The sequence below is a fragment of the Toxorhynchites rutilus genome, chromosome 2 (assembly GCF_029784135.1).
Source record: "Toxorhynchites rutilus septentrionalis strain SRP chromosome 2, ASM2978413v1, whole genome shotgun sequence".
In the NCBI taxonomy this organism is placed as follows: Eukaryota; Metazoa; Arthropoda; class Insecta; order Diptera; family Culicidae; genus Toxorhynchites; species Toxorhynchites rutilus.
In genome coordinates, this window is record NC_073745.1 from 267,088,578 (window position 1) to 267,160,666 (window position 72,089).

The following is a 72,089-nucleotide window of genomic DNA, read 5'->3' on the forward strand; positions in this document are numbered from 1 at the left end:
CGTCAGGTAAGTGCATTCTTGCAGGTTGCGTCCTTTTGACTGACACCGGGCCGGGCGTTTTTATATCCTCAATTCGCGAGAGAATGCACACGCGCGATCTCACGTTTTGCATTTCGGTCGTCGGATCGAACGCCGCTGCTTCCCGTGGCAATCAATCTGAAAATGGTTCGCCCTTTTGTGTGAGAGGAGCCTTTTTTTTCTTATTTAACTTTAATTTTGTTCCCTTTCCGAATCCCAACCCAGTCAATGCGCGAACCATTCCACGTATCCGAAGATGGAGGTGGAATGTTGCGCCCAATAAAGGAGGCAATCAATATTATTCAATCTTTGCCTTCGCTTCGTCCTCCCCCGGATTGACTTTCGAAGCAGTAATCGATTCGTCTGGGGACATCTCCTGGCATTACGCGTCGGACAGTTGAGTGGGAGCACAACTCGCAGTGCCTATTTGCAATGCAATAGGTCATGCGAATCCGTGGAGTCGTGGTCGGCGGATGCTGTCTGCTTGAAGGTGGCGATTGAAGCTGAGATCATTGTTGCTGGGAGGAAAGGTTGTTTTGTTAGGGAGTGCACTCAGAGAAATTATGTATCGGAATTACTTGTTTTTGTAAGCATTTGTAAGAGGAATATATTGAAGCAAGAGTAATGAAAAAAAATGGTCAGCGAATCACAAAAAGACGGGTGGGTAATGTCGGGGACATAACCGGAGTGACGTAGGACTATACAAAGGGGACAGCTTTTGTTAAATATATATTTCAAATATATTGTTTTATTTTCTTCTCCTACGCGAATACCTACTTATCTACCTGAAAAATGGATTAGTTTACTGTTTACTCTTTATGAACATGTGGGGGGTTCTGAAAAGAACCTTTGGTGTTGTGTTTTTGCGTTTTTTTATGTATCTTAAACTGTGGTTTCGGAGACGAATGAATTGTAAGATTTGTAGTCTCCGCAAACAAATTAAATAAAATTGAAAAAGAACTGAGGTTTTTAAGACGAACTCTACGATCTGTCGAGAAATAAACGAGCTATAAGCGTTCTGAAAAACCAACAGTAAATACAGGGACGGATGACCTTCGAACTAAAGTCTTTTAAAATAAGAACAGAGCAACAGGAAATACATAGCTCATCATGTTGCTCCTTAGTTATTTTTCTATACAATGCAGATGTAACGTCAGTCAATTTTCAACATCAGTTATAAACTAAAGAAAGAAGTTCTTGCTACCGAGAAAATTCGTTAATGCCATCCTGCATACAATGTGTTGTAATTTGAAGCCACTTTTAATTCGGAAACCATGTATGGGTTTGTGAAAACTGAATGATCAATTTAAAAGACCCCAACCACCAATAAGTTCAAAAACAAGCATAAACAAAATAAATCAGTTCATATTATATGTCATATTATGTCACTTTAGAATGCATTGTTATTGTGAAAAACTTTTAATAACTCTTCTTTGGAAGGTTTAATGGCCCTGAAAAGCGCCGTGTTTTACGGTGGCTGATTTTGCCACCAAAGCAGTCTGTATAAACAAACTTTTTTCTTCTTCTACCTGCTGCCGTTTTGCGATTGCGTTTGCACTCGCTGAAACTAGTTTGTTAATACGCCCGTCGATTTGGCGATCCCCTCGTACAGTACACAGTAGCAATGTAACTGCTTACCTATCGATCGTCGTTCGTCGATCGTCCAGTCTGCTTGACCATCACGTAACAATCATGATCTGTCAGTGGACGATGATCAGCATTTCTTTATCTGCGACGAGCACAAAAGAAAAGATTACTTGCAAAAATCCTTAAGTTATACGATCCTGTGCCTGATAATAATTTCTAAAAACTAGTGCTAGTGCTTATATACCTAAATTACCTAAAATTATTTTTTATAAATACTAGGATAAAAAAGGTTACAAATACGTTGAGTTTGCAATCAATTTATCTTAAAACCTAGTGTCCTTAAAAATAGGTTATAGCTACAACAAGAAACTAAGAAGAAATTATCTACATCTATCGCTTATTATACTACGCTAAACCTACAATTTACCACATCGGTGAGAATCGAACATTAAACCTATTATACCATTCCTTATATATACAATTTACAAATTTACAATATAGGGCAAATTAGGAATATTGACATAACCTTGAATTATTATGTGGAAGAGAAGTTGAATTACTAAAAGTAAGTGAATTAGATTCGAAAGTATGTATTTAAAATATTTATTGTATCTATCATTCCTGTAGGAAGTTATAACTCGATATACTCTCAGTAATAAAGTTCATGAATTCGGTTAATTCTGGCGACGCCCGCGACTATTCTTTCAACATAGTTGTTGCCACCGAACCGAATGTGCTCTGTTCTGTAGGCGGGTGCTTATTGTCGTGAGCAGCTTTGCAAGCCAACTCGAGCACTCCGGCGGCCGAAATTCTATAACCGCTATTAGGTATACTGGTGCTCCGGCACCAATCCGTTGATGCGATGTGATGTGAAACGATGCCATACAACCACACTGATTTACGGTTTGATAGAGAATGATATATTTTTCAGCGGATCCGCGCATTTTGTACTTTAGCGGTACACGCTCACAGGATAGGGATAAATCGGCAGACTCAGCCAAAGGGGCGAGTCCAACGAGCCGAACGAATGAGCGTTAAAAGGCAGCGATGGCAAAAAAAAAAACATAAGCTCCCCCTCAATCATGGACACAACCATGACAGAATCGTCTACCGAAAGTTCAACAACCGAATCCGATAGTGAACCGGTAATTTCTATGGATACCTCTGAAGGCCCGAAAAAAAACAAAAGAAAAATTTCGAAAGGTTCATCCTCAGATTCAGATCTAAAATCTAAATCGAAACATTAAATACTTTTGAAATTGTTTATTTATTACAGTTCGCCACTTCACGGTCACGTATGCGTGTACATGTGTGTATAATGTTGGAAAATGTCTTCCCATCCAGCTTGTGACATGTTGTACAGTAAATTACATTTATTACCACCATTCAGTGTCGGATTGGAGGCGATTTTAACCTGTAATTGAACATTTGCGATGACAGTGGTACAGTGTCGACTTTCAATGTGGGGTCATAATTTGGACCCTGCACTCTATGTTTACAAAAATGTCCAACTAAATATGTAGCATTACAGGTCCGTCCATTTAGCTAAATGTCGAACTAAATGTAAATTACAGTACTTTCAATCTGGAAGCAATTTAAGAATTGGTGAAAATTGAATAATCAGGAAAGTTCTCAACCATCAATAGGCTCAGAACAACTGCCAAAATCTCATACTCATGATATCCTGTCAAACAAATTATGAAAAAATCTATTTGTGTTTTATTATTATTTTGGATATTATTTTAGAATGCATTGAACTGTATTTCGTAAATTCTTTATTGAAAGGTTTAATGGCCCTGATAAGCGCCGTGTTTTATGGAATGGTTCCAATTTAGAAAACTTAGTACTCGTGGTTTTGAAAAAAAACCATTTCGAACGCCCTCGATGCCGCCTTGTTCTGGATTTGCCACCAAAGCAGTTTGTATAAAGAACAAACTTTTTTCTTCTGCTACCTGATGCTGTTTTGCGATTGCGTTTGCCACTCGCCCCTCGCTGCAACTGCCTGTTGTCTTGATGTCCACCGAACCGAATGTGTTCTGTTCCGAATGCGGGTTTTCTTATCGTCGCGAGCAGCTTTGCCAGCCAACTCGATCACTTCGGCGGCCGAAACTATATAACGCCGGCTAGGTGGACTACTGCACTGGTACTAACGCGCTTTGGCCCAGCTACCCTTGCGGAGCAATTGTCGAATACACCTACGGGGACCTGTAGTAGACCAACACGGTTCGAGCGGGATTTTGCCTTTCCCTTCACTTTTCCTCCTTTGCCATGTCCAGACATGGCTGCTTGTGTAGGTTTGTTGATGTGATGTGATGCGAAACGATGTGGTGTACGGTTTCGATGAGAATGATCGTTACGGTAGCGGAGCGGGGATTTTTAAGCTGACTGGCAGGCTCGAGAATTACGCATGTGTGAGACTGCGACCAATGTTTCGTTCATTTTTTTCTTTTTCCTTTCCAATCGTGCTTCATTGTATTTCGCTGCTGCTCTGGTTGCCCGTTTTGGTCGGTACGATTTGAGGAGCATAAAATGGACCAATCAAAAATTGGCACATAGTGCATTTGGACAATGCTTGATATTTCACAATTCTTCAATTGTTTATCTCAAGAAAAATGAAATGTTATTCTTTATGATAGATGCGTAGATATATTTCCTATCAATTGATGCAAACACCTTTGCGATCTATTGAGAAATGCTCGAGTTATAAGCGTTCAAAATCTTGCATTTTTTCCTACTTGTTCAGTGCCTAGATTTTCATTTCACCCCCTATATCTTCCGGTTAGACGTATTCCTACGTCAAAAAAAAAAAAGCACAGATAGCAGAGCGTAGTTTCGATCTATGGACCTCTGGGTTATGGGCCCAGCACGCTTCCACTGCGCCACTCTGCTTGCTCTATGAGTCTAATATTAACTCATCTTGGTTTCTCAATCTTGTTCAAACAGCCACAGTTACGATTCAAACAACACATTTGTTTGGTATTTTAATTCTCAACATCCGACTGGGAGCTTGGCATCTCCTGTAACGTGGCTACTCATGAGTCGGATTACGGATTGATTTGAGGTTGGGATCTACTGTGTGCCGGATGAGTCCATGTTGACGGGATGTCCACACTAAGCTTAGCCGTCAATATGGGTGCAATGGGGGAGCCCGATGCATTCAGGTTGGCTAAGGAGAGATGAACCGAGCGAGGGGTGAAAACCAGCAGCTAAAAGTCTCCGCGGTAAGCAGTAGTGGGATCGCATCCCGGAGTGGACTTCCGGTGTCAGCCTGACCAACAGAGTTATACTGTAATCTTTTTACACCTTTTCTCCCAAACAGGTTAAGCTTCACAATCGTAGATCAAAACCATCTTTCTCATAGCCTGTCAACTGGCTGTTTGAAGATTCTAAAAATATAAAGGCGAATGAATTCCTTCAAATTTAATGCTTTTATGAATCAACGCATCGTCACCATCTTTTAACACGTTAAATCTCGACCGATCTGTGGACAGATAATGAGCTTTCCACTTGGACAGCTTCACTGTATCCTGGCCGATAGTGGACATTTCCGAATATCATTTCCTGACTTTGTTACTGTCTTTCACAGCGCCGATACTCTCTGAACAGAAAGTTTATACGGAAAATTCAGTGACAGTCCCCAGAGACCGTCACGAGGCTCAACGTCTTAAAACTAGCGCACAATCTTAGGAAAAACTAACGACCACTTGCTGGCTGTAACGATACTAGAATGAAAATTCGTTCCGTTTTCATTTATGAAGAATTTTTAACAAATGAAACCTCTTTTACACGGTGCAAGGGCGAAGCTTAAATTCCCATTTACGCAGTTGACAGTAAAACCGATACCGAACCGAGGAGAACGAATAACGCACACATTTCACATAATTAACGTCCGCTTTGTATGTATGCGGCGTGCAAGTCCAAATAAAAGCAAAAAAAAACTGCCATGCCGCTACGCAAGGTGCTCTCGTTTGACAGCTCTTGGAAGAACAAAATAATGTATGGAAATATGTTAATGTTCTAATCTACCGCGATTTTAACCATTCTTTAATAAAAGTTTTGTAAGCACATTCATTTAGAAGTCCATGTTAGGGAAACACAACTCAGTGGCAAAAAAATACCCCCGACTTGCATGTTTTGATAAAGCGGATTTTCGCAATGCACATTGGTTTTGTTGTCCGTGTTAGGGAAACACAGCTCGGTGGGAACAAAAACACCCCCGACTTGCATGTATATTTGCAAAGCGGATTTCCACAGGTACATCGATTTTGAAGTCTGTGTTGGGGAAACCGTAAATCGGGCCAATCAAAACTTGGCAATTAGGGCGTTTAGCTAACGCTTGACATTTTACAATTATTCAATTGTTCATCTAATGAAAAATAAAATTTTATTAATTGTGATAGACACGTAGAAATATCTCCTATCAATTGATGTAAACATCTTTCTGATCTGTTAAGAAATGTTTGAGTTGTAAGCATTCGAAATACGGGTAGGGTTACCACACAAATCGGCAGAACAAATGTATGGGAAAAAAGGAAGTTCTTCCAGTTTTCATGAATTTAAACCTTTTAGAGATTAGAGAATTGTAATGTATAGCATATCAAACAAATCATAGAGAATTTCCTATTCGATTAGTTTGTAAATCATGAGAATTCGTTCACAGTGGAAAGAGTTATTAGCGTTAACTTTATTTCATGAAAAACGTGACCTGTTTTCTGATTTGGCACCCTTCCTGAAAAACGTAGTTCTACGTTAAAAAATCGCACGGGTCATATCAGGTGAATACGGTTCTGACTCGAGGGTATTTACTTGATGTATGGTCAAATAATTTAGGACTAAGGTCGTACCAATATAAGAAAAGAAAAATAAACCGGTTTCCGCATGCACGGTACGCTCAAATAAAAAAAAATCCGGTACTTTCTGATCATGGTGTACAAATATTAAGTTTCGCTTTGTATATAAATATTGCATAATGAATATATGGCAGGAGTGCGTCTATTTTTCATATGGAATTGTAAATGACGTACAAATCAAACTCAACGAATTTCAGAGAATTTCCGAAACGATTGGTATGCAAATCTTCAAAATTTGTTTGCAGCAAAAAAGAAGAAACAAAATACAAAGATAGCAGAGCGTAGTTTCGATCTACGGACCTCTGGGTTATGGGCCCAGCACGCTTCCACTGCGCCACTCTGCTCGCTATAAGAGTTATTGAATTATGTGATTTCATCAGTCTTATTGAATCAGTCACAGTTAAATCACTGACGAAACTTTAATTTGTTTTTTTTTTGTAAAAAAATAATCGCACAGCAAGAGATAGGAAGTTTTGGGAACATTGATATATTCCGTTCAAGATTTTAATTCTGTGTTTGGTGAAAAAATGTTCTAAAAAGTAGTATTTCAGAGAATCTATGTAGTGATGGATCGAATAGAAATGATCCACAACAGTTGAAAAGGAAATACTTTATTTCAAATTTCAAACATCGTATCCAAAGAAACCGGGAGACATGCATTGGTAGAACAGCTACTATCTCGTGCTTCACATTTTTCCGGTAATATTTTCAATTATTATTTGAATATATTTGGAAATAATTTTGATCGATAACTTTTATATACGGCTTTATATGAATATCTACACATAAACTAACGTTGGCAGGAAAAATGCTTCTTCGTGTGTTAAAGGGTGAAATGAACAAATAAAAGCACCTTGTTCAAATGATTCCAAATGTTTGTATGTATAGGAGCAGACCTTTCTTTCTCTCAGACTGTACGTCAGTTTGGAATTGTATCCAAAAAAAAGTCTGTTTAAGGCTGTTTCACACGAGTATGATATCCACGTAGCCACTGGTGATGTTGCATAAATGCGTGATAATATTACACCACATTATAAAATGAAGTTGGATCTTAACAGTATACATGAAAAGTGTTTTCTAAGAGTGAAAAGGATAGCATAAACGCGAACCTGTACCTTCTTCGATCGGAGCCGTGTATGTGGCATAGTATGCGAAAAGATTTAATGCATGCTTATTTGCAAAATGTCTATTGTTTCGCTCTCTCATATTGATCTTACATTGCTATACCATATATTTTATACAAATGCTGTACCAGTATGGGAGGGTAGCACATTTTTTATTATTTATAAGCTCATTTAATGTTACAAAATAGGATGTCAAAACATCTTCTAAAATTATTTTTGGGTGTATTTGTACAACAGCACTATTGGCTATGTGCATGGTCATGTGAAATAGCCTTGCATTCCATCCGACTTTGGTTCTACCTGTGATTGGTATCGTTTGGACATTTTTTCCAAGCGTTCGGTCTGAGAGAAAAGGAGGTCTGTTCCCATACATACAAACGTTTTCAAACTCTTGAGAAAGATGCTTTTATTTTAAAGCACAAGAAAAAAAAAATTTTCTGCCGAAGATGATTTTGTTAGTTAGTTTGGGTACTGGCTTCATTTTGTTTGTTTCGTGTAAGTAAGATCATATTGAAGGGAAAGAAAGTGTTGATTTCACGATCTGTGCTAGTGAGTTAAGTAAAAAAAATAAAAATTAAAAAAATTTAATATAATTTGTGTTTTGATATGAAATCTATAATAATTGACGCTCCCGTTCCACGCTTTCCCGATACTTAAAATAATGAAAATTTTAGTTTCATGCTGATCGGTTAGAATTAATAAATATACATGATTGTGTGGCCAGTTTCGAAGATTTCACGCATGCAATTGTCAAAATTAATAATCACCGATCCGCTTTACCTGTATTTCTCCGAGAACATTTTATTCAAAATGAAATCTGAACTTTCAAGAAAAAATGTAAGAATATAAGTATAACTGTGTTGATCAGGCTGACACCGGGAGTCCACTCCGGGATGCGATCCCACTACTGCTTACCGCGAAGACTTTTAGCTGCTGGTTTTCACTTCTCGCTCGGTTCATCTCTCCTTAGCCAACCTGAATGCATCGAGCTCCCCCATTGCACTCATATTGACGGTCAGCTTAGTGCAACGTGGTTTGACATATACTACAGGTGTACCAGATTTTTTGTATCGTACACGAAAATCACTCACACAGATAAAATAGCTTGCAGAATCACGGCGTTTTGTTCATAAAATTTAACAAATTCACGTTTTTCCGGTAATTTTTACTCACAGGATTGAACTCGAGGAAAAAGTTAACTATAAAGTCATAACTTTTAACGTGTTTTAATTCAGAAAGCACGTGCATTTTGCTATTCAAAAATGTCGAACAAATAGATAATCCTCCTGAAAATTGAATATCATCAAGTTACATGGACGATTCAAGTTTTTCATTCGCTGCTGATTATTTATAGTATGATATAGTAGTTCGCATAAAAGAATATGTACGGCATACGATGCTGAGTTTTAAGTCGGCCGTATCATACTGCAGTAGAGAAACGTTGGTTAATCATATTTTCCGTTGTGAATTCATTGGAAAAATGTATGAAATCATGTAGAACATATATTTCTACATTAAATATGAAGCTTCTTGGGAAGAAATATACATTCAGTTTTCATTAAATTATAAAAAATGAAAAAAAAATCCATGCAAATTCAGGTAATTTTGCATGCTATACTAAAACAAACGCGAGGGCCCTTATAGTATATCTGCTCACTGTCTAAATACGTTGAGCTTAGTGTGGACATCCCGACAACATGAAAACAGAAAATGCCAAGCGAATCACGTGTCATGTCATCACGTGAATCATGATTCTCCTATTGTTAGTTATAAAATATGATATGAATAGCGCTTCACACAAGCAGAGTGGCGCAGTGGAAGCGTGCTGGGCCCATACCAAGAGGTCCGTAGATCGAAACTACGCTCTGCTATTTTTGTGATTCACCTTTTTGTGATACATTGACCATCGTTTATATGAAAACATATGGAAGATATTAAAAATCAACCATGACGCCAATGTTTAACAAATATTATATGTTTTTTTTTCTGAAAACTCATTTATTAACTATTTCGTTGCAAATAATGATTTTCATACCAATCGAATCGAAAGTTTTCGGAGATTTGTTTGGTATTCTATGCGTTACAATTTGCGTACTCAGTAAATGGTAAAAATCGACGAAAATTGGAGGCTAACCAATTTTTTAATATAAAAATCGACGAAAATTGGAGGCTAACCAATATGTGGGAATGCGTACGTGTATGTGTGAGTGTATTCATTCCTCGCAATTCTTATATCCACAAACGCATAAAAACTAAAGTTATTAATTGTACTTTCTACACCGGAAATAAATATTTAGCGCAAATCAGAAATGTCTGCCGCCGACCCGCCGTCGGAAGTGGCGGTCTCTCGCAAGCAAACCGATCGACCGAGTGTTAGTGAGTGTCGGGTGACATACGTTTGCCTTGTGCAGTACGTTTTTCCAGCCATTTTTTGCCAATATATCATTAATATTTCAAAGCATAAATTATCCGTTATGTCCATATAAATGGTATTCGAGTGACTCTAGAATCGCGCTGTGTTATAATACTGTTCTTTTATATCCCCCAACACATCATCTGTCTTTTTGACATAGGATTATGTCTTTGATTTCTATATAGGGGGATCACTCTACGAAAAATGTAACGATTCATCAAAAGTTTTCAAACGCATATTACTCAAAATCGTTATTGCAACATATGTTGTGTTATATACCATTAGACAAGAAATTTATCCAGCATTTTTTTTTACATAAAACATGAAGAGTGAATATAGTAAAACAAAAGTTGACAATTTGACGATTAAAATGGGTATGTTTTCTTTCGATTGCACTAACCACTCGCTTTCCTCCTCGACGCAACGAGCAATATTTTTCCCTGAATTCGGGGATTAGTTCACAATGTGAGTGGATTCGTATAATGAATTATTCTCCATTTACTGATAATAGGCATTTATCACTTGATCTATTGATCCAATCAATTTGGACTAAATCCACGTCTTTATCGTGTAGGTTTTGCTACTAATAATTTAAGTAATTGTGGTCCTGGGTGTCATAATATCGAGCATGTTGTTTGGTAATGCAAAAAATCCAATACTCAATATACATCACCGGGCTATAAAGTTATTACAAACAATGTTCCGAGCAACGTGGCAACAAAGGAGAAAATATGATATATTTCTGTGGCCATAGATTTATTTGACTTCGAAATATGTTTATGTAGACCTTAGCTATTTAAATTTGTATTTAAAAATAAGTCATGGTGATTCGTTATCTTCTTCTGCATAATTGAATAAACAGAAAAAAGGGTAGTAATGGCTTTAATGGTATTTTTGTGTATATTTTTGAACAGAATGTGGTTCCGGATTCTTCCACGTTATCTCATCTAACCCGTTTAACACGTTCGACGCCCAACGCGACGTTTTTGAGTTTCTTGCAGAGCCCAACTTGCGATTAAATTATTAAATGAAGATCAAACTTAGTTTATAGATAACTTTTACATGATTTAGCAATGTTTGTTTTGAATTGAAGACGAATTGATGACAATAACACATGTCAAAGTCATAATATAGGGGTTTTGCAAAAAACTGCAGTATAAACCATCCATACTATAAATTAATAAAAAGTATAGTATAAACAGTATAATATTAAGGTTATGATTCATTTATTTTTCTTCATATCCTATAGTTACATTTAGGTGTCTATTCTATCAAATTCCTTCTAAAAATACTACTCAATTTGAGCAAGGAAAGTGTCACCCATATCTGGGTGACGGGGCGTCGAAAGTGTTAAAGGATACAAGTTCATACAGGAAACGGTTTTTTCAGGGCTTCCATTTGATGTACCAAAAGTGAAGAAAAGACGGGTGGGTAATGTCGGGGACATAACCGGAGAGACGTAGGACTGCACCAAGGGGTGTCCATTATTCGAATATCATGGAGCACGGATCCCAGAATGACCAACTTTTCATGCACAAAATTACAGAAAGCAAACCAAAGAATAAAATGAAACCTCAGCAAATTCAGCAAACACTCTAACGTTTAGATGCAAATACGAAAAATCAAAATTTTTCGTGCAAATGTTGTAGGGGTTATTGTTCAGCCGGCAACGAACACACTTGATGGCAAGCATATCGTAATAGGAATTTACCGTCTGGTATCGTGATATATTTTGGCTTTGTATTCCTCATGAATAACTGTTTTCTACTAGTCAAGTCCTTCATTTGATACCCATATTGATGGGGTTTAGAGAAAATATGTAATCCGCCATTTCGTGGTGGCGACCATTTTGGGTTTGCTTTTTTCATAAATCTACTAAAGGGTGTGTCACATCAAATTGCATCACGGAAAAAACGCTGTAGAAATTTAATTTTTAGGAATTATATCTTCAGCTTTCGCTTATAATCAGATAAGAGTGTATACATCACGTTGGCCATGCTTCACTGTCAATTTTTCGTAAATTTGGAAAAATGTCGTCGAACGAAAAAGAGCGTCGTGAATTAATCTTGTGCACTCATTTCGAGAATCCGGAGTTGTCACATCGGGACATCGGTAAGATGCTGGGAATCGTCCAATCCACGGTCAGCAGAGTACTAAAACGATACTTCGAGAACCTAACCATCGACCGGAAGGTGAAGAACGGCAAAAATGGATGCTCCGTCAGTGAAAAAGATCACAAGCGCGTAGTTAAGCAGTTTAGACGTGATCCGAGAAGTTCGGTCCGGGATGTCGCCAATAAGCTGAATTTGTCAAGTTCATTCGTCCAGCGGACCAAGCAGCGGGAGGGCCTGCGTACATACAAGGTTCAGAAGGCTCCTAACCGCGACAAAAGGCAAAACATGGTGGGGAAGACGCGAGCCCGGAAGCTGTACACCGAAATGCTGACGAAGCCGCATTGCCTGGTAATGGACGACGAAACCTACGTCAAAGCGGACTTTCGTCAGCTGCCGGGCCTGTTGTTCTTCTCCGCAGAGGACAAATTCAGCGTTCCGGAGGAGATTCGCAAGCAGAAACTATCCAAGTTTGCCAAAAAGTACATGGTGTGGCAAGCGATCTGCTCTTGCGGAAAGCGGAGCGCCCCCTTCCTGATGACCGGCACGGTAAACGGGCAGGTTTACCTTAAGGAGTGCCTACAGAAGCGCTTAGTACCACTATTGAAGCAGCACGAGGGCCCGACCATCTTCTGGCCGGATCTCGCTTCGTGCCACTATTCAAAGGACGTGTTGGAGTGGTACGAAGCCAACGGGGTCACCTTCGTGCCAAAGGAAATGAACCCGCCCAACGCGCCGGAGCTTCGCCCAATAGAGAAATATTGGGCGATTATGAAGCAGGCCCTCCGGAAGAACCCAAAAGTTGTCAAATCGGAGGCGGACTTCAAGAGAAAATGGATTTCTGTTCAAAAAAAACTACAACCTGACGTTGTACAGAACCTTATGGACGGGGTAAAGAGGAAGGTGCGAGCATACGGGCTTGGGCTCGAAGTATGAATAAGAAGAAAATGCCAAAAGTTGTTTAATAGTTTTTATTTTACTGTCTAAAATTTTCAAAAGGATCGGTCTACTGGGCGAATTTCTACAGCGTTTTTTCCGTGATGCAATTTGATGTGACACACCCTTTAGTCAATCCCTTTCATTTGATACCCAGGAGTTCGAGTTGAGCGAAGGAACGAACTAGTCGTGTTTGTTTGTCCTCTGTCTTCAAACGTAGATATTGGCTTGTTGCGGAGGAAGTGCCTGTTAACGTCGTGGAAAAGTGTGTTGTTCGCCTCAATAGATTTGAAATTTGTGGAGTGTCTTTGGAATTCCCCGGAGCATTGCCGAATAATAATGATGAAAAAATCAGTTTCATACGATGGCTTTTTTTTGCGCTTCGTGTTCGCTGTTTGCGTGTATTCGTGTTGTCACAAGTACTTGCTTCGTTGCTTTCTTTCTCTCGCACAAGTGGTGTGTATGCGTCGGTTTATCAAACAGTCAGTGAGAACAGTTTTCGCTCTACTTCTACTCCAGTTTATCGTAGTGATTGTTTGGAAGTGAAAGTATCATTGATGGATCATGTGTGCGTGAATGTGTACAGTACTGATAGTATCACCATAAAAAGAAGAACAAATGCCGGCATGACTCAGCTCCCAGCAGCACTAGCTAAGTTCAATCTCTTTCTCTCATATTTATGCACCATCTCTAATGTTTTAATAGCTGGCTCTCGACCCGAGACTTTTTGTTTTATTTGTGTTTGAGTTTATTTTGAGTTTATTCCCAAATTTTCTCTGCTCTGTTCGGTTCGTTAGGGAAAATAAAGAAGTTTTGTGTTCACTGTAGACGAGATATGGTAGACTTATAAGGATAAGCAAGAAGGTACGATTGGTTCTAGAGGAGTTTCCTCGGTTACCTTCTCAGGTTTCCCAAAGCTAACTCTCCGCCGTTGCAATTGAAGTTCGACACATAGTACGCTCAATGATTAAGGTAACATATCGACTGTCCGATTAGTTTCAGAGGAGTTTTCTCCACATCGATTACCTTCTCAGGTTTTCTAATGATTAACTCTTTCCCGTTGCAATTTGAATTCTATAAAGCATAGAACTGAAGCGAACGCGATGAATAACAGAATATATCGACGATTAAATTGATTTGAGAGGAGTTCTCGCGGTTACCTTCTCAGGTTTCCCAAATATAACATTCCGCCGTTGCGATTCGAGCTCGATAAAAAGTGCATACTATATATAAATAATTCGATTTATAGCCGGACCAATTAATTTTACAGGTTTTCCTTCTCAGGATACCGGCAGATATTGCCGGCCGTGTGTTTTTAAACAAAAAAAAAATTCGTCGAGTGGTCGATAGCTTGCGTTTACATAATCATATCACTTACCTCAGTGAATCCTGATTCCTACCTCTCCCCACTAACAATTATCTCTCCCATGATACTCGCTAGGGAACCACGCTATAGAGGCAACCCTTCTGGCCTTCGGGCGGCTATTATCATACTAACCTTCCTTCCCTTCCCCTGGTGACTGTAAGGACGTGGCCGGCGTCATTATTGACCATTTAAAGCTCGAATCGCCGAAAATTGCATAACGAGAATGATTTGCTAGTCCCAAGCGTCATTCTGTGTGTTCTTTGTACAATTTGGTTGGTTCAGGTCAATCACGGAGAGCAACTACGAATTGTACAGTCTACCCAAGCTCAAGCTAAATCCTTTTCATTTGATAACCATATTAATGGGGCTTTGAGAAAATATGTAATCCGCCATTTTGTAGCGGTCGCCATCTTGGATTTTCAAGATCATGAAATACGCAGTTTTATAATGACTGCAGAGATAAAGGTGTGTTCCAAATTTCAGATCAATCGGTCAACAGGAAAGGGGTCAAAATTCAATTAATGTGGTACAGCGCCATAGACAAACATGTTACATACAAACATACAAATATGTCACAGCTAAATAAAACCGTTTGAAAACTCCAGCAATCTATCAAATCGAGCGCGATTAGCCTCTCCTTCACCCGGCGCGACGCTTCCACCGCTTTTAACATACTTTGATAGGATTTCCTGCTCCACATCCCATAGAAACTCCTGTCTGTCACTCATGCGGTATCGCGCCGCATACATCGCCTGCAAATGCAGCGACATCTCTTATGCTGAAAATCAATTTCAAGATAGCGTCTTTCCTGATTGGCGTCCGATGATAGAATGTGGCCAAGCAGGTAAGGTAGGGTAAGGTATTGTATTATAGAGACTTTAAACTTTTTCAGTTCATTCGTCTCTAGCCTTGAAAAGGCCCTTGGTAAACTTTACTCTACTCCAGTACTACACCCCCACCCTCTTGCCTTGAGAAAGGCACTCGATCCCTCGCCGTCCAGCTCGTCCAGCAACGATGTTGTCCAGTCGGTGTCCACGCAACGAATGTGGCTAGAGACGTCGGTTAATCGTTCGATTAATTCAAATAATCGAATATCTGATATCATAATCGAGTAATTTTGTATCGAATTATTTAAAATCAAAATATGAATACATCGAATAATTGTAACTGTAATCGCGATTAATGAAAGAGGGCATTTTTCTCAAGGTTAATGCATTTTTAGGTTAAGAGTTAGGCTATATATTTTTTTTATCCAACATTTTTTATCCAACATTTTTTATCCAATAATGGAACATCGGCTACTTCTGGACCACGCGACCAGAATGACAACATGATACGTGATTATTACAAGAAAACAATATTCGCTCGATTAATCGAATATTGAAAGACGATTATTCGAATGAATCGAATATTGAAAGAACCCCCAACGATTAATCGATAATCGAATAAATGAAAAATTTAGACATCACTAAATGTGGCCAAGCACCACCATCGCTCATTTTATATATAGTTATATATAGCCATATAGTTAACGTTGTAGCGACCGCCTATATTTATTTACAATCTCGTTTTGTCCCCCTCCTTCATCTTGTCCACACGTTTCGCTCGTACCCGTGGTTGCTTGTAATGAATAACTGTTTGCTGCGGTAGCGTAGACAAAATGTATGGGAAAGTAGGGAATTCTTTCTTCAAATTTTTCATCAATTTGAACTTTATATGAGCGGAAAACCGTAATGTGTAGCATATAAACAATTGCTGAGGATATTTCCTATCAATGTGTTTATTTGGAACCAGAATCCATTCATTAATTGAGGAAGTATTAGCGTTAAAAAACTGGACACTTTTTCACACCGAAATATTGAAATCGGCCCCCATATTGAACGGTTAGACGTAGTCCTACGTCAAAAATACAGATGTTTTTTTATTTTTTATTACTGTTTATAATTTAGTTCAAATGAAATTATTACACACAATCACAGTCCTATGTCAAGATCTCGTCCGTTTTTTTTATTATTGTTTATAATTTAGTTCAAATGAAATTATTACACACAATCACAGTCCTATGTCAAGATCTCGTCCGTGCCCATATTTTTTTTTCCTTTTTGTTTTTTTTACAGATTTCAATATTTCATTCTATGAATTTTGTGGCGACTGTTTGAAATTGACAGCTTTCTCCTACGTGTATGAGCAACGTAAAATATTCTAAAACTAGAAACTTGAACAGTCTTCTTGCCTATATGATCGGTGTTAAGTCAGACCGGACCATGTGACATTTTTATGATTTGGAGAAAAAACGAGTTTGAAGTTTGGTGCTATAATAGGGTTTTCATTGAGCGTTCAAAACAATTTAAAGAAATTATTCCTGCTGTACGCGTGATTTTCCAAATCTGATAAATGTGAAATGTAGCTTTCAAAATGTTTAACCGAATGCAATTGATAACTCGAAATTTTTAATTTTGCGACTTGGACCGCTCTGACTTAACACCGACCATATAGTTCATTAAGTTTATGTTTTTCAAAAATCTCGATGTTGGAAAGTGTTACTCAACTTTGCCCCCGGTTGTTTTATCGGAAGTGATTAACAAGAAAATTGAATAACATAATTTCTTAGTCGTATGTCAACAATGCGGTCGTTTCCTTGACATGATTCTCAACATTTTTTAGAAAATTCACATTGCTCATAACGAGAACTTTCTCTGTAATACTTATGACAGACATACAGCTGTACTTGCGTTGTACTTCGAAAATTGTATGTCTGTCACCATGTACAGCGCTAGAACCATGTAAGCAACTCGGTACAATCGCTGTACCTGTACCGACCTGTTTTACCGCTGTACATGGCTACAGTTGTACTGTGCGCAGCGCCATAGACGGTTAGTGGTGGGTAGCATGAACAAGCAGAATCAAATCACTTGATAAACGTTCTTTTCATTGACTTTCTTTTAAGTTAATAACCCAGATTGTAAACTTTTTTGTTGTGTTTGATAGTTTAGACACTAAATAAAAACCTTATCCATTGAAATATGTGGTGGAAATTGGAAAAATATCTGATTGTCAGTTTGACATACGGTACAATGTACAACCAAAGTATGTCTGTCATGGTACGATGGTACCTGTACAACGCAAGTACAGCTGTATGTCTGTCCCTGGTATAAAGTTAGTTTTCTCACGAAATTGTTTTTTTTTTCTTGTACATACGAGATCGATAGCATCTTTGTTTTATATTTAAGACGGGGTTATTCCACCTGAAAATTCATTGTTTTGAGGCAAACGAACTGCACAGTTTAAAGCATCTTTAAAACAAACTACTAACTAATTGAAAATACGTTATTATTATCACAATAATAGAACATGAAGCAGAATGTCATTCATGTTAATTTGAATTAAAAAAATAAACTCCAAAATTGGACAAAATTGGATAATTAACTGTAGATCATATAAACATATTCGTAATTGAATTTGCATATTTTTCTTCGACATTCTCCAATTTATTCTATGATTCTTATGTGGGTGTATACAGACACAGCGAAATAAAGAAGTTAAAATCTGATCATCCATACTGTTTTGATGATGAGTTATATGTACGAACAGAATTTTTGTATTATATATGAAAAAAATAGTTGGAGCCGATTGAAATCAACATTTTTGCCGGTGAACCTATTTCCTATTTTCTTCAATACTATTCTTTTGAGACTTTTAGGACACTTTTTTGATTTTGACCCAGAAACATATCTTATTCTGCATTGATTGAAGTAAGCCATCCGATCATTTTTGGGCAGAAATGACGTATAGATCGAGTTGACTAACGCTTATAAATTGTCATCGCGCTGTACGTCTATTTTACGGTCGACCTAATCGCCATTAATTCGAGCAACTATGGGTCCGTTGCGCAGCACTTTTACTCTACAGGATCCAGGACCTATCGTCAGAAACGTCGAAAATTTGCCTTCTCTCGAGCTAGCTTAAATAGTCATATGCCGAAAATCGTATTCAAATAAAAACAGTCGAGAATTATATTCCGAATAAAGAAGACTCATAGCAATTAATACCATTTTTCTGTGTTTTATTTCAATTTGTTCTGTGTATCAAAAAATCTGTGTTTTAGATTGTCTATTTATTTTATATCTTCCTAATATGTTTAGTTCCTTTTCACTGTTTGTTTATCGAAGTGCGAATTGGAAATCATGTTTGGAAATTATTGGAAATCCATTCGAACAATCCTTTGTGAATATTTACTTTTACTGGAAAATGAAAGAATAAATCGCTTGGTAATTGGTCAACATTTGGCAGAAAATTGGCACGGAATCGACTCGCTTTTGTTGAAAAAATGCCCTTAGCTAACTATGTCTAGATTTTAGTGAATAATCTAATATATTTGAAATTATCAAATTGAATAGCACTAAAAATTATTCACAGATTAAATTTTCTCAGTGATGTAAACCCAACTCTCTATATTTGTCATACCGGCAGCTGCACTTCAGCTGCTCACAGAGGCCATCGCGTAACACAAAGAGTCACTGCTGAATTGTTTATTTATTTGTTCAAATTGAATTACAGCCCCATCATTGCGGATGATGATGCTTTCGTATTGCTGCTGTTGCTGTTGGCGACAAAAGATTGGATCACCGACATTCACACACACACACACACACGAGAGGGAGGAGGCGACGCGAAGTTGACGTCCGATAGCGGCCCAGCGCCTGGTTATGGCTGACTTATTTGGGAATGACCATATAAGCACGATCCCACCGAGCGCGGACAAGCTGACTGAGTGGTGGCGGGATATGCATCGGTTGCATGGTTGAATACGTTCGTGATTGAGTCCGGAGGTCGCGTGTGTGCCGTTTCTGGCCTGTCAGCCCCACTGGTCAGGGTACGGGGGAGACACTGGGCGAGTGCGAGGGTGTGAATTTGTCTAGCCATTCGCGCTCCGAGCCAAGGAGGTCTAATTGGATGTTATTGAGATGTCGATATCTTAAAATATGAGCCGGTCTACTGCCATGCGGTGTGGACTACTTAAGCTTATCTCTCGCGCCGCATCGGCAGTCGATGAATTCGTTGAAATTCATTTCAGCTTTGACTTTGTGCAGAGTGCGCGCGAGCGCGTGGTCAGCAACATCTCTATCCGAATGAGCGCCTCGGCGAATAGTGGCGTGTGTAATAAATCCTTCAGTCACGAACCATAACAAATCATCTCTCCAGTTCTTGGTTCGCGCCAATCGTCACTGACATAAGCCGATTAGCTAGCGCCGGTTCGTGTCTCAATATGTGTCCCAAGTGGAACTTATGAAATCATCAGGTGCCCAGAAATTTGGGAACAATCAACAAAACCAAATGCCGTGGTAAAATTTGGAGCAGGCTGGAATTGAGTGGTTCTGTCGTCGGATGACAGGTTACCTTAGGCCGGAAAAATGCTTTCAAAAGATTTGTATCTGACCGTTGTTTATATTCTCGGTGGAGTACCGTGCGGTGAGCAAGATGAGATCAGCCCGATGCACGGTATTTTACACGTTGTGGGGTAAAATCGTTCGTATAATTCGGATCCAATCTTGAGTCGTGAGGTGAACAAGGTTACCAAGAACATCCGGTTGGAGATGTGAAGTCACGACCCACACGAGACTCGCTGGTCAATCACTCTACTAGACCGATTGTGACGCAGCCACCTTTTCGCGATCGTAAAATTAATTCGTGATCGATTACTAGCTAGGGTTTTCCCCCCTTTATCTTTCCATCTTTATTTCAACCCGAACAGAGTGAAAAAGCAGAAGCAAAAACCAATTACCGCAATCTCATGCTGACTTTTAGTAATTGAATCTTCAAATAGGAGTGCATCTTTGGACCGGAGATCAAGATTTTCGCTGATTTCGACAGAGGTTTTGTTCCGTCCATTGGAGCACTGAGCACTCAAGCAAATTCCCGAACGGTTGAACATTGATAAATTATGGAATCGCAAGAGCGCGGCGCGACTTCAAACGAAAGCTGCCCTCCTTTTTCGCCCTCTCTTTTCTTTCGAAGCAGAAAAAGGAAACAACAATGGGGCAGGGTAATTCTGACGGAGTCCTTTTGGTTTGTTGTCATAATTTATGATCTGTTTAAAACGGAAAAATGTTATTCAATTCAATTCCGGGGGATCATTAAAGCAAAACGGATACCGCTGTAAGCGTTCGGAGAAGTTACGGCGAAGATTGATGTGTGCCCGGTTTTGGGCTGAACCGAAACCAAATTGCACGGATTGGGGCTGATGGGGCCGGGTGCATTTGGCATAAGGTCATAACATCAGAATGTTGAAATTTGGCTTATGTTTTTGGCACAATTGTTCGATTGTTGAGTGTGTATCCAGAGCTTATTTTTTGTCTCGCCCATCGACAATACGCAAGCTGTTAACTCATGTTTATCTTTTCACTTTTAGTTTTTCTATTATTATTATAAATACACACTGACTGAAAACTAGTTGAATATAAAAATATGTAGAAAAGTGTATAGTTTACGCCTGGTTTTATGGTATCCATCTGGATAAGGTTTCGAAAGTCATTCGACTCGGTCACTCTCTGTTCGTTGAGTAACAAACACTTCATGAGTGTACTCCTCAGTCAAAAAACATGTTTTCGAAAAGAAAATTTAGCTTTTTAAAATATTTTTTTAATGAATTTTTTTCAAAAAATTGTTGAAAACATGTAAATTTTCTTCATTTCATTCTTTGACTAAAATTTTGTAGATCTGAAAGATTTTGTGTGATTTTTTATTTATTTTTAATTTCTTAATCTTAATTTGAAAACTAGAAAATGTTGGTTAAAGAACGAAATATATGGAATTATTTAGGTTTTCATTAAAAATATCAAACAAATTTTTGAAAAACAAAACTTGTTTTAATCTAAAATTTATCTTTCACGAAAATATGTGTTTTTCAAAATTTTATATATATAAATAATTTTAATATATATAAATAGCCCTTACTATTCCCAACAAGTCAACCACACATCGGAAAATGGGAACCTTTACGGGGAACTACTTTTTCATGTCTTCTTTGAAAAATTGCGTAACATTTTTACGTATAAATTATCGCGATTCACATGTTCTGCCAATTTTTTTTCTATTTAGAAACATGTCAAGAACATGTCAAACGCCAGAATTTACACCCAAAAATATTACGAGTAAAACCTAATTTTTCAGGAGCCATCAAAAATGCATTATATTCCAGAAACTATAAAAGATTGCACTTGTTATCCTCGACGAAATTTCATATTTTAATAAGATCTAAAACTTTGTAGAATGCACTATATTACTATCTTAACTTTTAACAATATTAGGATTAGTTGTATTTGAAAAAAAAACGTGAAAAAGTAGTTGTAAGAAAAAAAAATTTCCTGTAGAAGTGCCCATCTTCCGACGTATGGACAACTTGTTGATAATTGTACCGCCAGTTTTTTTTTGAGATTTTTTAAAAAAATACGTTTTTGAGAAAATTGATTTTTAATTTTTGAAAAACAAATTTTTAGTGCACATTAAAAAATCTTTAAATATTTATTTAGGAACATTTGAACGATTTACTGCATTTATTTCTTTGACTAAAATTTGACTAAAACATCTATGAGCCGCTTTATAGCTAATGATCGGTTCGTGTCGGTAGGGAAGAGTGTAAATAGTCGAATGCAGGGTTGCCACATTTAATTCTCAAAAATTCTCTGAAAAAATCTGTACATCTGTATTCTTAGCAAAAATAAAATCTGTATAAAAAATCTGTATCGAAAAATTAAGGGAAAGAATGAACGTGAAGGTTTTTTATTCAATTTGAATTTATTTTTCTTAGTTCGATTGTTGAAATCGTATCAATGCAACAAAATAAATCATAAAGAGGGTTTCTTCTTATCCTTTGAATTGTATGATGTTCGTACATAGTCTCGTTGAACTTTGATTTCAAAGATCCTGCTCGAGCCGATATATAGTTTTTCGCTTTAAAAATAGAGTCTGTAAGTGTGGGAACCAACCGACTTTCGGACTTCGTTTTGTTGGCATTGTAAACCGAATATATTCGCTCAACACACGCTGATGAATGTTATCAAGAAGGGTCTTACAAACCATCTTAGCGATGGATACAAAACATTCTCATCAAGCCTTTTGACATCCAACAGCTGGGAGCAAGTTATATCCGGTATCACTCAATTTTTGCCCCATGAGATTCTTCTTGAATAGCCTGAATTCGTTATCCAAGCTTTGTTTATCACCCGCTTCAACGAATTGAGGAAGTTGGCATTTTCAACTTCTTCTTCTCGATACCAACGTAAACATTCTCAGGCTTCTTCAGAAATTCTTCAAAATCTTTCAAATCAAGGTCAGTATCAGCGAATCGTTGCACGTAGCTCTCAAAACATAAGTTACCCAACACGATCTACAATAACAAACTTGTCTCATGATAAAGTTCGCAAAATTGAGAACTTTCTGATTCAAAAGTGCAATTGACTTTATTGATGAGCGGTAGAACAAAGTTTAGCAACAGTATTATCGGTTTAGGATTGTTTAAATGAGTCAATATACGACTGGCAGATTGATTATGGTCATACTTAACTTGTAACGAAAAGAATAGTTTAAGCTCTTCAAATCGCTCAAGATTTCGCTTAGCAACTGCCTCCAACGAAAGCCATCTCGTTGCGTTGCGTTCAACTTTTTTATAAATCATGCGCTGTAATAAATTCAATATTTAAAATTGAATCTACAAAAAAATTAAATTCTATATTTTTGCTGGAAATCTGTAATTCTGTATATACAGATTCTATATCTGAAATTTGGCGAAAAATCTGTAAAATACAGAATATTCTGTATATGTGGCAACCCTGGTCGAATGATTGATATATTTCAGGCTTAAATTGCGTCTGTTTTTCATGAGTTGTTGAACAGATAAAGCACCCTCGAAACGTTTCACTTGCGTATTATCCAGCTAAATATGAATGATTAAACAAAAGCTTCAATTTGGTCTGAATTAGTTGTTACACATCATATATTCCAGCATATCGTAAGCACTCAAAACTTTTGTTCGTCCATTATTCAAATGACTAGTTTAGTAACAGCTAATGATTGTTTGTTGGGATTGTACCGGGAGAGAGTATATCATTTATTTCGGGTAAAATCACACAACCATTGCCTTTTTTCAGGGTAAACAATTTTTTCAAAGTAATTACTAAATTTCGTTTCTTTTCAAAATAATAAAAGAATTGATAGAACTGCAAAATTATTTCATAAGATTCGTAGAATGCGATAGTGTTCTGGGTACCATCCTTCTAATTTTTTTTTGCCACCTTACAAAATGTTTCGTCTATCTTTTTTTAAAGCTATCGATCTTATTGTATAATTGCCAATATTGCCTCTGTCACATTATGTTTTCCTTTCTTTCTAATGAAGGTATTTCATTCTACTAAACTCGAGACGACCGGGATTAATTCTTTTCTCATCCTTTTAACCGTAGAATAAGCAAAAATGTAAATATGCAATAAAAATTAGAATGTGGCACCTTTAAACATGTATAACTGAGCCAGTAGGAAATAACAAATTACATAAAGTCTGACTAACTGTATAGCTACACTGAATTCTTTTTGTGCGCAATTGGTGTGCGTGCAAAAAAAATCGCGTAGGAAAAGAATCCAGTGTATAAAGGTTGTAGTGAATTGAATACTATTTTGCACATAATTGGTATATTTTTCATAACTTATTTTCACAAAAAAAATCGAGAGCTGATGTTCGTCTATATACGTATAATTAAGTCAAACACTCCTGACTAGTTTTGACAGTTATCTTCTGTGTGGTGACGTACATGTCATTATTTATGGACTTAAGCAAGTGGTGCGAGTCGATTTTACATTATACTCCACAATCTGCTTGGTATAAGTTGGTCGGTTAGAATTCCTACATTAATACGTAAGCCTCGATGGCGCAGTCGGTAGCGCGTAAGTCTCATAATCTTAAGGTCGTGAGTTCGATCCTCACTCGGGGCAAACTTTTTTTTTATACTACAGTACATTGGAATTCGTGAATGTTTTTTTTTAGTTTGCGATTTTAGATCGACTGTAGATTAGCTATTCGATATACAAAATATAAACTCGAATTAACAACAAAAATACAAAATAAATCGAAACTAAAAGATTTTTTTTTCTCTGTTTCTCATTTATACACTATTCCTTCATATTAAGAACTGCGATTGAATCTGATCGAATATGAGAATAACAAATATTTTAGAACTAAAAAAACTATACTATTTCCATACTATTTTAATACACAGTCACATACTATTTTTTTAAATGTTTCAGCCTTTTTAGTTTTTTGTGAACTCATCCCTGTCTTTTCTAATAAATACAATTGTCGGTCAGATTCATATCCGGTCCCTCTGGCGCAGCGGATAGCGCGTTGGACTTCTAATCCAAAGGTCGTGGGTTCGATCCCCACGAGGGATGGTGTGATGGAACTTTTTAATAATAAAAACATTAGTGCATTTGTGTGACCCGAGTGATTAGCGTCGTACATAATCATGCAGCAGTAAGAGGGAGGGTTTACGTTCGGTTCCTGTTCTGGCAGGAGAGCTTTTCGTTGAAAAAACTTCTTCCAAGTTACACTGACACACGCGAATTCTTGAACTTGTTACTCATAATACAAAGTATGTTATTTGACACCAGAGTGACCAACCTTCCAGTTATCTCGTGTATTTCCAGTTTTTTAACATACCAGCGAAACAACCAAAGGCAAAAAATCTACAACATTGTTTTGATTTCCACAGTTTTATCCAGCTTTTTTTTAAAAAAAGAATATAACTTTGAGGAGTAAATCTCAAAATTATATTCTTTTTTTCTCAATTGTGCTAATTCTACTCCACTCCGCTCACATCGAAGATCTTTGAGACGTTTATCGTTTACGTAGTTTTATTATATTTTGTTCACCCAGCACCAATAATTAACATTTCTCAATCACTTCGACCAATGCAAAAATACGGAAGCACTTTCCAACAAACGGCATGAAAATCGACATGGTGCTCCGACAGAAAAAAAAATATTCTGCTGTTTGCTTCTTTCATACTTCTTGTGTATCAAGCGAAACCGCTGTATGTGATATGAGCATTAGGAAAGATTGTTGTCTGCTAGCTCGATTCAGACTGTGATTTTAATTTATGAATGGCGTATTTATACGAAATAAATTGAAAGCAGGCGGAGCTCAAACAGCTATAATTCCTTTATCTACATTGTCCGTAGAACGAATGCATTAGTTGCTCGTTGCCGACGGTCCGGGTAGGTAAGCACTCAAATGGGAAGAAACAATGTACGGTGAAAAGGAAATGCTCCATTCTTCGTTAATTTAATCTATTTACGGATTAGGAAATCACATTGTATAACATATCACACAAATCTTAGAAAATTCCCGATTGGCATACAAATCATTAAAATTCGTTCGTAGTGAAAATAGTTATTATCGTTTACATTTTTTCATAAAACGTGGCCTATTTTCTTATTAGGAAAATTATTTGGTATTGAACATTTATTCTATTTAAAAGAGTAAAACAGTTTTAACAAGCGATGAAAAAATCTTGAACGAAAATTGTGTCTATTAGTTTGTCTATTATTTTGTTTTATAATGGGGAAATATTAGGAAATTCGCAGAAAAATAGTTGAGTCCTACTCAGTATTCAATGAAAATCAAATAATAATTTTCATTCGAGTTTCAACTATTTAAGACTAGTTTTCGACCGACAGATCTGATACCGTTGCACCATGACAGGCCAAAAAATCGAAAGATGTCGCCATTGTACCTTCGTCAACGCGAATAAAAGAGATATAGTGTTGCGCCTATAACAGTTTTGGGTTGTAATTATGTGAATGTACTCCCGAGCTAGTTGACCCTGCAAATTTCGTCCCGCCCAAAATTTATTTTTTATTGCCAATACCTTCAAACAATCACGTTTTCTTACTAAGCACACCTTCATGGGTCCAATCGCAGAACTATTTATTGATTGATATTCTAATCGACCCTTTGAAATTACATTTTACTACAGAATTTCTAGTACTTCTACCAAAACTCGTAATTATAATATCAGTTATTTTGAAACACAATCCTCGTTCATGATATTTTAAACCACTTGTAAATAACATGTTTCTCCGTTACATGGAATACATGTTTGATACAGAAATTATGATAGAATAGAATAAAGACAGCCCTGAATAGGACAATTCTTTCCTCGAGTTTTGCTCTTACATTCGGCGATCCATTTTTATTTATAAAGATAGAAGAAGATATAGAAGTGCGTTTTATCTCAATAAAATCCATTCCCATTTTCAAACAAAGATCAATTTCAAATGGACTAACAAAGCTTGTCACTATGTAACTGTAGAAATTTGTGTTTCATTTGTATGGCAGCCCCCCCCCCCCTCTTAGAGAGGGGGAGGAGTGTCTTATCACCATAGAAACGTTTATTGCACCCCAAAACCTTCGAATGCCAAATTTGGCTCCATTTGCTTGATTAATTTTCGTGTTATGCAGATATTTGTGTTTCATTTGTATGGCAGCCCCCCCCCCTTAAAGAAGGGGAGGGGTCTCCAAATATCATAAGAACCCTCTCCTGCCCCTAAAACCCCTATATACCAATTTTTGGGCCGATCAGTTCAGTAGTTTCCGAGTCCATAAGAATCAGGCAGACAGATAGACAGAAATCCATTTTTATAGATATAGATTTCCATATCGAAAATATGTTATTTCCATAAATCCAGCACCATATTTTGCAGGCTATAAACTATTTCTCTCAGCTTCGCAGTCACGAATGAACGAAAAATGGTACGAAATCAAGATGTGAACAAATATAGAAACTATATTAAATCTTGAAAGATACCAGTAAATCGAAAATTTGTGAAGAAAAAAATCGTTTTTGTCACTCGATTCAGAGAATATATTTCTGACCGAAACGGTAACAAAATTGATTATTCCGCTTTCATTTGATTTCCAGAACGTTTCAAAATGATTATTCATCATATGGATATGTTTGAATTTATGAAAAAACAATCCTTTTGTCACAGAATATTAAAGTTAGATCTCGACCTTACTTCGGAAACTTTTAAAAGTTTTGTACCAGTTCTAATTATTGTTCTGATAAGATCAAATTTCGTTTTCCCATTGAGTTGAAAAAAGCATACAAAAGTATTTTTCTCCAGAAGTTTTGTGTAACACTGTGAAGCTTTATAGAAAGTTTAAATGTTAGTATGAAATTTTTTTTATTCAGTTAAGTACATCCCTGAAACCCCTTATAAAAATTTAAGGTAAAGCATTTTCTTTCCGATTGATTCATGATTTGAGAAAATAGGACGAACAAGACTTTGAAAATCAAATTGAAGTTAAAAGGTACCAGGCATACTCTCAAAATATTCTATTGCATCGCGTTTATTTTTTTTTGCGTTTAAAGATTTTTTTTACTGTAAAGACAAATTGCAGCTTTAAAATAATATCATTTTAATTTCATGTGTTCATTTCCAAAATGTTTCAAATGTTTTTTGTTTAACAGCAAAAAATACACAGAGAGGTAGCACAATAGAGTTTCGAACCCATAACATTTTGATTATTCTTCTAGTATGCTTCCACTGAGCCAAAGTGACTCAAGATCCCAGTGTAAAATTATTCGAATGTATTGCTACTTACAGCTCTTATTTGGTGATTGATCTGAAGGAGACGGTGATCCTAATGGACAGGTAACCAAAACGAATGAGAGGAACAAAACACACAAATACCTCACTAGCCATAATAATAATCCACAGGTAGACCGTGGGAGCTGTGAAATACTTCAGACGGTAAACAAACGGCAATGGATTTTCACCCATTCGGCGACCCGACGACGTTGGCGTGAGGCTGCTGCTAGCGTGAGGTGTGGTTTATCTGCCGACATAATTCGAGCGGTGCGGCGGTACCGTGATACTCCCTTATCAAAACATGACTTTTTCGGGTTTTGTGTACGAGCGCTTTTCGGCGGCTAAACATTGTTTGTCCATTTATTCGTTATCGTTATCTTCCACCGGTCGGAGAAGCTATGTTCCAAAGAAAAGGGGCATTGGATTTCTCCACCACCATCGGGTAGCAAGCATCGCGCGTCTTCCAGTCACTCTTAACCGTTCCCTCGAGCCATCATCGGTCGAGGTTGTTGATCGTTGCCCTCCGACAGTCACGCCTCGGAGCGATGCTGCCACGCCGAGGTCAACAAATGACACTTGATCTACGGCAGACGAACTCGCTGCTCTCGTCCCGACGGAGAGGAGCCCCTGTGGCGATTACCACCGACAGCAACAATCGAAAGCGTGGTAAGCACACGCTGACTTCTGGGGTTGCACTCCTCCTAAGGCTAAGCTCACCGAAGAGCGCGCGCGAGACACAGAAGGAGAGAAAGCGAGATTCCACTGCATATAAATTAGATAATAATATGAATAACTCTATAAGAGCGAAAGGTGCGCGCGGATCGTGAGGCTTACTCCCTCTGTCTGTTTATGTTTGAATCTGCAGGCTTCGAGCGGCCTCTGGAAAGCGCACCGCGGGCATCATGCTGGCTTTTTAACTGCGCGTTTTTGGTTGCCTCGGCATGAGAACTTATTGGGATGGCGTATGGCGGCTTTCATGGGCACCGTGTGACAGTGTGGAGGTGAGCTACGCGTGCTTGCAAAGGATGGTGCTGCTTATTGCCATCAGGACAGGGTCTAAGCCGTGGTTTGATCTTCGACGAAGACGGTTAGGTAAGCGGTTGTCAGCTGGGGTTGTTCTTGATCAATTCTTTCGTCAAAGGAATAGTCACGAGAGTGAAAGCTAAAATAGTTTTAAAAATTTTCGTTGGAACATTTATTGACATTCGTCAATTTTAAATGCAGATTGAAAGCATCCAGATGAAATTGAACCGAAAAATAATGCCAACGGGGAAACCAATCATAATTTTATTCAACAATTTAAAGGGTATTCTAATAATAATAAGGTTAAAAAACTTAACATTCGACTTTACTCATTAACATAGTCTCTTTCTAGAGTTATAGTGATCAACGTATTTCCAGATTTTTGTCGTCAACTAAACATAAGACTGTCATGAAGTTTCGATACGTACAGTGGCCTTCATAAATTAAATGCCCACTAGGATGTTTTCAGTTTTTGACTCGTAAAAAGTGATATGAAAGTATTGATTACAGTCTTGTACGTACTCACGAACACTACGGGAGGGTAGTCTCATACGGACACCAGTCATTTTGAAGACCTTTATGCTCCTAAAATATTAAAATAAATTGACATCGTGCATACAGTAATACTCTTTTTCTATGTTTTTTTTTCAGTTGATGTGGTTCATGAGGGTAATAATCAAAGGTCAAATCATTGGTACTTTCTATCCGTATATAGGCTGTTCTAGAGTGTGTAGCGGTCAGCACTATAAAATATTGTTAGGGCAAAACATACTCTCATATGTATTTGCCCGAAGGTAGATAACAACGCAGATGGGCTGAGTCGATCTTCAAACGGCGTAAAGCGTTTTATCTTAACTTCAGGAGAGAGCCTGGGAGAGATTCCCACGTTATAGAGTTCAGGGAAGCTTCTACGTATGGAAGGGGAGAGTGAAGGTTGGAATATGGTTTTCCGAAATCAGAATGATTCGGCCAATGACAATCTTCAGATTACCGAGGATAGCCGACAAGATTTTGGGAAATGACGTACTTCCTGTAAGTACGTTTGATTTCACTTTCCCTGATTTGAGGATGTCTAGGCGCGCTTACTTTGTTCGTGACTGCGGAAAATAGTGGAAGTGCGCGTGCTCGTTTGATTAATTCCAAAAAGGTAGTTAAGTTTAAGGCAGCATAAAACTCGTTCCTTTTTTCAAAATCTTTGTTTGTTAGGTCTATGTTAAAACGAGAGGCAGTGATTAGGAAGTAACGTGTTGTGCGTGTGTGTGCTTACGAATCACAGGTGATTTGAACTTTTCTTTACGTTGGCGATCAAATGTGCTATGTGCTAATATTCCATCGCACAGCTACCTATACTCCCGCAATAGCCACTTCATCGCGAAGATAATTCGCTGACTCGGAGAGCCCGTCATCAACATCCGCAGCAGGGACAACAATATCGCCCGTAGGAAACTAATCATCAGCAGCAGTCAACAATTTCAAATCAATAGCTGGTGAGTCCGTTTCCAGCAAGCTTTTGTACGGAGGGTGACGTCCGGTGAGGACGTCACGGAGTTTTTTTTGACGTAGGACTACGTCTAACCGGAAGATATAGGGGGTGAAATGGAAATCTAGGCACTGAACAAGTCGGAAAAAATGCAAGATTTGGAACGCTTATAACTCGAGCATTTCTCAATAGATCGCAAAGGTTTTTGCATCAATTGATAGGAAATATATCTACGCATCTATCATAAAGAATAACATTTCATTTTTCTTGAGATAAATAATTGAATAATTGTGAAATATCAAGCATTGTCCAAATGCACTATGTGCCCATTTTTGATTGGTCCATTTTGTGCTCCTCAAATCGTACCGACCAAAACGGGCAACCAGAGCAGCAGCGAAATAGAATGAAGCACGATTGGAAAGGAAGAAGAAAAAAAATGAGGGAAACATTGGTCGCAGTCTCACACATGCGTAATTCTCGAGCCAGCCAGTCAGCTTAAAAATCACCGCTCCGCTGCCGTAACGATCATTCTCATTCAAACCGTACACCACATCAGTTCACATCACAACACATCAACAAACCAACCCAAGCAGCCATGTCTGGACATGGTAAAGGAGGAAAAGTGAAGGGAAAGGCAAAATCCCGCCGTGTTGATCTGGAGTTTCCCGTAACCCCCGTCTGTCGAACCGTGTTGATCTGGAGTTCCCCGCAAGGGTAGCTAGGCCGAGCGCGTTAGTACCAGTGTACCAATCCACCTAGCCGGCGTTATATAGTTTCGGCCGCCGAAGTGATCGAGTTAGCTAGCAAAGCTGCTCGCGACGATAAGAAAACCCGCATTCGGAACAGAACACATTCGGTTCGGTGGACATCAAGACAACAGGCAGTTGCAGCGAGTGGCGAGTGGCAAACGCAATCGCAAAACGGCATCAGGTAGCAGAAGAAAAAAGTTTGTTCTTTATACAAACTGCTTTGGTGGCATATCCAGAACAAGGCGGCATCGAGGGCGTTCGAAATGGTTTTTTTCAAAACAACGAGTACTAAGTTTTCTAAATTGGAACCATTCCATAAAACAAGGCGCTTTTCAGGGCCATTAAACCTTCCAAAAAAGAGTTCAGGAAATAAAGTTCAATGCTTTCTAAAACAATATCCAAAATAATAATAAAACACAAATTGATTTTTTCATAATTTGTTTGCCAGGATATGATGAGTATGTGAATTTGGCAGTTGTTCTGAGCTTATTGATAGTTGGGGACTTTCCTGATTATTCAATTTTCACCAATTCTTAAATTGTTTCCAGATTGAAAGTACTGTAATTTACAATTAGTTCGACATTTAGCTAATTGGACGTACATGTAATGCGACTTATTTAGTTGGACATTTTTTTAAACATAGAGATCCAAATTATGATCCCACATTGAAAGTCGACACTGTACCACTGTCAAATGTTCAATTACAGGTTAAAATTACCTCCAATCCGATACTGAGTGGTGGTAATGCGACGTGCCATTAGATGTAATTTACTGTAAAATATATCACAAGCTGGATGGGAAGAAATTTTCCAACTGTGAAAGCTGTGGCGAGTGGCAAATGCAATCGCTAAACAGAAAGGTTTAGCCGAACAAGATGGGGATATCGAGTGATAACAAAACAATAAACTCTTTAGATTGAAGATAATTTTGTGATCCTGAAAAGGACCCTTTTTAGCCTGCATGTGAATCCAACGAGCGAAAAAATCGTAATGAATTTTTTTTTATTTGCCATCGCTCCCTTTTAACGCTCATTCGTTCGTCTCGTTGGACTCGCCCCTTTGGCTGAGTCTGCCGATTTGTCTCTATCCTGAGAGTGTGTACCGCTAGAGTACAAAACGCGCGCTGATGACCACCTATGCATTCCCTATCATTTTGATTGTACGATATGTGCATACGCCAAAAGTTGCCCGGCGTTGATAAGTACAAAGGTTTCAGAAAAAAATAAAAAATCAACTAAAAGAAAGTGAGAAAAAAATAAAACAATATATTTAAAATATATATTTAACAAAAGCTGTCCCCTTTGTATAGTCCTACGTCACTCCGGTTATGTCCCCGACATTACCCACCCGTCTTTTTTATCTATTGCCCTAAGTCGGGATGAACCGGACGGCGAGAAGAAGATCGCGTCCGAGATTTTTTGTCAAAAGCCAAATGGAATTGCTGGGCGTCATTGTTGACCCCTCCACACAAAGCGCTCAATAGAATCAAAAGACCCCGGGGCAACAAAAGCTCAATTTCACGCACACACCTCTCATAGAAAACTTTCAAGCTATAATTCGAATGGAAGATAATAGGATAGCAGGATTAATCGAATAAATGCATGTTACAATATCATTTATGTAATGTTTAATTAAACGGTGTTAAAATGCAAATATATTTAGTTATCGAATGTTAGTACAGACTGAAGCTTTGATACTGTGAAAGTCTTTTATGTTGCACATTATAAATTGTATCGCGATCGTTTTTCGTTTTATGTGGGACAATAAGTCTTTCCAGTGTTTTTGGCGCTCTCTATGGACAGGTAGCAGCCTGGCCTATGATGAGAATTAATCGGGTATGAGTGAAATCTACCGATTTCTTTGAAGCTTGAATTCGGTTGATGGGGGTCTAATTGAATGTTTCGTTTTGGTTAGAGTTCCGTGGCCAGCCCACGGCTACAAGTGGCAGCCGTCGAGTTAAGTTTGATTTGTACAGGGAAACTTCGATATAACGTACCCTCTTTATAACGTACCCTCGATATAACGTACACATTTTCAAAGTCCAAAGGAATAATTTTTTTGAACATTGTTTTTCTGAAAGAACAATAAATTATTTGTATTTTGATACTAAACCTTGATTTGTATTTTTAACCAATCCCGAAGTACAACTGTTTTGTGATTCCGGATTCTAAATGAATCGAATTTGAATCAACAGTACGAAGGGAAACATCTTGAGAAAAGTTGGCTTCGTCTTCTAGTTGAATTTATTCATTAACCTTACTCAAACAGCGATACAAAAAAGTAATATAAACTAGGTTTCTGAGTTCTTCATTATGCTTCGATATAACGTACAATTCGAAACAACGTATAATTTGAAAATAAATAATAAATAAAGTAAAATGTACGTTATATCGGAGTTACCCTGTACACTTTATTGTCATTATTAAGCTACAGGAATACATGTCTTGCCACTATGATGTGCTGGGATAATTAATCGTTGTCGCGGTTGAAGATCATCCAAAATCAGTTGTTGTGTTGGGGAGCTTTGAATATCCAAACGTTGGGTTATAATGTTAATTTTTGTGTGAGCGTTAGGTTGGCGGTCATTTAAGCAACTTTGTATACTAGAAATATTCAAAGAAGAATTAGCCTACTTTTTGGAAAAAGCCAAATTTTTTTTCTTAATTTCTTACAAAAAAATATAACATAAAAATAGGAAGTGGGTTATTTCTGTGGTATAACCGCAAGGGTGACGTAGGACTATCGTTGATTTAGAGATCTTTTTTTTTTAGTTGCATCTGAATCAATTCTGAATGAATGAATAAATGGAACTTTGGGGGACTACGAAAACGAGAGCGTTACGTTGGATTCACAATATTCAGCAAAGGAAACAATCACACAAAAGTTGTATAATACATAATACATTGCTTGTATTGTGATATGATTTGTATTCCATTTCCAATAAACAAAATATCTATTGCATCAAATCAATTTACATAATTTTTGCGTTTGCTCATCCTTTCTCACAACACCCATTTCACGTTTGAGAAATTGTTGAGTAAACATCGTTTGCCAGGGCGCGTCGAGCGGGAATTCCTTCTTAAGATTCATTGCACCTCTAATTCCTTCTTAAGATTCATTGCACCTCTAATAAATCGCCGGTACTGCTGGTACTTTCTTGGTCGCCTTTTCAGTGGCATCACTCTCCTTCTGATGGATTCCTTCCTGGCCTATGGTGCACAAACAGGCTCTTGGTGACACCGTTCATCAGCACTTTCATGATGAACGAAGTTCATCACAACAGCGACAACATGCTCCAATCGTTGTTCAATTACAACTGAGTGTATTTCCGAGCGACTTTCGCTTATATACCGATTGGTAATTTCAATAGTCTGCTTTGAAAGCAATTTTGAGACTATTGAAACAAGTTTTCGGATCAAAAAGTAGCAAGTATATAACGAGTAGACATTTTATCTTTCGAATGAAGTGTTTATCATACCATTTCGTTCAGTTGTTTAAGGCGGCTCGCACACCGGAGCAATGAGCAACTAGCAACTGTCAACATGCAATAAGCAATATTATCACCAATGGATTTTTCCATTTAATCTTTGTTGATCTCGCACACCGACGCAATACGATATCGCTGTCGCCTTTACAGAGCAACACATGTCGCTAGCAACACGGCGTGTCGGTTGAATAGCAACTTATCGCTCATATTTTGACAAGTTTCGTACATTAAGGCGATTGTTTGCATAATGTCAGGGGTTTTTATTGCTCTGGTATGCGAAGAACAACAAAATATGTTTCCTGTTGCATATTGTGTACTGCAGTTTGCTAGTTGCTTATTGCTGCGGTGTGCGAGCCGCCTAAGAGCTATTAACGCTCAAAATCTCGGTCTCCGGCGTAACGCTTTTGTTTTCGAAACCGAAACAACCTCGGTATAGAAATGAAAGACGTAGTCCTACGTCAAAACTTTGAAACCTACAAAATTCTTGTCAAAAGATGAAATGTAGATTTTTTTTTTTAAATTGTCACAAAAAATTCCAAAAATTTTTTGGGAAACAATTTCGCTGAAAAAAAAGTTATTTTGAAAATTAAAATTAATGTTTCTCAAAAACGTATTTTTTTAAAATTCCCAAAAATATATATATAAATAGCCCTTACAATTTCCAACAAGTCGTCAATGCATCGGAAGATGGGCACTTTTACAGGGAAAAAGTTTTTCTAACAACAACTTTTTCATGCTTTCTTTGAAAAAAATACAACTAATCTTAATTTTGTTTAAAGTCAAAATAGCGATATAGTGTATTCGACAAAGTTTTAGATCTTATTAAAATATGAACTTTTGTCGGAGACATTAAGTTTCTATCTTTTATAGTTTTTGGGATATAAGTCATTTTTGTATGAAGACTCTTGAAAAAAAAAATGATTTGCTCGTAACATTTTTGTGTGTGTTTTTAAAACTCTGAAAAGATATAAATAGCCCTTAGATTTTCCAACAAGTCACCCATACATCGGAAGATGGGCACATTCACGTGCAAAAAATATTTCGAACAACAACTTTTTCATGTTGGCACTAACGTTCGTGAGGAACTTCGCCGTTTACTTACGGCATTTTTATTAGTTCTGGCCTATCTACTTCAAAGCAGGTTTCGAACAGCTTCCAGGATACGAGTTTTATCAGACAATTGGAAGAGGATAGCTGGTAGGCATTTTAGAGCATGTGAAACTGTCTAAATTTGTCTAAATATGAAATATCTGGTTTGGTAGACTAAATATCTGTACATATGGCATGAAAAGCAATTCAATTATCGAAATCGAAACCAATAATCACGAAATTTACCCTTACGAGTATTACGAAAAACGATTTCTTTTCCTGAAGCAACACAATTGTTCTGTGCTGTTTTGGCGAAAGTAACAAAGTTATTGGATACTAGGTTGGTGACTAAACGAAATATGAGGTGGGTAAAATAAACACTCTAAACACTGAACATGTAGGTAAAAAGATATCGAATGCTTATAACCCGAGAATTTCCTAATGGATCGCGAAGATGTGTGCATTAGGGTGCCAATGAATGTATGGGAAAAAACGACTCTCAAATTTCAAGTTATCCTATACAAAATCTTCACCACCTCGAAAAAAAAACCCTATGCCAAATTTCAGCTCAATCGGACATATGGGAGAGTGGCGCAAAGCGGTCAAAGTTTGAGTTTTTTGAAAATCGAATAATCACCCAAGGGGGAGTAAAGGAAATCGGGGTTTTTTGAAAACTATTGTTGATGCCAAATGTTTCAAAATGGCATGAAATGTCGAGAAATCTCGAAAAAAATTTTGTTTGTCAAAAATCGGCACTCTGGGACATAATTTTTTTTTTCGGAATACGAAACGAAAAGTATGGTTTTGGGTGCCAATAAAAATAGTTATCCCGATTTTTCATTCGGAACTTGCTACGTAGTGTTGATTTGCACGATAATATATCCTATGCTATTCAGACTTCATTTACTAGTGTCGCAGACGTTGAAATATGAGTTTTGCGCCACTCTCCCTTAAGTCCGATTGAGCTACAGGTCGGACTCGATTATATACAGACTCGATTATATGTGATTCGATTATATACAATTCTGGACTAGTTTGGAAAAAAATATTTTTTTTATATTTCAAATATCGCTTATTTCAAGAAAAAGTGTAACCTTTCAATGTTAAGGTGAGGTTTAAGTGACTATTACATGTACAGTGGGGCAAGAATCGTGATTTTTGAGGATTTTGCTTGAATTTTCACCAGGAGTTGTTTATATCGATATTGCAGCCAAATTAAGAAAGATAGAAGTTGGGCGTCAAAGAGCAAATTGCAGAGCGGTTAAAGAGCTTCAATATAATTGATAGAAACAATCTAGTTTAATATAAATTTTTAGGATAAAATTAATAATAACACATTAAAAATCATTAACTTTTAAGTTTTTCACTTCCAAAATATTATTAAAATCCACTTATTTTATTTGTTCCACTATTATATCCTGTACTATTTTTTTTCATTTTTCAACTGAAATCATCAGAATCGTCTTCCGTAGCGTACTTTTTAATGTAGAGCCAGTTTGAGGCAACAGAGTCCAAAACAAGTTCTATAACTCTATCATTGTTGAAATTCGAACATATACGTAGGATGATTTTTTTCATCAAATATGATCGTCTATCACCTCCTGAGAGAATCTGGATAGACTATTTTTTTTCATGTGAGAAAGGTATTTTCTGACTTGAAGGGGATGAATCAAGAAAAACAAATAACAAAAAAAAATGTGACTCGATTATATACAGGATTCGATTATATACAGTGAAAAATCAAAAACTGTATACAATCGAGTCCGCGCTGTACTATTTCGCATAGTGTGTTTTTTCGAGCTGGTGAACATTTTTTATGGGATAACGTTTTGAAATTCGAGATGACCATTTTCATTTGCACCCTAGTGTGCATAGTTTATTTGCTAAGAAATATTTCTATACATGTATCACAATGACATATACATTATACCGTTACAGAGACGAACCAGCCTACGGCTGAAACTCTCTTAAATAAAGACAAAAAAAATAAACATTATGCAGCAAGCTCCACTCTTATGCAATTTTACAGCTCCGCTCTGATGCGATAATTTATTTTCGAACCATTTTCTAATCAGGAGGAGCGATATCATAGCAGCAAACCTTGACGCAAGCTTGACAATAGTAGCACCAATATCGTCAGCAGCAACAAAGAGTTTCAATTTCTCTGCACAACCTGAACCGTCTGCCTCGCTCCCTTCCCAACACGTCATCACGATTTCGGCAGCTATATAACTAGCATCTAGATGACGGCGGCATTGAGAGCATCCTAAATGGCCTTTTTCAAGGCCGTTAGTTTAGAATAAATTTCCTAAATTGGCTTTTTTCGAGGCTAGAGACGAATGGACTGGACACAAGTTTCGACATATGCTGACATAATGAAAAGTAAATAAATTTTCGATTTCAATCTCCATCAGGCAGCATTTTAACCGACGTTTTGTTTAATTTCACCTTCGATTTGAAATTGCGGCCAAAGTCGCTACGCGATTTCATGGTAGGAGCAAGACAATGCAATAGGAATTGTAAATGATTTGCATTTGCTCTCTCAGCGTTTCAATAAGTTATCATCGGGCGGAGCTTAAATTGTAACATTTCCACTCTCCGCAGTGTCCGTTCACATTTTGCAGTGCTTGTTCTCTGCACTCACATTTCGAGCGACTGATTCGTAGTGGTATATGAAAATAGTTCCTCGCCGATGCATGTTACTGGAGGAACTTTGATGAGTGTTGTGTATTGCAATAAATCGAAACTAACAGTTTAGTTTATTAGGTAACACAGTAAAACTATTTTTTTTTGCAAAAATCAATGTTATTTATTAAATTAACATAATTGCCTTCGAGGGCGATACAGCGATAGCGATCTTGCAACTTTTCGATACCATTTTTATGGTACTCTTTCGGGTTTTCCTCAAAATAGGCCTCAGTTTTGGTAATCACTTCATCATCGGTTTTGAATTTTTTGCCAGCGAGCATTCTCTTCAGGCCTGCGAAAGGAAAACAGTCGCCTGGAGCCAGATCTGGAGAATACGGTGGATGCGGGAGCGATTCGAACCGAATTCATGCAATTTTCGCATCGTTTTCATTGATTTGTGATTTTCTATTTTTTTCACAATAACAAAAGTTGCTTCTCTCTCAATGCTGTAACTCACGAACCAACCGACCGACTGCTGTCAAATTTTGACACATATTCATTGAAAGATGGTGCTTTGTGATAGTCAAGTAGATTTTTGGAAGAGGCCCCACCTAGACGTCAACCTTATAAACTTTTCAGCCGAACTGTTATAGAGCGATTTCCACACACAAACCGATAAATATATTTTGGCTCACCTAATCTGATAACCAGTGTCACAAATTATCAAAATTCATTCACGAATGAAGAAATTAGATTTTTCGCAGTATCGGATGAATTCTCTTCTGTTGAAACTCAACACCATATCTGTCATAATGAGTATAACACAAGAGTCAAGACGCGTGAGCTTTATCTGGTATATTGATCGAAAACAGCATGAGCGAATTTCGAAAAGCCTAAAAAAGATTATCACGAACGTTAAGTTTATCTTCATCGCTTGCAGTGAATTTTTATTGAAAACGTGTCACCCATTGCACATATAAATGGTGGTGTATGCCATTTCCGGGCAATCGTGAGTAGATTCATACAACGTAGCAAGAGTTATTCTATACATTCCATTGCCGAAGTCGCCAAAAACAAGAATTTTGTGTGATGAATTGCCATCCTTTACCATTAATCGATTTCACTCTCAATTGGTGACGTTGAATTTTGTGTTCTGATTTTCACTAACACGCAATGATCTTCATTCTCGACCTAACGAATATCATGACGAAAAGGAAGATGCAAATGAAAAATGAACTTCATGGCAAGCTGATGTTGATGTTCATTCCACTGGGGTTCATTGATAGGTTGTTTCATATTTATCGACTCTCGCTTGAGCAGTAGTTTGTCAATACAAGGAAAGCAGAAATTCGCCGAATTTGAATGTCGTGAACGTGAATATTTTCAGCACTGCTGCTGATAACACATGAACTCCAACAATTCCTCGATCTTGTTAGGCGAAAAAAACATAGCAGAGCGTAGTTTCGATCCATAGACCTCTGGATTATGGGCCCAGCACTTTTCCATTGCGCCACTCTGCTTACCCTGAGAGTTACTGACTCATTTTGATTCATCAGTCTTGTTCGATCACAGTCACAGTGAGAATACTAACATTTTGCTTTCCAACATCTTACTGGGAGCTTGGCATCTCCTGTAACGTGGCTGCTCACGGGTCGGATTACGGACTGATTTTTTTGAGGTTGGTATCTACTGTGTTCCGGATGAGTCCCCATGTTGACGGGATGTCCGCACTAAGCTTTGACCGTCAATATGGGTGCAATGGGGGAACCCGATGCATTCAGGTTTGGCTATGTATATGGAGAGACGAACCGGGCGAGGGGTGTGAAAACCAGCAGCTAAAAGTCTCCGCGGAAAGCAGTAGTGGCTATCGCATCCCGGAGTGAACTTCTGGTACCAGCCTGACCAACAGAGTAGTTGTACTGTAATCTTTTTGAGTCAATTTTATTATAATGATTCATGTATTTTAAGTGTATAGGAATGACCTTCAGGATTTCAGGAGTCATTTGTTTGAAATACAAAACATACTGCTATTTTATTCAAGTCAATTCCCCATCGGAAGTCACAGCTTGGTCTAACTTTCAGGCAATACACGGATTCTACGCTGGTAGAAGTCTGGTTGTCTTGAAGCAATCCCGTTATTTTTAGGGACAATTTTTGATTTCGTTATGAGATCCGAATGAGGAACCGCGAGCAATATTTGGAGGATATGGTGGATAAAGTAAACCTCTTTATTTACTCTTTCTAGATAATTCGTGACAGATCCTTGAACAAGTGAACTGGCGTTGTCATGCTATAAAATTATCGTTGCGTCCTCTTTCCCATTTCGGTTGTTTTTTCTTCAGAGCTCTGATTAATTGAAGTCGGAACCATTCATCAGCCAATATTTGTGGTGGTAGGTGCTTCCAATTGTGTGTTCTGAGTTTTTTTTTCGGCGGCTTTTTTATCATCCAAATTGAAATAGTTCCTCCAAAACATTTGAACCTATTTTCTCACATGCTTACCGATGGAGCATCTTCTACGTAAGCTTGGACTAGCGAACGACGCCTACCAGCATACTTTCCTTTTAGAAAAAAAAAACAATGAAATTCCGAAAATGGGTTTTTACCCATCTTTTCTTAATATCAGACAAAAAATCGCATAGCAGAGCGTAGTTTCGATCTACGGACCTCTGGGTTATGGGCCCAGCACGCTTCCACTGCGCCACTCTGCTTGTGCGGAGTACTATTCATATCTTATTTTATAACTAACAGTAGTAAAATCATGATTCACATGACAAATGATTCGCGTACTGACTACCAGCATCCGACTGGGAGCTTGGCATCTCCTGTAACGTGGCTGCTCACGGGTCGGGTTACGGATTAATTTGAGGTTGGGATCCACTGTGTACCGGATGAGTCCATGTTGACGAGATGTCCGCACTAAGCTGACCGTCAATATGGGTGCAATGGGGGAACCCGATGCATTCAGGTTGGCTAAGGAGAGATGAACCGAGCGAGGGGTGAAAACCAGCAGCTAAAAGTCTCCGCGGTAAGCAGTAGTGGGATCGCATCCCGGAGTGAACTTCCGATACCAGCCTGATCAACAGAGTTATACTGTAATCTTTTTGAACTAATTTCATTATAATATATTTAGGTGTACAAGCCTTCAAGGTTTTTTTTATGAACAAGGACTCCCAGTCGGAGTATTTTGATGGTTCATTAAATGATAAAAATGAGGTTAGAGTCAATTTTGTTTCTCTTCCGAACCGCCCTAGCGACCCAAGAGTTACAAATAAACTTGTGAAAAATGAAGCTCCCTTGCAATACATGGCAAAGGATTATTACTTCGATTTATGTGGTGTCTATTAGTAACGAGGCGCACCAGACATATGAAATGGCGATCCAATTGATGAATCAGCGGCTGACACGCGACAAACTGAGTAAACATTAGCAATGAAGAGCCCCCCGATCACGCCACACACTACACTTGTTTTCTCTGAATCTATTCGGTAATGTTAAATGGCGATTTTCCGAATCCGTTGATTTTTTTTTCTCTCTATTTATCTAGGAGAAATTCTAATAGCTCGCAACGATTACTTCATTGTTTATTCCTTCTAAATAGACATCGACGATCTACTTACCACCTCCGCGCGCTTTTTCCGCCTATTTCATCAACGTCTCGCATCATCATGACTATCGCCCCATGTCCGTTTTTTGTGAAATTCCTACCGTCCGACGGCGATCATTGGCGATTCGCTCGCAGTGTTACAACGAGTCAACGCCTAAGCCGAGCCGTTTCGTCTTCGCCTTCTTCGCCTTCAGGTGCGACGGCGGGTGGACGGGAACGGGACGATCCCGCACGCGAAACTTCAAGAGGCAACCACGAGCGCACGAGTCTGGGAACTTGCGATCTCGAAACGTTCTCACGGCCTTTATATGACTCGATATCGGTTTGTGTTTGGTTGGTTGGTTGGTTGGCTGTTTTTTGTTTTGTTCGTTTCCTTTTTGCGCCAGTTTACCCTTTCTTCCTCTCTCATGATTTCTGATGATGTTGTTTGCTCCCTTCTCGGTTCGATTGTTTTTCTCCGTATGCTCTCCCATCCTTTTGTTGTGGTGGAATTTCTGAATTGCTTCTTGTTCTTTTTTTTTTGGCTTGTTTTTTGTTTTATTCTCAACCAATGCTGAAGAGTTTCCTCGTCTGTGGTTGCAACGAGGCGCTGTTGGACGGATACTCGCCGCCAGCTTCTGATGTGGTTTAGAATATGTGTGTAATGTAATGTTATTGAAATTGTTTTTTTTTGCATCGTACACAAACTCGGGTGTAACCGCAGATTTTTATTAGATTATAAACGAATTGCTACTTGAAAGCATAGCTTGAGTGTCGGGGAGTTCCAGATGACAGGGTATAAAAAAATATTTGCGGTATTCTGATGATGCCATCATACTATTCTACATTGACACAGAAAGCAATGATGAAAACTCTGACAATGGAAGATCCAAAATGATTTGATCATTAGTTGTGGAACAAATGCTAACCGGTGTCTATCTCAGGTTCCTCCGAAAAGGATTTGTTTTTCTCACAACAGTTCATCATTCAATTTGTCTAATTGACGTCTGTAAACATCGTAGTTCAACACTCCTTGCTGATCCAAAATCAAGTCAAATTTCAAAATTCCTTATTTTTGCCGTCTCCAAATTTTTATGTCGTTTTTGTTTGATCATTGTAATTTAACTTTTTTTTTGTAATTTGTGTTTGAATTGTGTTTCATGCAATTTTGAGATGTTTGGCATCAACATTTTTGATTTTTCGGTTTTCAAAAAACTCAAATTTACACTAGTAAATGATGTCCAATTGAGCTAATATTTCGCATAGGATATATTATCGTGCAAATCAACACTTCGTAGCAAGTTCCGAATGAAAAATCGAGATAACTATTTTTATTGGCACCCAAAACCATACCAAAAAACAAAAAAAAGTCCCAGAGTGTCGGTTTTTGACAAAAAAAAAATATTTCGAGATGACTGTGCATCTTGACGTTTCAATTTTAAGACGTTTGGCATCATTGTTTTTTTTAAATCCCGATGTTCTTTACTCTTTTCTGGGGTGATTTTTCGATTTTCAAAAAAAATGAAACTTTGACCGCTTTGCGCCAGTCTCCCTTAAGTCCGATTGAGTTGAAATTTTGCATATGATGGTTTTTAGAGGGGGTAAACATTTCTTTTTGAAATTTGAAGGTCAATTTTTTCCCATATATTCATTGGCACCCTATTGTTTACTCAATTTTGCCATCTCTGAATACGAGGATCTTGAATTTTTTTTTCAAATAAAAAGAAAATGTTACATCTTTTGATTTGTTGTGTACATCATATGAGAATAAAAAGGTCAATTCTTATAATGACTGAAGATTGTTTTTTTTTAGTTTTATTTCAAAATACTGGAGATTTCTGAATAAATCTTGTGTGAACACTCAATTTTGTGATTGACTGTATGTCAAATTTTTTTCAACGACGCTCCTGCATAAGGGAAGTAGGGGTAAGCATAAATCAAAAACGATAAAGTTTTGTTTCGTTTTTGAGTCACTCTGATTATTGGATACGTTATGCAAAAAAACTCAGGTTTCAGGACGAATATAAAAGACTACAGCGAAAAATTTGGATTTTCTTGTAATCTGTGTGTATGCTTGTATGTTTGTATGTTTGTAACATGTTTGTCTGTAGCGCTGACCCATATTAAAAGAAATTTGACCACCTTCCTGTTGACCGATTGATCTGAAATTTGGAACACACCTTTATCTCTGTAGTCATTATAAAACTGCTTATTTCATGATTTTGAAAATCCAAGATGGCGGCTGCTACAAAATGGCGGATCACATATTTCCTCAAAACCTTATCAATATAGGTTTTCCAAAACCCCATCAATATGAGTATCAAATGAAAGGGCTTGACTAGTAGAATACGGTAATTTAGGAAAAATGCAAATCCAAGATGGCTGCCACTACAAAATGGCGGACTACATATTTTCTCAAAACTTCATTAATATGGGTATCGAATGAAAGGGCTTAACCAGTGGAATACGGTTATCTATGATAAATGTAAATCAAAGATGGCTACCACTACAAAATGGCGGACTACATATTTTCTCAAAATCTCATTAATATGGGTATCAAATGAAAGGGCTTGACTAGTAGAACACCGTTATTCATGAAAAATGCAAATCCAAGATGGCTGCCACTACAAAATGGCGGATTACATATATTCTCAAAACCATATTATTATGGGTATCAAATGAAGGGGTTGACTAGTAGAACACGGTTATTTATGAAAATGCAAATCCATCAAAATCCTACCAAATGGCGGACTACATATTATGTCAAAACCCCATTAATATGGGTATCAAATGAAAGGGCTTGACTAGTAGAACACAGTTTTTTATGAAAAATGCAAATCTATGATGGCTGCCACTATCAAATGGCGGGCTGCATATTTTCTCAAAACCCCATTAATATGGGTATCAAATGAAAGGGCTTGAATAGTAGATCACAGTAGATCGTGAAAAATCCAAATCCAAGATGGCCGCAATCACAAAATAGCAAATTACTTTATTAAACGGTTTTGTTTAGCTTGAACTGTTTGCATGTATGTTTGTATGTCTGTGGGGATGTCCCACACTAATAGAAATTTGACCAATAGGAACTGACCGAATTTATAAAATACCTTTATCTCTTTTTCTTGCCATCTGTCATTTTAAAACTGCTTATCTTGAAAAATCCAATTTGGCCGCCACTACAAAATAGCTGATTTCATATCATCTCAAAAAAAAAAGGTTGATTGAGATATGTGTATCAAACGAACGAACTTGACTTGGAGAACACACTATGTATTTTCTGCAATCCACTCAATATCGGTATCGAATGAAATTTTATGACTATTTTATGGGGTATAACCGTGTAAAATTTTAATTTAAAAACGCTTATATTGGTAGCCTTCCTTTCAAGGACTAACCGTACTAACAGTCCAACATATAATATGACAACACCAAACACAGTTTCTTTCACAACATTACAGTCCACATCGGATATACATTAAACACTCTATTTACATTAACATAATACATAACATAAAATTAAAAACAATAATTATTTTGCAGCCGGTATTTAGGATTCCATCTGATCGGGAGAAACGGGTCCAACCCCACTTCAATGATGATAGCTTATTCTCTTCCTAAAGATGATTCGCTCTTTGTCGAGTGGAGTGACGTAGCCTATTCTCACGATGTAGATAATGATTGTCTCCGAAATTAGCAGTTAGCAGTTATCACACCTCTCGTTAATTAGTGTAGGGCATTGATAAGATTAAATGGCTTTGGACTAGAGGGCGCTATTTTTCTATTTTATATTTTTTCTTGAAAGTTGAGGATTTTTACATAACATATGTCGATATCAGAAAGGTTTTTTTTCCGTTTTTGAGATATGATTTTCCAAAGTTAACCGGGGTCCGAAACTCTCCTTTTATCCAAAAATTAGTCTTTGCAAAAATTCATAACATTTGAACTACTGAGCCGATTTGACGATGATTGACATATTAAATTGAAGCCAATAAGCTAACCTTCTTTGAAATAAAATAAGAAAAAAACTTCATTTAGATCGGAATATTCTTGTTCCGACTGAAATGTGTTTCCGCAACACAGACTTCAGAACCAAGGTGTCCGGGGAAATTGGCATTGCAAAATTCATGCAAGTCGTGGATATTTTTGTTCCGACTGGAATGTGTTTCCCCTTGCACAGACTTCTAATCCATGAAGTGTGAGGAAATTGTCATTGCAAACACATGTAAGTCGGGGGCATTTTTGTTCCGACTGAAATGTGTTTACCTAACACAGACTTCAAAACCAAGATGTCATCATACCAAACGTAAAAGGACTGTCATCAAATTTACTTGTAACTGAAGGGAGAGAAGCAATAGATCTCTCCTAGTCATGTACACAGTGAATTTGTTTCATTTTTTGCACACCACGATGATTGGCGTGTAGGAGTTGGAGAGAGGGTAATTTCAGCGAATTTGGAATTACTATACGCTCACCAAAAATGATACAGTTTGATTCTATATTTAACGCCTGTCTTTTTGAATAAAAGTTTTTCAATGGTTTGCTGTGGATATGACTTGGCCAAACAATAAGTACGTAATTAGTTACAGCTGATAAAAGTGGATCATTGGTAGACTCATCGGCTATTATCTTAGAGTTGATATTTACTTTTTCATTGTCCACTAGGAAATTTAATCCATTAAACGCTTCGCTGACTTTCTACCTGATCAGCAGGGCTTAAATCTTGATTCAAAGGAAGTCTCGAAAGGCAATCGGCCGCGTAGTTCTCCTTCCCCGACATATATGAGATATTGAAATCAAATATTGATAACTGTAGGAAGTATCTCTGTAATCTACTAGCGGTAGAGCCTTTAGTAACGAGGGAGTAATTGTCAAACCAATATCAGATCTCACATATTTGATTGCCATATACGGAGTTACTCGTAAAGCTCATAAAAATCAATTAAAACGTATTGCTCAAAAACCATTCATTTTAAAAAATAGTGTTGAGGTGTCGGTCACAAATGCTAATTCAGACACTTCCAGCGAAGCAAAAAGCGAAGAATTTCCACAAACTACGCAACATTCGAAACCGAAAACTCGCGAGGATCAAACCATCAAACGGTCTAAGAGAAAACGTAGCTTTAAATATGAGAGTCTCAACTTTAAATCTTCAGTAAAAAAAAGAAGTAGTTTATTTTTGGTAATTGCTTCTTAATTAGATTGTAATTTTAATTATAATTTTTTCCCCATAATATGCATGTAATTTATGAAAATGGATTACAAAAATAATTAAAAGAGGGAGATGAGAGGAGAGAAGCAATAGATCTCTCCTAGTCATGTACACAATGAATTTGTCAAATAAAAGTTAAAGGGTGTGTCACATCAAATTGCATCACGGAAAAAAACGCTGTAGAAATTCGCCCAGTAGACCGATCCTTTTGAAAATTTTAGACAATAAAATAAAAACTATTAAACAACTTTTGGCATTTTCTTTTTCTTCATACTTCGAGCCCAAGCCCGTATGCTCGCACCTTCCTCTTTACCCCGTCCATAAGGTTCTGTGCAACGTCAGGTTGTAGTTTTTTTTTGAACAGAAATCCATTTTCTCTTGAAGTCCGCCTCCGATTTGACAACTTTTGGGTTCTTCCGGAGGGCCTGCTTCATAATCGCCCAATATTTCTCTATTGGGCGAAGCTCCGGCGCGTTGGGCGGGTTCATTTCCTTTGGCACGAAGGTGACCCCGTTTGCTTCGTACCACTCCAACACGTCCTTTGAATAGTGGCACGAAGCGAGATCCGGCCAGAAGATGGTCGGGCCCTCGTGCTGCTTCAATAGTGGTAGTAAGCGCTTCTGTAGGCACTCCTTAAGGTTAACCTGCCCGTTTACCGTGACGGTCATCACGAAGGGGGCGCTCCGCTTTCCGCAAGAGCAGATCGCTTGCCACACCATGTACTTTTTGGCAAACTTGGATAGTTTCTGCCTGCGAATATCCTCCGGATCGCTGAATTTGTCCTCTGCGGAGAAGAACAACATGCCCGGCAGCTGACGAATGTCCGCTTTGACGTAAGTTTCGTCGTCCATTACCAGGCAATGCGGGTTCGTCAGCATTTCGGGGTACAGCTTCCGGGCTCGCGTCTTCCCCACCATGTTTTGCCTTTCGTCGCGGTTAGGAGCCTTCTGAACCTTGTATGTACGCAGGCCCTCCCGCTGCTTGGTCCGCTGGACGAATGAACTTGACAAATTCAGCTTATTGGCGACATCCCGGACCGAACTTCTCGGATCACGTCTAAACTGCTTAACTACGCGCTTGTGATCTTTTTCACTCACGGAGCATCCATTTTTGCCGTTCTTCACCTTCCGGTCGATGGTTAGGTTCTCGAAGTATCGTTTTAGTACTCTGCTGACCGTGGATTGGACGATTCCCAGCATCTTACCGATGTCCCGATGTGACAACTCCGGCTTCTCGAAATGAGTGCACAAGATTAATTCACGACGCTCTTTTTTTTTTCGTTCGACGACATTTTTCCAAATTTACGAAAAATTGACAGTGAAGCATGACCAACGTGATCTATACACTCTTATCTGATTATAAGCGAAAGCTGAAGATATAATTCCTAAAAATTAAATTTCTACAGCGTTTTTTCCGTGATGCAATTTGATGTGACACACCCTTTAGTTAGCTGTTGGATTCGAAACCAGACACAAGTGTTTCATTGATTATTTTCCCAAAAAGAAATTAGTCCACATATTGGGGTCGTGACATTGAACATAATCTATTACAATGCATGAGTTGACCTTACATGGCATTATACAATCGTTTTACTCACAAAGCAAATATAATTCAATTGAATTCGGAAATTGTTTCATTCAATCAAAAATTTAATCAATACAAACAAACGATTGTTAAGCTAAGGTAGTCCCACGTAAACTTTGCGGTTATATCATAGACCCACCCTTTTTTATGTTTTTCCAACCTTGTTACGAATTACTTTCTGGTGCGGAAACGATTCACTGGTTCCGGGAGGGACCGCAGTCTAAGCCCCCCTGCCTTTTCTATGGCCGTGCAGGGGTGGACGCGAAAGGTTTCTTTTGGGTCCTCGGGTCTCAGGGTCGTCGTGTGAGATGTGTGGGGAGGCTATCGGATTTGGGTTAGTGAGAACAAGTAATTTTCAGGTTAGCATTGAATCATGACATACTGATAGCAAATAGTTTTCATTCATAAAGAGATTTGGCAAAATCGTGATCCAAAAATTCTTGAAAAATTACATTCTCATATCAGTAATTACTACATTAGGGATGATAGACGTGGCATTTGGACAAATGGTGTTCAGATTAATGAAGCTTTTGTAAATGTTCTAGCCTAGCTATTCAAAAGCGGTGTTGTTGCCTTATCTCTGATTAATTGAGTTGTAATTATTGGATATCTGACTCTGGAGTATAAATATAGGGGAAGTGAGCCCTACGCATCGGTCCAGTTTGTCAGCGAGCAAGCAAACCATTTGTCATGACAATTGTCATGCGTAAATGCGAAAACAGAATAGAAACATACGGTATGAGGCATGATGTCGACGCCAACCTCTCTCAGTTTCTATTCTGTTTTCGCATTTTCGCATGACAATTGTCATGACAAATGGTTTGCTTGTCAGCGAGTATGCAACTTCGTTTTTTCTTATTGCACTAAATATTTTCATCATTTCATTGAAGTTTGTCGGAAATAAGTTTAGAAATATCTACAATATATTTAATAATAAATGCTTTTCCAAAAATTGATACATTCGAGTAAATATTGCGTTCGGGTAAATGGAATTTGGGTGAATGGTAAATTCTTTCTGGTAAATGTTATTGAATCCTCATTACATCATTCTCCCAACTCAACAGATACATCCAGATGCAGAGAACTAACTCTGAGCAATCCCATATGGTCTAGTGGCTAGGATATCTGGCTTTCACCCAGAAGGCCCGGGTTCGATTCCCGGTATGGGAAGTATTTTCTTATATGAGCCAAAGGATTCTCAACCAACAGCAGTCAGCTTATTCGAAACGCCCAAAGTATTTGTTCTGTTTTTCGAGCAACTGAATTGTATAATGGCGAAAATATTTGTTTGCTTTTGCATTTCAATTTATTCTGACTCGCTGATTTCTTTTTCTGTATTTCATATTGATTGAACTTCAAAAAGAATGAACAAATAAATTTTAAAATTTTAAATTTCATTAATTTACACTCATTTTTTTACCAAATTTTGGATGAAACACCCTTCAGTACGGTCATTAAGAGGAATTTCATACGAACATCTCTCAGAATAATAAATATACACTATCGGATACAGACAAGCTCATTCGTGTCATCCCATATGGTCTAGTGGCTAGGATATCTGGCTTTCACCCAGAAGGCCCGGGTTCGATTCCCGGTATGGGAAGTGATATTTTAAATGCGGAGAAATTTTGTTTTCGTATATCACCGGCCAAACTATTCGAATTTATCAAACGATTTGTTTGATTTTAGAAACTGATAGCCGGTAGAGTAGTGCGGGGCAAAGGTGCGCTCGGAGCAAAAGTTCGCATTGGCCTTTTTGAAACAAACGAGCATAAAAAATCGGCGACAGTGTATTCGTTTAACGCATTATTACACCAGCAGCTCACCCATTTAAACAAGATAAATTTCATGAAAATGGTAAAAAGTTATGAGGTAAGAAGAGTTTTGCGTTGTTTTGATCTATTTTTTGACATAGGACTATGTCTTCTATATAGGGAGGTCACTCTACGGACAAATATAACGATTCATTAAGAGTTTCCAAACGCACATTACTCAAAATCGTTATTGCGACATATGTTGTGTTATAGACAGGAAAATTATCCTTGTTGTTGCTTAAAACATGAATAGTGAATATAGTAATATAGTTATAGCTTTGATTTCTGTATAGGAGGGTCACCTTGAGAAAAATGTAACGATTCATTAAGAGTTTTTAAATGCATATAACGCAGAATCATTCTTACGAAATATGCCATATAATATACCATTAGACGGCAAATTTATCCAGCGTTTTTTTTTTTGCCTCAGACATCACCATTGAAAACAGTATAACAGGAGAACAATTTAACGAATAAGAGAGGTATGTTTTGCGAACGAATTCGAAGGTAAATAATGTATTACGCATTCTTGTTTCGAATCGAGTCAAAACAAAAATTCTTTATTTGTTTTTTTTGCATGTATTTTTCGTTTTTTGAAAATAAAAGAGGAATTTGATTTTTGATTCATCCCGTTAAAGTCAGAAAACACCTTTCTCATGAAAAAAATTAATTTATCCAGATTCACTCAGGAGGTGATAGACGATCATAGTTGATGAAAGAAATCCTCCTACGCATATGTTCGAATTTCAATAATGACAGAGTTAAAGAACATTTTTTTTTGTTTCGGACTCTGTTGCTTCATACTGGCTCTACATTAAAAAGTACGCTACGGAAGACGATTCTGATGCTTTTATTTGAAAGATGAGAAAATCTAGTACAGGATATAGTAGTGGAACAACAAAATTAATGAATTTCAATAACATTTTGGAAGTGAAACACTTAAAAGTTTTTCAAACATTTTTTTAAACATTTTTAATGTGTTATTATTGATTTTATCCTTAAAATTTATATTAAACTAGATTGTTTCTATCAATTAAAATGAAGTTCTTTAACCGCTCCACAATTCTATCTTTCTTAATTTGGCTGCAATATCGATATAAACAATTCCTAGTGAAAATTCAAGCAAAATCTTCAAAAATCACGATTTTTACCCCACTGTACATGCAATAGCCACTTAAGCTTCACCTTAACATTGAAAGGTTACATTTCTTCATGAAATAAGTCATATTTGAAATATAAAAACTATATTTTTTTCCAAACTGAATATAATCGAGTCTATTGTATATATTCGAATCACATATAATCGAGTCCGACCTGTACTGTATTCTATTAGTCAAATCATTTCATTTGATGCCAATATTGTGGGGATTGCAAAAAATACATAGTCAACCATTTTGTGGCGGCGACCTTTTCGAATTTATGTTGTTCATAGTGTAGTATATTCTCCAAATCAAGCCAGTCAGCAATTTTTTTTTTGCCGCGGCCAAATTAAATTTTTCAAGATCATGAAATATGCAGTTTTATAATGACAGTAGAATTGAATGTATGTTCCAAATTTCAGATCAATCATTCAACAGGAACGGGATCAATTTCCTATTAATGTAGGACAACCCAACAAACATTTAAACATACATAGAAACAGGTCAAGCTGAATGAAACCATTCAAAAATTAATTAGTTATTTGGGGACTGCGGCCATCTTGAAATTGGATTTTTCATTATCTACTATGTTCTACTAGTCGAGAACATTCTTTTGATACATTTTTAGCCATTTTTCATAAATAACTGTGTTCTACTAGTCAAGCCTTTTCATTTGATACCCATATTGATGGGGTTATGAGAAAATAGGTAATCCGCCATTTTGTAGTGGCCGTCATCTTGGATTTGCATTTTTCATAAATAACTATTTTCTACTAGTCAAGCCCTTTCATTTGATACCCATATTGATGGGGTTGTGAATAAAATATATATGGCGCCATTTTGTGGTGGTGGCCATATTGGATTTGAATTTTTCATAAATAACTGTATTCTACTAGTCAAGCCCTTTCATTAGATACTCATATTAATGGGGTTGTGAATAAAATATATATGGCGCCATTTTGTAGTGGCCGCCATCTTAGATTTGCATTTTTCATAAATAACTATTTTCTACTAGTCAAGCCCTTTCATTTGATACCCATATTGATGGAATTCTGAGAAAATATGCAATCCGCCATTTTGTAGTGTCCGCCATCTTGGATTTTCATTTTTCATAAATAACAGTGTTCTACTAGTCAAGTCCTTTCTTTTGATACCCATATTAGCTATTCAATATAGAATTCATATACAAATTATTCAAAATTTCCGAAAATCAAATATAAAATACTCCGGATAATCGAGTCTAAAATTCCGGATAATCCAGTCTCCGGATAATCGAGTCCGACCTGTACTTCGTCTATCATTTCACCCAGTTATGTTTTACACTGATATCCATTAATCATTTTCAGTTAATCAGTTGAATCTTATTTATAATAGTCATGACTGCAAGTGCAGAAGTGGTGCAAAAAAGCCTGCACTAACTGTTGCTGAACGTGTTAGGCGGTACAGAAAACGGAAGCTTGGAGAGACAAACAAGAAACTCGAACATTCTGGTCAATGAAGTTGTGGATGATACATCTTACCACTTCAATTGTTACAACCCGGATCAGTACATATGATAAATATCTCTCTTCAGGGCCACCATTTGGAGTTTCAAGAGAGTTCAAAAGTTCAAGAGAAAATAACAGATTTGAATCAGATTTGATCAATGAAAAGAATTACATTAAGAAACAATTGTTCCGAACAACCACTGTCCTATGTCAATCTTACTTCCGTGCCCCTAGGCTCAGACCCTTCTACTTTTTATCTATAATATTTTTCTGTAATCATAGATTTATTTGACTTAGGCCTATATTTATGTAGATCTTAACGATTTACACTTGTGCTTAAGAATGATACATGATGACTCTTTGCCTTCTTCTAGATAATTGAATAAGAAGAGAAGAAAAGGGTAGTAGTGGCTTTAACGGTTTTTTATGTACATTTTTGAACAGAATGTGGTTCCGGATTCTACCAAGTTATCTCATCTAACCCGTTTAAAGGATACAAATTCGTACAGGAAACGGGGTTTTCCAGGTCTTCCATTTGATGTATTAAAAGAGAAAAAATTACAGATTCTGAACAATGAAAAAACTCAATTCAAATATAATTACTACACACAGTCACAGTCTTATGTCAAGATCCCGTCCATGCCCTCAGGCTCAGACCCATCTACTTTTTCTATTCTGGGGATGGCGATTCAGTTACCAAAAATAACTGGAAAGTACATTGAAACTACAAAAGCTCTTGAAACTACGTTTCAAGAGCTTTTTTTAGAAATTCGATTAGTTGAAAAATTGGCTAGCGGGGCAAAAGAGCGCAGCTTTTGTGGGGCAAAAGTGCGCACTAGTGTTTTGCTCTCGAAAAAAAAAATTATAAAATGTTCTAAATCTAATTTTTAACGGTACCCACAAGGGTAAAACTAATTTGAAGAAATGCACTCCAGAAATGCTCGAAATGACCCGATACTGGCTTCGGGAGGGAATCGTCAAATGAATTTCAAATGAATTTTTTTTTTTATTTTCATCATCTTTCAATTCAATAACGGTTTTTTTCCAATAATGAGTTTCAAAAAAAATCAAGTGAAGGTTACTATGTATTTATAAACTTGATCTGTTAATAAAAAGAATTCTGTTTAAAATCTTGGACTTCTTCAGATAACTCATATTGTCAGTCTCCTTCCTTCCATAAATTTCCATGTGGTATGTGGATGGCCCGATATCACATTTCTAGGTGTCAAGCATCAATCAGCACACAACAACATCATGTTCGAAATGGGCCCCTATATAAGATTCTGAGAATTTTTCTCAGATGATTCATTAGATGTTTGATGATTTGATGTAAACTTCACATAACCGTTATTGAATTGAAAGATGTTTAAAATAAAAAGTTTCAAAAAAATCTAGTGAAGGTTACTATGTTTTTATAAACTTGTTCTGTTGATAAAAAGAATTCTTTTTAAAATCTTGGACTTTTTCAGATAACCCATATTGTCAGTCTCCTTCCTTCCAAAAATTTTCACATGGTATGTGGATGGCCTGAATTGGAATTTGTACTGGAAGTAACAAAAATCGTGGGGGTGTATATGTTTTTCACAAGAAAAAATTGCGTGCGTGTAGTTGTGTTTTGAGGATACATTAAGCTGATTAATTACCTGCTACTATTAGTATTCACTCAAGTTTTGCTGCGCGATCATTTCTGCATAATTGTATCTGATAGGTTCCAAGATTGACTCAAATAGAATTCCGATTTCGACTTAATTTCCACGAAACCACTTATCTGTTTCATCTAAAGAAGTCAACATTTTTCGTTTTATCGATAATGGATTTTATAATAATCGATTTATTCGAATAATTATCTTTAACTATGCGATTAATCGAGCGAACATTTGTTGGGATCAGGGATCGATAACGAAAAAGGTTATGATGTCATAATTTCAAAAGTTACATCAAATATAATTTTAAAAATAAACATCGAAGTGCACAATTACATATAGATTTGGATGAAATCGTATATTTGTTGAAAAATTTAACAATTCATGATTCTTTCGGACGATGGAAAAATGAATACATTACGAAAATGATCCACGTTATTCTTATTGCAAAAACGTACAATTTTCCCTGTTCGTCTAATGTTCTTGGGATGACATATTTGCTTGAATATTTCTGTCTGGTGCTCATTACTACTTCTCCAAAAGGAGTACACCCAGTTTTTTTTATACGCGGATTTTCCAATTAATGCGGTTTTTTCACGTGGTTTTTACGATGTACGTATCCCCCTGCGTAAAAAAAATGGGTGTATGTTCATAAAATCACGGTAGATTTGGATCGTCACTCTGAATGTTTAATGGCGAAATCTCAAATAATATGAAACTTTTCTCTGCTGAGAGACGTACAAAGAGCCGATAGAAAATTCCGAGTGACATATCATAACGTGTTGTCGATGCTAGATGATCGCTATTGGATGAAATAAAACTAAAGTCTTAGAAATGGTTCCTTGTTTTATGAATCGTAATAGTCGCCCTCAATATTCGATGTATTCATATTTTGATTTTGCATTATTCAATAATAAATTACTTGATTAGAATTGCAAATATCCATTTATGAGAATTATTCGAACGATTAACCGAGATTTCTAGTTTCATCGTTCAGGTCTTTGAATATCATTTTTAGCACAAATTCTGTTGGTCATAAAATGCATCACCTGAAAACATTCTGTTGAGATAACGGGTAACATTTCTGCAATTCATTCAAAACCGAAGAATATCGGGACAATGGTTGTGTATTGATCAACTACGAGCCATCCCGAAACCGCGCAAACAAGAGCTCATTGTTTGTACAAAGCGATTAAACGCGAAAAAAGACGAATGAGAACGAAACAAAGAGGGACCGTGCATTGTAGAGTGAGATTCTGTCCATCAATCCAGATCGGATCGCGGAATCGACTAAAGGTGAAACAGAGAACTGTTCTGGTCTTGCACACAATAATGGTGGAACCAAGGCGAATGGTTTGAAAAATCCCAATTTCACAGACCTCTGTGAGCACAAAGTGGGCTTCAAGACTGGAGGAAGGTGCGATATTTACGAATGCCGAGGTTTGGATGGATCCCTGCAAAGTATAGCGGCCACAGTGTTGACCCTGCAGACAATAGACACTGACGAGAGCTGTTTGTTCAGATCAGAACACGCAATGAGTCGTTGAAACGAGGAACGAATATTTTTGTTTCATGAATGAAATTGGTAACGACCGGACCGAATGATGGCAGCAGAAGATTAGATAATTACGGCACAGAATGTGTTACGTAACTGAAGCCGGGGTTTCGGCAGTTTTTTGTCCACTGGAATAGATGTTCAATTACGTTGCCACTCGAAACATTATGTTATGTTGGACTAACTTGTCTGGTCATCCCATATGGTCTAGTGGCTAGGATATCTGGCTTTCACCCAGAAGGCCCGGGTTCGATTCCCGGTATGGGAAATATTTTGTTTGATGTTGGAAAATGAACTAAAAGCTTGTTATCAGGAATACATAATACATTTGTGTTCGAAAACGTGTCTCATAAATTTCAGATAACGTTTTTTCGAAACAGTTCCATTTAGGCTACCTCAGTGATGTGTTTATCTGCCATATCAATACATATGATAATGATTTCGGCATTCGAGAGATAGTGCAAAGCTATGCGACACCTTTTTCTGACACAAAGTGGAATGTTGTTAAATTCCAATCATACAATGTTTACGTTCACGATCCCCCCGAAGGCACTCACGAAGATAAGTGGCGGATAGGCGGAAAAAGGACCCGGCGCTGTGTGCTATCCGATTCCCGAAGTGACTGTTGATCACTTTTAAATTGATCCTAATGAGATTGGACCCACGCTCTCGTACCATTACACGAAATATTTATATGCAGCGGCGAAAGCGCCCCAAAGTAAAGACCGAAGCGAACTACATTAACGCAAATTTCGTACTTACGCCCAGAGACAAATAAGCCGGTAGGAGCAACTTTGTTGCTGCAAATTGGTTTGCGATAATATTTAATTAAAAGATAATTTTCATATAATGACGGGGACGTGTGACGACGAGCTGTTGCAGCTGCTCCCAAAGTATGAAGGATTCGGCCGCGCGTTGCGGCTCGTAACTGCTACGCAAACAACCTTTTTCGCGCCTCTCAAGTTATCCCTTGATGAGCGAATGCGAAATGCGAGTTATTAAATATACTGTACACGCAGCATGAAATAAATTCACATGAGTTATCACGTATCCCCGGAAGGGTATGTGATACAGCTCAATGTTATTTTGTTGAAGTTGAATTTTCGAAGGATGCTAAGGCAATTCGGAAGAGAACATTAAGCGGACGCTCCAGGTATTCTTACGCAGATGTCCTTAGATAGTTTTCGCAAAAATGCGGAAGATTTATTTTGTACTTTAGAGTAATCAGTAATTCAGGATGGACAGTTCTTGAACATTAAAAAATCGTACTAGTGATGCAAAGTCATTTTGCCCTTCTACTTCAAATAAAACTAATGGATCTCTAGGCAGCCATGTCAATTTCGAAGGTAGCCTTTCCCCCAAAAAATCCTGAAGATAGATAGGCTCGATGGTGAATCAAAACTGATGCATTGTTTGTTTATGCGCGGTTTTAAAATTTTTCGGATTTGTAGTTCTGGTTAATACAGCCACATGGATTCATTTTCAAAATATTCCACCTCAATGAATCCAATCATTGACGTAGAACTACGACTTTCGATAAGGGTTTCGAAATGAATTAATTTCAACTGTTATTAAATTTTGGCTGTAAATGGATTTTAATGATTTTCAGATCAATCGAATCAGAAATTCTCTAATATTTTCGATATGTTATACATTATATACTACATGGGCAGAAAAGTCCCGATATTTTTAATGAAAACAATCGTTTTTTGGGCAAAGCTGTATTTTTTCCACATCATAGTTTCCTTCAAGGGCAATACATTTGGTATAGTGATTTTCCAACGTTTGGATTCCCTTTCTGTAGTAAGAAACGTCTAAGTCTTCGAAATATGCCTCAGTGCCCACTGTAAACTGCCTATTGAACTTAGGAGTGTGGTAATGGATCCACGTTTCATCCATTGTCACGAAACGTCGAAAGAAGTTCACTCAATTACGCTTCAACAACGCCAAACCGTCTGTTGGATCATCAACGCGCAGCTGTTTTCGGCCGATAGTCCGCAAACGTGGCACCCATCGCGCCGTTACCTACGGCCTCAGAGTAGAAGTGGAATAATATTTCGTCAACCACTGCATTGATTGTTCAGGAGTTTTTCCCATCAAAAATGTCTGATCAAAATACGATATTCCTCTTTTTACATTTTCTTCACGAATGCTCAGGTAGTGACATTTGAACAATTGTAGTTTGTGAACAAATAAAGGAAATGTCATGAAACATCACACATAAGTTACACTCTGTCCAACTTCTATAAGACCACCCTGATTCTATTTCGTTGCAACACAAACAGTTAGAACTTCAACAAGATACATTCATACATTGTTGAATGCTTAGAATAAAGTATATTTAACGTCAATTTCGTTCAAAAGAGTTGTTTGTTTATTTATTGTGCTTTTTATTTTTTTTTAAATCGTTTATTTTTACAGGCTCAGTTACATAAGTTTAAAGGGGCCAAACTCCTATCTGTATTGTTACAAGTATATATAACATTTTTCATTAATTCTAGTGTTAATGGAGTAGAGAACCGATTACTCGCGGTTTGCTCGAGTTTAGAAGGGTGGCATTTTTTCAGGAAAAGGAAGGGATATAAGGATATGTTGACAATGTTCACACTCACATTCGCACTCACATTCATCATATTCAATTCTTAAGCCTATCTTATATCTAATATGTATTTACATTTCACCTTATTCTATTGTTAGTAAGAAGGGATTTGATTTCTCGAGAAGGAAAAGGAAAAGGAGAATATAAGGATATAAGGACAATCACACACGAAGATCGATAACTTTTAAGAAGACATATATTTGGGACATGTAATAAAGGTCTAACCGAGCCAACACATCTCTCACCGGCACATTGGGCTGTCTTCCTCTGGCCCGAAGAGAGTTTTCTAAATTCGATCTGGCAACAAGATACACCTCGCACGACCAAACAACGTGTTCGATGTCGTGGTAACCTTGGCCACAAGCACAGATGTTGCCATCGGCAAGATTAAAACGAAAGAGTAGCGCGTCTAACGAACAGTGATTGGACATGAGTCGAGAGAAGGTGCGAATAAAGTCCCGACTCAAGTCCAGACTTTTGAACCATGGTTTGATGCTAACCTTAGGGATAATCGAGTGAAGCCACCGACCCAATTCATCATCGTTCCACTTACGTTGCCAGTTAACGATGGTATTTTTACGGACTAAAGAATAAAATTCATTGAAGGCGATTTGACGCTGATAAATTTCGCCTTCAATTGCACCTACCTTTGCCAATGAGTCAGCCCTCTCATTACCCGGAATTGAGCAATGTGAGGGGACCCAGACAAAGGTAATGATATAACAGCGTCTGGATAAAGCACTCAAAATTTCTCGTATTCTCTCAAGGAAGTACGGCGAGTGCTTTTCCGGCCTCACTGAACGGATAGCTTCGACAGAGCTAAGACTATCCATTACAATGTAATAGTGTTCAACAGGTCGTGAGGCGACGCTGTCCAGCGCCCAGTGTATTGCTGCTAATTCAGCAATATACACTGAGCAAGGATTCTGAAGACTGTGGGAGGTGCTAAAAAATTCTTTGAACACTCCAAATCCTGTGGATTCATTCATAGAGGACCCATCAGTAAAGTACATATTATCACAATTGATACGCCCATACTTTGCATTGAAGATCGTAGGAACGATCCTCGATCGATGATAATCTGGAATTCCATGGATTTTCTCCTTCATGAACAGATCAAAATGTATAGAGGAATTGATGTAGTCAGGAAAACAAACACGGTTGGGAATATACGAAGAAGGATCAACCTGCAAGGAGATGAATTCATGATATGAAGTCATGAATCCAGAATGAAAATTTAGCCCGATCAGCTGCTCAAAATTTCCGATCACCAATGGATTCATAACCTTACACCGGATGAGGAACCGAAGAGATAATAAATTGAAGCGATCTTTTAGTGGGAGTACGCCTGCCAAAACCTCGAGACTCATGGTATGCGTTGAGGGCATACATCCCAACGCAATACGGAGACAAAGATACTGAATTCGCTCGAGTTTAATGAGGTGTGTTTTGGCAGCTGATTGAAAACAGAAACTGCCATACTCCATCACTGAGAGAATAGTTGTTCGATACAACATTATAAGATCTTCGGGATGGGCTCCCCACCAGGTGCCGGTAATTGTACGGAGAAAGTTTATTCTTTGTTGGCATTTTTTACTCAGATACCTAATATGGGCCCCCCAAGTACATTTGGAGTCGAACCAGACCCCAAGATACTTGAATGACATAGCATGAGTGATCGGTTTACCCAAAAGTTGAAGCTTTGGTTTTGCTGGCTTATACTTCCTAGAAAAAACCACCATCTCTGTTTTCTCCGTGGAGAATTCGATCCCTAGCCCAATGGCCCAGGTTGAAAAATTGTTCAAAGTATCTTGTAAGGGTCCTTGCAGGTCGGATTCGTTTGATCCTACGACAGACACCACTCCGTCATCTGCAAGTTGTCTTAGGCTGCAATTTTGTGTAAGACAATTGTCGATGTCGCTTACATAGAAGTTGTACAAAAGGGGGCTTAAACATGAGCCCTGGGGGAGGCCCATGTAGGAGACCCGATTTACTGTCGAATCCCCGTGAGAAAAATTCAACTGTTTCTCACAAAGCAAGTTATATAACATATTATTCAATAGAGGCGGTAGACCCCGAGAGTGTAATTTATCTGACAAAACCTCTATTGAAACAGAATCAAAGGCCCCCTTTATGTCCAAGAATATTGAAGCCATTTGTTTTTTTTTCGGCGTAAGCCATTTGAATTTCTGAAGAAAGCAACGCAAGACAATCATTCGTCCCCTTGCCCCTACGGAACCCATATTGTGTATCTGAGAGTATGCCATTCGTTTCAACCCAACGATCAAGGCGAAACAAGATCATTTTCTCCAACAATTTTCGTATACAAGACAGCATTGCTATTGGGCGGTACGAATTGAAGTCGGACGCGGGTTTTCCGGGTTTTTGAATAGCTATAATTCGCACTTGTCTCCAATCATCTGGAACAATATTATGCCCCAGAAACCGATTGAATAAATTTAACAAGCGATGTTTCGCCACATCAGGGAGGTGTTTCAACAAGTTGAACTTAATTCTATCCGTTCCTGGAGCCGAATTGTTACAAGAAAGGAGAGCAAGAGAGAATTCTACCATCGAAAACTCGGAATCAAGATCACACCTATCTTGTGGTATATCTCGAACAATTTTTTGCACAGGAACGGAATCGGGACAAACCTTCCGTGCAAATTTAAAAATCCATCGATATGAATATTCTTCGCTTTCATTCGATGAAGAGCGATTTCTCATGTTTCGAGCCACTTTCCATAATTTTTTCATTGACGTTTCTCGTGACAAACCTCCCACGAAAGTTCGCCAATAAGCACGTTTTTTCCCTTTGATCAAGTTTTTAAATTGATTTTCAAGGTCCAAATACGTTTGAAAATTCTCAATGGTTCCACGTTTTCGAAAAGCTTTAAATGCGTTCGATTTATCCTGATAAAGCTTGGAACATTGGCTATCCCACCATGGATTGGGAGGCCTTCGACGAATAGTGGAGCCTGGGATGGGTTTCGTTTGAGCGCGAACCGCGCTGTCATAGATCAAACGAGAAAGGAAGTTATACTCCTCCAATGGAGGCAAACCATCTCTGGAATGGATGGCTAGAGCAATCGCGTCCGCATATTTTTTCCAGTCAATGTGTCTTGTGAGGTCATATGCCATGTTTATAGATTCAGAGGAATTCGAACCAATGGTGATGGAAATTTTGATTGGCAAGTGGTCACTACCGTTGGGGTCCTGGATTACATTCCACTTGCAATCTAACGATAGTGAATTCGAGCAAAGCGAGAGGTCAAGAGCACTTGGGTTAGCAGGAGGTTTAGGTACACGTGTTGTTTCCCCAGTGTTCAAAACGGTCATATTGAAGCTGTTACAAAGGTCATATATCAACGATGAACGATTGTCGTCGTACTGTTCCCCCCAGGCAGTTCCGTGAGAGTTGAAGTCTCCCAAGATCAATCGTGGCTCAGGAAGAAGTGAGCACATGTCAACAAGTTGCTTGCGGCTAACCGCAGCTCTCGGAGGCCAATACAAGCTGACAATACAGAGGTCTTTTCCTCTGATGTTTGCATGACAAGCAACAGCTTCGATCCCTCCAATAGGTGGAAGGTCAATTCTAAAAAATGGGTGGCATTTATTAATCCCCAATAGTACCCCTCCGTATCTGTCATCGCGGTCCAAGCGTATTATATTAAAATCGTGGAAAGAGAGATCATTTTGAGAAGAGAGCCAGGTTTCGGACAGAGCAAAAACATCACAATTGAATTTATGAATTAGAAATTTGAAAGTATCCAATTTAGGGATAAGACTACGACAATTCCACTGTAAAACAGTGATATCTCCGACCTCTCTATTTAAATTAGACATCAAAAGAGATAATCATTGCAAGGAGGGGCCATGTTTGCATCAATTGTTGCAAAATTGTCTTTAATACTGGAAGCATTGAAATGACAATGGTTCTGATGGAGTCGGAAACATTAAAACACTTGAAGATTTGGTCCAAAAGGTCAGTCAACTTTATAAATCCCGATTGGGAAGTTGAGCTGGATGCAAAAAAAGGGACATTTGGGGTTTTTGATGTCCCCTCGAGTGCTGGGTCGTTCGAAGGTGAACTATTCCCACGGAAGCCAGGAGGAACCTGATTTTGCTTGTCCGCTGCACTCGATATTTTAGGCAAGCTAACATGGGGTACCACCGATGGGACTTGTCGTTGAACTTTGGGAGTGGACACATTTTTGCGCCGGGAATTCCCTTTGAAAATAAACGGTGTGCCCTCGTTAGCTGTATCCGCTTCCAATTCGTCAACGGGCAACGTGGCGAAGACATTTTGTGTGTTGATTGGTTGTTGTTGTTGTTGGGCCAGTGGAGAAGCGCCCTTTAAAATATCCGCAAAAGTGCGTTTCGAGCGTTCCTTCAAAGAACGCTTCTGTTTCTCCCAGCGACTCTTGTAAGTTTCACAAGCTGAGAGCACGTGTGGGGATCCCCCGCAATATGGACACTTATGCTCAGTCGCACTGCAGGATTCCCCCACATGTTGCTCTCCGCAAGTTGCACAGCGCTCCTTGTTGGCACAATAATCTGAAGTGTGACCAACTGACTTGCATTTGTTGCAAGTCATGGGCTTTGGCACGAAGAGTCGCACAGGCAGTCTCAATTTGTCCACCATGACGTAGTCAGGGAGGGCCGAACCAGCAAAAGTTACTCGAAACGAGTCTGACGGCGTGAATTTCGTTTTTCCCTCTTCTTGGGATACTTTACCTAGTTGGCGACTGTCCAAATTTTAAACGCCCACCAAAGGGAGTCTTTTGAATTTACCAACTCCTTCTTTTATCAATTGGCACGTCAGACCCGTTTCAGTTACTACCCCCGAAATTTCTACGTTATGGGAGGGCACGTAGACACGATACTCTAGGGTGAACCTCTCGTCGATCACAATTGCATTTGCGTGTTTCCGATCACTCACGACAACACGCAGTTTGTTCGGCCTAACCTTAGAGGTTTCGACCACGGAGGAATAATATCTTGCCAGATCTTTCGAAACCTGAATGACATTAATAGACTTCCCTTTAGGTTTGGGCCGGAAAAAAACAACCCATGGACCAGCTCCAGGTGCATCGTCTGGATAGACCTTGACACGAGGAGAGGAAACAACTGAGGGGGAGGACGAGGTCGATTGTTGAGCGGGAGCGGGATCAGTAGGACTGGGAGGCAAGTTTGGGAGTTGAGCGGAAGCGGAAGCGGGAGATTGAGGGGGCGAAGAGGAAAAGTTTGCCAATTTTCTTGAGGGGGGCTTGTTGAGGTTAATTAACTCTTTCTCTGAAGAGACATCTTCTGAGGGGGGAACGCGTTTGAGCGACTTCCCAGCCCCCGTTGTAGCTAGTGAGGAGGAAACAGTAGTTTCAATCTCCATTTCAACTTGACCTTCTGCCATTACGGCAGATATAAAATAATATAATTTTGAATTCTTCTATCTTCCTAAACCTAATATATAAATTATACCTAAATCGCACACCAATGCGAATGAAATGAAACGGTGTCCCAATCGAAACGCGTGGCAATCGCTCGGTACAGCTGCAACGGTAAATCGCACCACAACACGATGATGGAATCGATGACGATGATAAAGCACACACAGCGATGATACGGCACACGCACCGCGCCCGCGGTGGAGGACTTCTTTCTCACGCTGGTTGTGATTGCTGCTCCTCTCACTCGCGCAATAAAGAGAACCCCGTTAGGGCGAAACAAATTCACCAGTCACGAACTGATAACGGTATAATCTCCACTATATGATAGACGCGAACAAATTTGCGACCGATGTCTTCGGACTGCGCGAGCTGAATGATTTATTGTGCTTAATTATGATAAATTCAGCTGTCCAGTATATAAGACCACTTCAATGAAAAATTCAAAACGATCGGCTGATTTACATGTCAATAATTGGAAACCTTGCAATTTCGACTAAAAACCTTGAAAATTCGTGTTGGAATACTGTTTACCAAATTCTGCTGAACTAATTTCTTGATATTTTTCCATTTTTCGGAAATCGCGACCTTGTCAGCAACTAACGTAGCAGCGAGTCACAATTTGAATATACATTGCGGTAATAATCGTATCTAATCATGGTACATCATTCCATTTCAAAAAGTGAAAACGGAGCATCATAGTAAATACTGCGTTGCTGCTGTGTTGCACAGACGTGCAAATTTGTATGTTTAAGAATATATTCTCAAAATATGCACAAAGACAGCTCTGTGAATGAAAAAAATCACACGGTAGTGCAATTTTGTTCTTACTTCTATCACAAAATCGAATCACAAAAAGACAAATAAGACAAAAAGACAAATAAGCTTTCCGCATACTTTGCCAGATATACAGCCCAGACCGAGCTCCTTCATGCGCTCCTTTTTTTTACTCTTAGAAAACACCTCCCAACTTCATTTTCTAATCAGGTGCAATATTATCACGTATTTGCTGAACAACTGCTGAAGCATCATTAGCCATGTGGATAGCGTCGTCGTGTAAAATAGCTTTGCATTCCAGCCGGCCTTGGTTCGATCCCCATTGACGTCGTATGGACTTTTTTTTTGGCACAATCCCAAATGAAATGCCAAAGAAAACAGAAAGAGATGTGTGCACGCATACACACAAACCATTTTTAAGCTTTTAAAACAGCTTTTTATTTGCGCATTTGACTCTCCAGCACACTAAATGACATGCAGACATTCGAGAAAATTACCTAGCATCCCTGGAAGACACGGCGAATCAAAATCGACAAAGATTAATCCAAGAGAATAGTTGACATAACGTTGTAGTCTTGTGCAAGGAAAACACACCAGTAAATTATATACTATTCTATATATATATATATATATATATATATATATATAAACTATATTCAACATTGTACGAGACAAATATGATCTTCATATAACACTGATCAGAAATAAATATACAAATACTTCCTTTCGGGTAACCGTCGCATTCGGGTAAGTGTCAGTTAAATCGGGTAGATGTTACATTCGGGTAGCTGTCGCATTAGAGTAAGTGGAATTCGGGTGAATGTCTTCCTGGTATCTGTCTTCCGGGTGAGTGGGTTTCGGGTAAATGTGACACAATCATTTCGCGATCGTCAGAAAAGAAGCATGGCTTCTCAAAAACTATGAAATTGATGGATGACCATTGTTTATCCCGGACATAAAATAAAGTGTTGTGTGTTATCAACATACTTCTCGGGGACCGTCACCAATGAAAAAGGTAACCGAAAACAAGATTCGTTTTCCACAAATTATCAGAATTCAAAATTTGTATGAATCTTTAGAGGTTCTCGTTACAAATAGACCCCACATGGATCGAAGTGATAATTCTTTTCCTTGTGTTGCCAGGGCACGTGATTTTTCAAAAGCCAGACTCTAACACTCATTTCACTAAGATGATCCTGTAGGAAAATATAATAGATAATTAACTTTTTCCCAAAATAATATCCTTCAATTTAGAGATTTTCGAGATAAAATATATAAATGAACTATCAGGATAAAATAAAATCAAAAAAAGATTACAGTATAACTATGTTGGTCAGGCTGGCACCGGGAGTCCACTCCGGGATGCGATCCCACTACTGCTTACCGCGGAGACTCTTAGCTGCTGGTTTTCACCCCTCGCTCGGTTCATCTCTCCTTAGCCAACCTGAATGCATCGGGCTCCCCCATTGCACCCATATTGACGGGTAGCTTAGTGTGGACATCACGTCAACATGGACTCATCCGGCACACAGTAGATCCCAACCTCAAATCAATCCGTAGTCCGACCCGTGAGTAGCCACGTTACAGGAGATGCCAAGCTCCCAGTCGAATGCTGGTAGTCAGTACGCGAATCATGTGTCATGTGAATCATAATTTTACTACTGTTAATTATAAAATAAGATATGAATAGCCATACCTACAAGCAGAGTGGCGCAGTGGAAGCGTGCTGGGCCCATAACCCAGAGGTCCGTAGATCGAAACTACGCTCTGCTATGCAGTTTTTTGCCTGATAGTGAGAAAATCAAGCTTAAAAATAACTGCAAATTATTTGTACTATTTTATGGCCGATACATGAAGTTTAGGCCCACTCGAAAGTTTGTTTGTTTTATTCGGGCATCGGGCAAAAATGCTAACAAAAACAAATAGAAATGAGGTGTGCAAGACGTAGGAGTGCGAAATTATTGTCGATGAGAACAAACATAATAGACATTTAAGAATGAATCTTTTGTAGAAATATCTGATGGCACTGTCAAGGACCGATTAATGAATGATTACAGCGAGGGGCGTAAAAGATCCGCATAACAATAACAGCCAATTAGAGAAAATTGTCAAATTAACTATTAGCAATAACATGTACTGTTGATTGCTCGGTGACTAGATAGACACTGAAACACTGAACATATGGAATATTCATGTAGTTTTTCAGTAACTTATAGTAAAATTACAACCCAAACGATCCCATAAACACCATTCCTCAAAAAATAGTCCACAAATTGTGTTATGTAGCAGCTTTCGCAGAGCAGCTATAAAAATCCGAATCAAATCGTTTATGTGGTGGTACGACGACGACCTCAACCACTGCGGAACAAATTTTCACCTTCGGTTTGCCACCGAAGAACACATCTCTCATCGGTGGAAAAAACCTTCTTCAGAGCCGGCTCGAAATGCGCTACACTTTGCTACAGCTTTCTACCCGGATTCGTTAAAAAATTGTAGTAAATAGTGTCCAGGCCATGGCTACGTTTGTTATCATTTTTTTTTATTTATGAGGCTCAATCACAGCAGCTTCGCGGAACCGCAAGTTCAATATTTGTTCACATAATACCAATTTATATCTATATTCAGTAGGATTCGACCGATTACTCAAGTTTTACTCCACGTTACGTTTTTTGACATTTCTATTGGATGCTCTTTAACAACCAATTTGAATCTATTCGCATGACCAAGATTTGGCTCGTTTATCACTTCGGATATTATTTGAGAACCCATCAACATTTAGGAAATAACTCTTAGTAGCAAATTTTGGTGGCCCTGAAAAGAACCGATGGCTTAAGTGGTTTTGTAGAAGCAGCTGCAGATGGTTAACTCATTTTCGATTCTTATCCATTCGTGCGAACAATGCACAAGCTGGCCTAGAGTCGAAACTTGTGTCCTTATTGCCATTGCACGTTCTTTTTCTTCGAAACACACACGCACACACACACATGTTATAACCACAGGTGATCATATATGGACTTAGCACTACGTCTTTCAGGAAGGGTGTTAAATCAGAAATCAGGTCACGTTTTTATGAAATAATGTTAACGTTAATAACTATTGGGTGTACCAATAAGGCCCAATCGTTTGACTCAATAGGTTTGCCATTTCAAACATACACATCGGAAACTGAACAGAACTTTATAATAAAGATAAGAGTTGAGGCTTCAAGTATCAGTGCGTATTGAATCCTCAAAGTCAAAACAACATTTTTCCCATCACTCCAAAAATGGAAAGTTTCGTTCCAACAAAGCCGTTTTTCAAAAGTGGTTATTTTGACCACGAAGATGAGAAGCGCCCCGGTACTCAAAATTCGAAGATGAGGAATTGGAGAAGCTACTCGATGAAGACACAAGATACAAGAAGAACTTGCAGAAATGTTGGGAGTAACACAACAAGCACTTTCACATCGTATAAATCAACGCGGAATGATTCAAAACCAAGGCAATTGGGCCCCATATAACTTGAATTCGGGAGACATTGAAATGCGCTTTTTCACCTGCGAACATCTGCTTCAGCGACAGAAAAGAAAAGATTTACCGCACCGAATCGTGATTAGTGACGTTAAGTGGATACGGTACGACAATCCTTAGCGTTAAAAAGCTTGGGTTAAGCCCGGCCAGCCATCAACAACATGGTTCCAAGCTTATGCTGTGTATCTGGTGGGATCAGCTCATTTATTACGAGCTACCCAAACCAAATAAAACTATCACAGGAGAGCGTTACCGACAACAATTGATGCGATTGAGCCGAGCCCTGAAGGACAATAGGTCGCAATACGCCGATAGACACGACAAGGTGATTCTGCAACATGACAACGCTGTAACTAATATATATATATATATATATATATATATATATATATATATATATATATATATATATATAAATATTAAAAAAAATGATAACAAACGTAGCCATGGCCTGGACACTATTTACTACAAATTTTTAACGAATCCGGGTAGGAAGCTGTAGCAAAGTGTAGCGCATTTCGAGCCGGCTCTGAAGAAGGTTTTTTCCACCGATGAGAGATGTGTTCTTCGGTGGCAAACCACCACATAAACGATTTGATTCGGATTTTTATAGCTGCTCTGCGAAAGCTGCTATAAACACAATTTGTGGACTATTTTTTGAGGAATGGTGTTTATGGGATCGTTCGAGTTGTAATTTTACTATAAGTTACTGAAAAACTACATGAATATTCCATAAGTTCAGTGTTTCAGTGTCTCTCTAGTCACCGAGCAATCAACAGTACATGTTATTGCTAATAGTTAATTTGACAATTTTCTCTAATTGGCTGTTATTGTTATGCGGATCTTTTACGCCCCTCGCTGTAATCATTCATTAATCGGTCCTTGACAGTGCCATCAGATATTTCTACAAAAGATTCATTCTTAAATGTCTATTATGTTTGTTCTCATCGACAATAATTTCGCACTCCTACGTCTTGCACACCTCATTTCTATTTGTTTTTGTTAGCATTTTTGCCCGATGCCCGAATAAAACAAACAAACTTTCGAGTGGGCCTAAACTTCATGTATCGGCCATAAAATAGTACAAATAATTTGCAGTTATTTTTAAGCTTGATTTTCTCACTATCAGGCAAAAAACTGCATAGCAGAGCGTAGTTTCGATCTACGGACCTCTGGGTTATGGGCCCAGCACGCTTCCACTGCGCCACTCTGCTTGTAGGTATGGCTATTCATATCTTATTTTATAATTAACAGTAGTAAAATTATGATTCACATGACACATGATTCGCGTACTGACTACCAGCATTCGACTGGGAGCTTGGCATCTCCTGTAACGTGGCTACTCACGGGTCGGACTACGGATTGATTTGAGGTTGGGATCTACTGTGTGCCGGATGAGTCCATGTTGACGTGATGTCCACACTAAGCTACCCGTCAATATGGGTGCAATGGGGGAGCCCGATGCATTCAGGTTGGCTAAGGAGAGATGAACCGAGCGAGGGGTGAAAACCAGCAGCTAAGAGTCTCCGCGGTAAGCAGTAGTGGGATCGCATCCCGGAGTGGACTCCCGGTGCCAGCCTGACCAACATAGTTATACTGTAATCTTTTTTTGATTTTATTTTATCCTGATAGTTCATTTATATATTTTATCTCGAAAATCTCTAAATTGAAGGATATTATTTTGGGAAAAAGTTAATTATCTATTATATTTTCCTACAGGATCATCTTAGTGAAATGAGTGTTAGAGTCTGGCTTTTGAAAAATCACGTGCCCTGGCAACACAAGGAAAAGAATTATCACTTCGATCCATGTGGGGTCTATTTGTAACGAGAACCTCTAAAGATTCATACAAATTTTGAATTCTGATAATTTGTGGAAAACGAATCTTGTTTTCGGTTACCTTTTTCATTGGTGACGGTCCCCGAGAAGTATGTTGATAACACACAACACTTTATTTTATGTCCGGGATAAACAATGGTCATCCATCAATTTCATAGTTTTTGAGAAGCCATGCTTCTTTTCTGACGATCGCGAAATGATTGTGTCACATTTACCCGAAACCCACTCACCCGGAAGACAGATACCAGGAAGACATTCACCCGAATTCCACTTACTCTAATGCGACAGCTACCCGAATGTAACATCTACCCGAACTGACACTTACCCGAATGTGACATATACCAGAATAACATTTACTCGAATGCGACGGTTACCCGAATGTAACATCTACCCGAATGCGACACTTACCCGAAAGGAAGTATTTGTATATTTATTTCCGATCAGTGTTATATGAAGATCATATTTTTCTCGTACGTTCATTCCCATTCAAAAAGTATTTTTTCGTGGGTAGTGCAATTTGAGAAATAGTGGCGTTGAAAAAAATCCTTTTGAAAATAATGAAAAGTGAAATAATGCAGTTTTATAACGTATTGTGAAGTTCATACATTCATATGGATGACGCAGCCCGTTTACTTAACACGTTGAGTGCCACGAGGTTTTATAGTGACTTTCTCGTCAGGCCACGCGCTGATATCGTAGTACAGCAATGCGAAGCGCTATACTGGAAAATAAGAATTCACTCGATGGAAATTTTTGAACGTATTAGGGCCATCGTTTCTTATCGTAAGAAGGTATTTCTGCTCGAAAGCAGTAAAATTTCTGCGAAAAAATAAATAAATTTCTACCTTTTTCATCATAGTTTATACTGTTAGTTACCGGAAAAAATTCATTATGAATTTTTTTTCGCAATAAAATTTATTGTGAGATCAAAATACAGGACATGCATAATCAACCGAGCAAACGTAATGCACCAAGTAAACGTATGCCGTATGCCTGACTAAACTAACTTATGTCCTAGAGTAATTCTAATGTTCTACATTCTTATTTCAACCTACATATATTTATTTATTTATATAAACTAATTTATTTATGTTCTTAGAACTACTATATTCCTACACGGTAACACTACCACCCACTCTCCCTAAAAATTAATCTATAACATGATTAGAGATTAATTTTATCTGTTTAAATTTACTCAGGTAAGGGAAGAAGACGGTATGTCAATTGTGACTACACTAATTTCTAAAAATTGCATGACTTCAACATCTTAATCGAATTTCCTCATTACAATTTCTCATTTTACTTCGTAACAGGAGATTCGACAAAACTCATAATATGATTTGTCGGAATTTTTCCTTCTTCATTCGGGTAAACATTCCATTCGGGTAAATGTCGCATTTGG

At 38.0% G+C, this 72,089-nt stretch overlaps 9 non-coding genes across 9 annotated transcripts; 6 read left to right on the top strand and 3 right to left on the bottom strand.

Moving 5' to 3' along the window:
* Nucleotides 1-6,727: 6,727 nt before the first annotated feature.
* On the bottom strand, nucleotides 6,728-6,799 carry Trnam-cau (transfer RNA methionine (anticodon CAU)). Its single transcript has one exon. It is a non-coding gene; the product is annotated as a tRNA-Met (tRNA).
* Nucleotides 6,800-24,315: 17,516 nt separating this feature from the next.
* Nucleotides 24,316-24,388, top strand: Trnam-cau (transfer RNA methionine (anticodon CAU)). Its single transcript has one exon. It is a non-coding gene; the product is annotated as a tRNA-Met (tRNA).
* A 383-nt stretch (nucleotides 24,389-24,771) lies between these two features.
* Trnar-ucu (transfer RNA arginine (anticodon UCU)) lies at nucleotides 24,772-24,844 on the top strand. The gene has a single exon. It is a non-coding gene; the product is annotated as a tRNA-Arg (tRNA).
* A 16,297-nt stretch (nucleotides 24,845-41,141) lies between these two features.
* Trnam-cau (transfer RNA methionine (anticodon CAU)) lies at nucleotides 41,142-41,213 on the bottom strand. The gene has a single exon. It is a non-coding gene; the product is annotated as a tRNA-Met (tRNA).
* An 8,766-nt stretch (nucleotides 41,214-49,979) lies between these two features.
* Nucleotides 49,980-50,051, top strand: Trnae-uuc (transfer RNA glutamic acid (anticodon UUC)). Its single transcript has one exon. It is a non-coding gene; the product is annotated as a tRNA-Glu (tRNA).
* Nucleotides 50,052-50,412: 361 nt separating this feature from the next.
* On the top strand, nucleotides 50,413-50,484 carry Trnae-uuc (transfer RNA glutamic acid (anticodon UUC)). Its single transcript has one exon. It is a non-coding gene; the product is annotated as a tRNA-Glu (tRNA).
* Nucleotides 50,485-56,715: 6,231 nt separating this feature from the next.
* Nucleotides 56,716-56,787, top strand: Trnae-uuc (transfer RNA glutamic acid (anticodon UUC)). Its single transcript has one exon. It is a non-coding gene; the product is annotated as a tRNA-Glu (tRNA).
* A 10,253-nt stretch (nucleotides 56,788-67,040) lies between these two features.
* Nucleotides 67,041-67,112, top strand: Trnam-cau (transfer RNA methionine (anticodon CAU)). The gene has a single exon. It is a non-coding gene; the product is annotated as a tRNA-Met (tRNA).
* A 2,878-nt stretch (nucleotides 67,113-69,990) lies between these two features.
* On the bottom strand, nucleotides 69,991-70,062 carry Trnam-cau (transfer RNA methionine (anticodon CAU)). The gene has a single exon. It is a non-coding gene; the product is annotated as a tRNA-Met (tRNA).
* Between the last annotated feature and the right edge of the window lie 2,027 nt (nucleotides 70,063-72,089).